This window comes from Bufo bufo, chromosome 2 (genome assembly GCF_905171765.1).
Source record: "Bufo bufo chromosome 2, aBufBuf1.1, whole genome shotgun sequence".
Taxonomy (NCBI): Eukaryota; Metazoa; Chordata; class Amphibia; order Anura; family Bufonidae; genus Bufo; species Bufo bufo.
This window is the reverse complement of record NC_053390.1, coordinates 253,836,874-253,894,349: the sequence shown is the minus strand read 5'-3', so window position 1 is coordinate 253,894,349 and position 57,476 is coordinate 253,836,874. Positions and strand designations below refer to the sequence as shown.

Sequence of the window (57,476 nt, the reverse complement as noted above, 5' to 3'; positions counted from 1 at the left end):
TATTTTCTCCGGCCAACAATCGTTCCGTACCGGAACTGAAAGACATCCTGATGCATCCTGAACGGATTACTCTCCATTCAGAATGCATTAGGATAATCCTGATCAGGATTCTTCCGGCATAGAGCCCCGACGACGGAACTCTATGCCGGAAGACAAGAACGCAGGTGTGAAAGAGCCCTAAGAAATATATCTGCTCCACACATACAACAGCTCACAGACAGAAAATCAATAATGCACAATATGTTGCAGTTAGTGAACTTTGTTATATAACCTATGGACACTTTACTATCTGCATGTGAGGGCAACTTAGGGTGAAGGATAAATGAACAGTTACAGATCTGGAACAATACCAATTGGCTTCTAATCAGCACAAAACATTCATTGTGTAGATTTGCCAGACCAGCGGCAGTGCTATAAGCAATTTACTCAGTTGTTGTCATAGATGCAGATCCCAGCTACACACCCTATAAGCACAAACCGAGGAGCGGTTATACCGACACATCAGAGAGGGGCCTGGGCATGCGGCAATAACGCCACCCCTGGACACTTGCAGGACCTAATCGGCATGTCTCCTATAAAGTGTTTTTTTTTAAGCTTGTGGACCTGTGAAAGACACAAAACAGGTACTATTTTTATGTTGGGCAACTGTAACGTGATATGAGTGGTCTAAAATGCTCAAAGTAGGTGACAGACTCCCTTAAAACATGACTTGTAGCCAAACCAGACACTCCTTCAAAACAAAAAGACTCCCATCTATAGAAAACTGTTTTGGGATTCCTCCCCCTCATCATTACCAAGCAGGGCACTGGTGAGACGCATATGATGCATCTCTCGGGTTGTTTCTTCTAGCAGACACTGCCATTAGGCATTAGGAAGTGTAACAGACACAATGCTCCAATCCAGACGACAGCTAATTTTCATACCTTTTTCCTGGGACTTTGTGAATCAGGCTTTATAGCTAACGGTCAAGGAAGGTAACAGCACCCAGGCTTGAATATATCAAAAGTCATCCTGGTTTATTCAACACCATACATGGTGTTGTGTACGTCCAACATTTTGGCTCTATATCAGAGCAAAAACGTTGCGTGGACACGCAGTGTTAAATAAACCTGATGGATGTTTGACGTACAGAAGTCTGTGCTGCTGCCTTAGGCCTCATGCACACGGCCGTGCCGTTTTTTTGCCGTCCGCAAACCGCGGATCTGCAAAAAACGGAAGCCGTCCGTGTTGCCTTACGCAATTTGCGGAACGGAATGCGCGCCGGCAATATAAATGCCTATTCTTGTCCGCAAAGCGCGGACAAGAATAGGACATGTTATATTTTTTTTGCGGGGCCGCGGAACAAAGCCACGGATGCTGACAGCACAGGGGATGCTGTCCGCATCTTTTGTGGACCAATTGAAGTGAATGGGTCCGCATCCGAGCCGCCAAAATGGCGGCTCGGATGCGGACCCAAACAACAGCCGTGTGCATGAGGCCTTACTGGAATACTGGACTGACATACTACGGACTGTATGCCTTTATACCCAGGCATACAGTTTCTTCCTCACAGATTCCAACAGAACCGATGAGAAAAACAACTGTGACTTGGTCCGTTGCATTTGTTGCCTTGTGGCAAAATTCTCTTCTATAAGGGAAAATATCTACTACTAAGAGAGAATACGGGAGAATATGGTGCCTCATGGTAGAACAATTAGGTGGCACATGGGGAGCTTATAGATTCATAACACTGACCCACAGTTAGGCCTCTTGCACACGAACCTGTGCGCCCGTTGCCGTATTGCAGACCGAATTTTTGCAGGCCGCAGCACGACCACGTGGCGCACACGTTTGTTTGCAGGAGGCTTAGTGTGCGACTGTACAGGTTTTGTTGCCTTGCGGTTCGCCTCCGCCCTTGTGCCAGGTTCACATGCTGCGGATGCGTTCGCAAACTAATAATTCTGCATACATCGCTATTAAGATTTCTCCAAAATCGGTAAATTCTGCAGCACTGCTGGGTGGGTATAAACTCAGATGGAGTATGCAAGGAAGTAGATCTTAATGTATTGGAACATACCATTAATAAAGTACTTTTTGCTGTTTTTGAATAGTAGAATATATATAACAGGAGTCACGTGCACCAGAAAATCTATTCTATTCATTTGCATGGTGTTTCTGCATGAAAGGGTCAGTCTAAAAATGTCTGCAGCAAATGTGCCACGTGTCTATTGCTCAGTTGATCCTTGCTTTATTATTTAGTGGTGCGTAAAAGAATGAGAGGCAATCTGGTAGAGAAGCATCATGGTTTAGGACTGCATTATTGCCTCAGGTCCTTGAGATCACTGAGGGAATACTACATTCATGGCGTTTTGACCTCACGCTGAAGAGACATTTGGCGATGTGTGCTGTGGGTCATTCTCCTGTTACAATTAAATTGTAACTAAAGAAAGTTGAAAAAGAAATTTTGTGTTTTGGAATGGACAAGAGAGATCTGACCTTAACCATTTGAGGACCATAAGATTACCATCATCAATATAATTTTTTTTCCCCTTTAAGAATATATTTGAACAATAAATAAAGCTAGATCCATTTGTTGATAAAGAACTAATATTTTGACTCCAAAAAAAAAAAAAAGAAAAGGATTTTAAGATCTTAATCAGATGATACAGGCAATTAAAAACATGGGACAAATACGTCCCTTGGTCGGTTCTCAAAGGGTTAACCCTATCAAGATGCTAAAGAGTGCTGTGCATGCAAGGCATTGCAAAATATTCATGAACTGAAACACATTAGAAGGGATGAATGGTCCAAAGTTCCTTCTCAACATTGTGCAAATCTTATTTGCAGCTACAGGAAACATTTGGTGGAGGAGGTTTCAGAGAAGAGGGATCTACAAATTATTGCATTTGTGTTCACTCACTTTTTCTCCCTGTGCTGTTTTTATTTTATTTTATTTTATAAAGTTTATTGAAGAGTTTACAGAGCCAAGCATTATTACATAGGCATTGGAAAAAACAAAGTACATGGAAATGGTGAGCTCATTAAGGCCCCTTTCACACGGGCGAGAATTCAGTGCGGGTGCAATGCGTGAGGTGAACGCATTGCATCTGCACTGAATCTGGACCCATTCACTTCAATGGGGCTGTGCAGATGAGCGGTGATTTTCACACATCACTTGTGCGGTGCGTGAAAATCGCAGCATGCTCTATATTACTGTATTATTTTCCCTTATAACATGGTTACAAGGGAAAATAATAGCATTCTTAATACAGAATGCTTGCTAAAATGTGGCTTTAGGGGTTAAAAGATAAAAAAATAAAATAAAAACTCACCTCATCCTACTGTTCTCGCAGCCGGCATCTTCTTCTTTCAGGACCTGCCAAAGGACCTTTTGATGACATAATTGCGCTCACCACGTGGTGAGCTCGGTGACATCAGCGCAGGTCCTGCTGAATAAAGATAGAAATCTTTTATCTTCATTCAGCAGGACCTGCGCTGACGTCACCAGGGCCGGTGCAAAGATTTTTGCCGCCCTAGGCAAGATAAAAATTGACGCCCCCCCCCCCCCTTATCAGATGATCTGCCCATATCATGTTCCACCCCTTTCTCAGTTTTTAAATTAAAAGAACTGCTATGTTTCCCTTAGGGTTAATCCAGCTTCTTGTAGCTGTCTCTTTTTGCGGAACGGAATTGCGGGCCCATACAACGTGCGGCCCCGATCCGGAACTGTGGACCCGGATCCGCAATTCCGATCCTGAAAAAAATAGAACATGTCCTATTCTTCTCCGCAATAGCGCCGGCAATGTGCGGTCCGCAAAGTGCGGAACGCACATTGCCGCTGTCCGTGTTTTGTGGATCCGCAAAACACACACGGATGTGTGAATGGACCCTAAATGTGAGGTAAATTAGTTTCCAATGTAGTATTAATAACTAAACAATTACATAATAAACATATTGCATTGTCTACTTACCACCTGGACAATAAGATGATCTGCTCTCTGGCTGCAGTCTGGCTCTTGGCCTGGCTCTGGGGACTCCCTTGTCACTCTCATTATTCCCCCCCCTCTCCCTTGTCACTCATTATTTCCACCCTCCCCTCCCCACTCATTATTTCCACCCCCCTCCCCCCTTGTCACTCATTATTCCCCCCCCCCCTTGTCACTCATTATTTCCCCCCCTTGTCACTCATTATTCCCCCCCCTCTCCCTTGTCACTCTCATTATTCCCCCCCCTCTCCCTTGTCACTCATTATTTCCACCCCCCTCCCCACTCATTATTTCCACCCTCCCCTCCCCACTCATTATTTCCACCCTCCCCTCCCCACTCATTATTTCCACCCCCTCCCCCCTTGTCACTCATTATTCTCCCCCCCTTGTCACTCATTATTCCCCCCCCCTTGTCACTCATTATTTCCCCCCCCGTCACTCATTATTTCCCCCCCTTGTCACTCTCATTATTCCCCCCCCTTGTCACTCTCATTATTCCCCCCCTTGTCACTCTCATTATTCCCCCCCCCTTGTCACTCTCATTATTCCCCCCCCCTCTCCCTTGTCACTCTCATTATTCCCCCCCCTCTCCCTTGTCACTCTCATTATTCCCCCCCCCCTTGTCACTCTCATTATTCCCCCCCCCTCCCCCTTGTCACTCATTATTTCCACCCCCCCTCCCCACTCATTATTTCCACCCCCCCCCCTCCCCACTCATTATTTCCACCCTCCCCTCCCCACTCATTATTTCCACCCTCCCCACTCATTATTTCCACCCCCCCCTCCCCCCTTGTCACTCATTATTCTCCCCCCCTTGTCACTCATTATTCTCCCCCCCTTGTCACTCCATTATTTCCCCCCCCCCCTTGTATGTCACTCTCTATTCTTCCCTCCCCCCCCTAGTCACTCATTATCTCGCACCCCCCCTTGTCCACTCAATATTCTCCCCCCCCCCCCTTTGTCACTCATTATTTCCCCCCCCCTTGTCCTCTTTAGTCCCCCCCCTTGTGTCTACTCATATGCCACCCCCCCTGGTCACTAATTATTCCCCCCCCTCTCCCTTGTCACTCATTATTTCCACCCCCTCCCCACGTCATTATTTCCACCCTCCCCTCCCTCCCCACTCATTATTTCCACCCTCCCCTCCCACTCATTATTTCCTACCCCCTCCCACCCCTTGTCACTCATTATTCTCCCCCCCTTTTGTCACTCATTATTCTCCCCCCCTGTCACTCTTATTTTCCCCCCCCTTGTCACTCTCATTGTTTCCCCCCCTTGTCACTCTCTTTATTCCCCCCCCCCCCCTTGTCACTCTCATTATTCCCCCCCCCTCTCCCTTTTCACTCATTATTCTCCCCCCCCTTGTCACTCATTATTCCCCCCCCTTGTCACTCATTATTTCCCCCCCGTCACTCATTATTTCCCCCCCCTTGTCACTCTCATTATTCCCCCCCTTGTCACTCTCATTATTCCCCCCCCCCTTGTCACTCTCATTATTCCCCCCCCTTGTCACTCTCATTATTCCCCCCCCCCTCCTTGTCACTCTCATTATTCCCCCCCCCCTCTCCCTTGTCACTCTCATTATTCCCCCCCTCTCCCTTGTCACTCTCATTATTCCCCCCCCCTTGTCACTCTCATTATTCCCCCCCCCCCTCCCCCTTGTCACTCATTATTTCCACCCCCCCTCCCCACTCATTATTTCCACCCCCCCTCCCCACTCATTATTTCCACCCTCCCCTCCCCACTCATTATTTCCACCCTCCCCACTCATTATTTCCACCCCCCCTCCCCCCTTGTCACTCATTATTCTCCCCCCCTTGTCACTCATTATTCCCCCCCTCTCCCTTGTCACTCATTATTTCCACCCCCCCTCCCCACTCATTATTTCCACCCTCCCCTCCCCTCCCCACTCATTATTTCCACCCTCCCCTCCCCACTCATTATTTCCACCCCCTCCCCCCCTTGTCACTCATTATTCTCCCCCCCTGTCACTCATTATTTTCCCCCCCTTGTCACTCTCATTATTCCCCCCCTTGTCACTCTCATTATTCCCCCCCCCCCTTGTCACTCTCATTATTCCCCCCCCCCCCTCTCCCTTGTCACTCTCATTATTCCCCCCCCCCCTTGTCACTCTCATTATTCCCCCCCCCTCTCCCTTGTCACTCATTATTTCCACCCCCCCTCCCCACTCATTGTTTCCACCCTCCCCTCCCCACTCATTATTTCCACCCTCCCCTCCCCACTCATTATTTCCACCCCCCCTCCCCCCTTGTCACTCATTATTCTCCCCCCCTTGTCACTCATTATTCTCCCCCCCCTTGTCACTCATTATCCCCCCCCTTGTCACTCATTATCCCCCCCCCCTTGTCACTCATATTCTCCCCCCCCCTTGTCACTCATATTCTCCCCCCCCTTGTCACTCATTATTCTCCCCCCCCTTGTCACTCATTATTCTCCCCCCCCCTTGTCACTCATTATTCCCCCCCCTTGTCACTCATATTCTCCCCCCTTGTCACTAAGTGAGCACTTCCTGTCAGTCCGGCCGGGTACAGGAAACAAAAGCTCCTGTACCGCGGACCGAACAGAGCTCGGCCACGCTACATTAATAACAGCACAGAGCAGGATTCTTTAGAGTGGCAAGCGCTCAGCCTCAGCCGGCGCCGCATGAGGGGCGCCGCCGGCCGCCCCCAACTTATATAAGCAATTTTTATTTTATTTTTTTACCGCAACGGGCGCCCCCTGCTGCATGGCGCCCTAGGCGACTGCCTAAGTCGCCTTACTGGTGGCGCCGGCCCTGGACGTCACCGCACTCACCACGTGGTGAGCGCGATTACGTCATCAAAAGATCCTTTTGCAGGTCCTGGCTGCGCGAACAACAGGATGAGGTGAGTAATTTATATATTTATTTATTTTTTACCCCTAAAGCCACATTTTAGTAAGCATTCTGTATTAAGAATGCTATGATTTTCCCTTATAACCATGTTATAAGGGAAAATAATCAAATCTACAGAATGCCTAACACAAACCCGAACTTCAGTTAAGAAGTCCGGGTTCAGAACATCGGAACGCAATCGCAGTCAAAACTGACTGCACAGACATTACCACTACTTTTAAAGCATTCAGACATTAGAGATCTTCAATCCATTTCCACGTCATTTCTTTGGTCAGGTAGGAAACCAAGAATAGCCTTATCTAAACTAATGTTACCCAGACATCGTGGAGGTCTTAATATACCAAATTTGCGACTTTACAATCTTGCTTGTCTTTTCAGACACTGTATAGACTAGGTACACAATACTCAATACTATTCAAATTACCCCTTAGAACAACAACTGTGCAATAGGTGGCCGTTAATAAACCTATTACATTCTAGGAGACAGGCACTTCCACCTCACCTAAAACGATCACTTGTTGTGAGAGACACAATAGTAACGTGGAAGGAGGTGCGCAAACTAGCTAAGAGGCCATTTTTTATCTCAAGAGACATGGAATTATGGCGGCACCCAGAACTCCCTCAGGGTACGCAAAATAAGATGTTCATGGTGTGGAGACTTCGAGGAGTGAATACCTTCGTTGACCTGTTGCAGGTTTCTGAAAACGGATACCTCACGTTTCCGGAAATCTGCACTAAATACAACCTGAGTGAGTCCCAGTTTCTGGCGTACCAACAAATCATTCACTTTTGTAAACAGAGATTGCTGGATGCATCCTGCGAGTGCAAAACTCAATCACTGGCACTTTAAATACTTGATTTCTCACATATATCATGTGCTTAGGGATTCAGGAGACAAAAAAATAGAAGCTAATTTGTTTAAAAAAATGGGGGGGGATTACAAGTTACATTACCAGTTAATAATGTATTGCAGGGCTGGTTGAGTGTGTAAAGCGGTGCCATGTGAAAAGTGGAGGGAATCACACTTTCGCCTCATACACTCAGCAATCTATGCGTTCAATATCTCAAGAAAGCCGAGAGTGAATGAATACTTTACAGCATGTCCAAAATGCGGGTCCGATAAGGCAGATCTGATACATTGCGTATGGTCTTGTGTACATATTCAGACATTCTGGAAATTAGTCTCCAAATGGATCAAAGATGCATTAAATCATAATATTGTTCCACATATTTGATGAGTCATCTAAACCAAAACTGATAATAGATGTGGCTTTATTGGTGTCTCTCCGTGGCCTTCTAAACAATTGGCTAAAGCCAAATACTCCACAAATACAGGATCTAGTATCCCAGATGTCTCACTTTATGTATATTGATAAACTAGACACGGAACTCCAGAAGGAAAAAAAAAAAAACAAAGGTTTATTTCGTAAATGGAAGACCTTTATTGAAAAACACCTTACACAGACAGACATTAATAAGCTCATGTCAGCTTTCCAATGCACAGAATGGTACTCTAAGGCCGAGTTCACACGAACGTGTGTGACCCGTGCCTGTGCTGCGGCCCGCAAATAGCGGGCCGCAATGCACGATCGCCGGCCGTAGGTCTGCCGCATCGGATCGCGGACCCATTCACTTTAATGGGTCCGCGATCCGGCCGTTACGCTAAAAGATAGGACTTGTTCTATCTTTTTGCGGAACGGAAGTACGGGACGTAACCCCACGGAGGCACTCCGTAGTGCTTCCAAGGGGTCCCGTCCCGTGCGGCCGTTCCGCGATTCCGGATTTGCGGACCCATTGAAGTGAATGGGTCCGCATCCGTGATGCGGAATTCACACGGAACTGGGGCCGTGTATTGCGCACCCGCAATACGGCCACGGATCACACACGTTCGTGTGAACTTAGCCTAAGGCTGTATTAAAGGGGAACTTAGGAAAAATAGAATTGAGGACTCAGGGTTCTTGTCCAATGGTATCTTCATCATGATGCTTCCTATATCTGATTCTACAGTTGGGGAGGGAGGAACTTGAGCAGACATCCTTTTGGGAAGTGTTGATGGGATAGGCCATGTATTCAATTATTTGTATTTGTGCCTTTTTATATATGTTTGAAAACATAATGCATCCTGTATCGCTACATATATGACACGCATGCTATCTTTCTACATGATGATGCATTAATAAAAATATATATATATAGAAAAAATGACTGCAATTGCGCACCTACTCACACGATTTTCCTTGATCGCAGATGCAACGCATCCGGACACGCTCGTCTGCAAGGGGCCTAACAGTTCCCCTCTAGCACAGGTGACAGGGCACATCACAGGTGACCCCTAGTGGCTCCTGGCCACAGTGACAGCTATATAGGAAAATAAAAATAAAGAAAGAATGTCTGGATTCCTCCACATCTGAGATAATTAATTAGAAGGTATCTATCTAGAACCATAGAGCAGTCCTCCAAAGAATTAGTCAGAGCTGCCTTACCGTACCAGGAGGTGGCACAGAAAGGTGTCATTACTGTTTTAATTTCCTTATCAGAATGGAATGCATTTATAAACGATTGCCACTTACTAAAGAATGCTGTCGTGAGTGTTGCTGTCCGCCATTCTGTTTCCGCCAGTTTCTAAGCTGTTAATGTTTACTCATTAGGGCAAATTTACTAATACTGTCTAAAATGAAAACAGTGTAAACTAAGGGCTCATGCACACAAACATATTTTTTGTCCATGTCTGTTTTTTTTTTGCTGCCCGTATGCTGAACAATGAATTTCAATAGGGCCATAAAAAACAGAAATGACTGTGTGCATTCCGTTTCCATATGTCAATAAGTCTGTTCCACAAAGAAATAGAACATGTCCTATTCTTGGACAAAGATAGGCATTGTTACAATGGATCCACACAAAAAAACAGATGCAATACAGATGTCACACGGACATCATCCATATTTTTGGCGGACTGCAAAATACATACAGTCGTGCGAATGAGCCCTAAGGCCCATTTTCAGAGATGTCTTGTCCTCACATTAACACAAAGACTTTCCACATCATATGATAAATTTTGAAGGAACAATGTTTCCTTATGTGGATCATCATCTGGATAACAGATTCAGTAGCTTCAACAGCCATGCAGCTGAATACAGCAAAGGTAAATTCTGGTGAAAAAGAGGGCCTTGAGATAAAATATCCTGCCAAAGCGGCAGATGCCAAGGTCCAGCAGCGAGAAGGGCAATTAAAGTGGTGTGCCACACTTGATGTGGCCAATCCAGAGCCATGAGGACCTTCTAGAGGAGCTGCTGGAGAAGGGAAAGGGGGGGAGACAAAGGATTTGACAGGTCCATATCTGGATGAACCCACCTGTCACAAATCGCCTGAAACACTTGAGGAAGAAGGGCCTACTCACCTGGATCTATATGTTCTTTGCTGAGGAAATCCACAATCCAGTTGTCCACATTGGATATGTGAATGGTCAACAGTGCTGGAATGTAAACTGGAAGATTAGATCAGTCTCTGCCATGCCTGGCAGACTCCGTGTGCTGCCTTGGTGGATGAGGTAGGAACTGCAGTCAGACACAGTCACAGAAGCAGAAACACATTCTGATGAAGTGTCAAAGGTTTCTCTGGTGGGAGAAGAACTCTGGTTCAGTGGGTGTCAAAGTGCATCCCCAGCAAAGTGATTTACTGAGACGGCAGAAGGGGGGACGTCCGGAGATTGATGATCTAGCCAAACTGGTCCAGTGGCTACAAAACAATCTCCAGGCTGTCCAGATTAGATGACCGTGACAGGCCCCTGATCAAGGAGGTTGTCTAGGTAAAAGATCACCGATATTCCCCCAAGCATGAAGGAGGGCCATGACCAAGTTGAGCACTTCCTGGATATCTATCTAGGACAAAAATTCCCCTAGTTCCATGAATGTGATCACTGACCTCAGGGACTCCATCTGGAAAAGCTTCACTCAGATGATTGATTTTTAGGAACTACATAAAGAATGGAATAAAAACAGTAATAATGGTCTTGAGAGGGGAACAGAACAATCACTGCCCTGGATGAGGAGAGATCAGATGTTTCTGAAAAAAAAAGGCGTGAGTCTTGGTTGGAGATTTTGAAAGGGTTGAACGAAAAATGTGCAGGAGGATTGGAAGCAAACTCTTTTATACGCTTCGAAGATTACTTTGCATACCCAGGTGTCCGAAAATCTGCGCCAGCCAGACTCCTTGAAACAAATGAACAGGACCTCCCACCTGAAGACAATTAGATTGGGTCCATACATCGTGCTGAAGGTTGTTTCGAGGAAATGAACTAGAACAGGGGTGCCAGGATGGGTGCAGCTTGAAAAGTGGCTTTTCTCTTCTAATCTTGAAAGGGTTTCTGTCCAATTGTTTTGTGGTATAGAAATACTGAAAGGAAGGAAAAAAATGGTCTGCCCTTCCTGGAAACTAAGGATTTTTTTCCTTTGGCAAATGAATGCTTTTCCCTCCGGTAGTATCAGAAATGATCTCATCCAACTGTCTGCCAAATAGCCGGCCCCCTGGGAAGGGAAGAGTTTAAGGGCTTCTTTGAGACGTTATCCGCTGCCCAAAAGGACAGCCAGAGTGTTCTACGAATTGCCACCAGGAGCGCTAAAGAGTGGGCCGCATCCGGCGAGGCCTCACAAAGATACTGTATAAGCTGGCATGGAAAATCTGTAAAGCGATATTGGCAAACTCCTCAGAAGATTCTGCAGAGGAAGACCTAGCACAAATGATATTCCCAACTCTGCTATAGTTTTGCCAACTGTCTTAGAGACTTTGCAAAGGATTCCAATTTTCTATTCCATTGATCTGAAAGGGATGTCACATCCACCATGAGTATGAGGGTAAATGCATATGTTCAGGATTTACGTGTGGAGAATCCGTGATGACAATCCGGATCAATTGATGCGGATTTTCCTCTCCTCATTGAAGCGAAGGGAGAATATCTGCATGAAATCTGGTCAGGAGAAATCGAATAAATTGACATGCTGCTAAAAAACGCACCGCAGGTCAAAAGCTGCATCGTGTGCATGAGAATTTCAAATTCCCATAGAATACAATGTACATTACCTACAGTGCTGATTTTCCACAGAGAATCCGCACGCAATCTTGATTGTGTGCATTTAGCCTAAGGTGGTATGTTTAGCCAGTTTTGCAACAGCTGGAGGGACTTAGGTTGGGCATCCCTGCTCTAGGCATCTTGGCATTGTGAAGCCTATCCAGGAAGTTATACTCTTAGGCTAAAGAATCAAAATCTGTTTGATCTGGAGAAAATTTGGCGGTGGGGAGGAAGAGGTATCTGGGCAATTACCTTTCACCTGAAAAAATAAACGTATTAAATGTTTTTCATTACTGAAGTTGCCTCTGAGTTTTCCTTACCTGCTTCTTCATTGTTGATGGCTTGTTGTCCGGGGTTATGGCCACCTTACTTGTGCAGTGCCCTCTTGCATTTCCTGGCTCTCCCACCCACTGGTTAGGGCATGTGCCTCCTATAGCCACTAATGTAAAAACTGTTTTAGCTTAGTCCCTTGTTGGAAAGGTATAGCTGGTGTGAGGAGTTCTCACTTTTTGAAGTTTCCCCCAATGACACAGATGAGAAACCCTTTTTCCACTATACCATGTCCCTTGTCAGATAAGGCATAAAAAGGTCTTATAGTATCAAATACTTGATAAATGCATAAATGAATTGTCCCTAAAACTGCTGCATTTTTAACAGTAAATCTATTATAAAAAACACTATTAGTAATCAATGCAGAAAGCCAGGTCGTTCCAAAGGGTTCACTTTTCTTGCAATTGTACATTGTAAACTGTATATGTAAAAGGATGTACTGTTCCCCCTGGCCAGATTACTTTTTCTTTATCCTTTCATAAAAAAAACATCCACGGTAAAGATCCAAGGAGATTAAAATGGAAATCTAAACAAAAACTGTGGAGACTGGACCACAAGCAACATATAAATCTACATAAGAGGTCAATAAAGCAGCAGCCAGAGGTTGTTATACATGGTTTTCTGTATACATGAAGCAGAGGCGCAAATTAAAGTTATCGAACCACTTGGTTATATTCAGGGTGGATAAAAATCAATGATTTTTTAAAAAAAATCAAAAAAATTGGATTTTTTTTTAATTTAAATCATATTTTTTTGATTTAAATCGGATTTTTTTATATAAAATGCTTTTTGAGGAAAATATATTATCATCCAAAGGTTATTTCATTATGAAATAAAGATTACTTTTTTAATTATGTAGAATAAGGCTGTATATGTTTAATTTTTTGTTAAATTCCATTAATCCATTCACAATGTCATGCTCTTCCAGAGGTTTTTGTAAGATTACTGGGTAGTTTCTCTGCCTACAAGATATTATCACAGATGCTTGGTTTAATTTTGGAGTTCTCAAAACTGAATTTATAATATGAAAAGAGTTGAGAATATTATATATATAATATTGTCAATATCCAGTATCAGGGTCAAAACTTAAGTGCTGAGGAAGAGGAGTTAGCTATGACATGGGTATCCAGCAATCATCCATCTGTAATGCCAACTATAATGAACTTCAAAGCCAAGGGGGAACCATTAAAGAAATATATGTTTGCTGAAGATATTTTAAAGAAAGTCACACCAGTGACTGGTGGAAGTCACTTAAGCACTTGGATTTAGAGACTGTTCAATTAATGATTTCACTTTTAACAGCAGTAGCTTCTTCTGCGGGCGTTGAAAGAATATTCTCTTCCTTTGGACTTGTTCATTCTAAATTGAGAAATCGTTTGGGTCCCGATAAAGCAGGAAAGCTTGTTTTTCTTTTCCAGCTTATGAACAAAGAAGAAGATGAAGATGACGAGTGAGCTACAGAGGACATTATTAAGGCTACTTTCACACTAGCGTTCAGAGAGGATCCGTCTGATGTCTGCACAGACGGATCCGCTCCTATAATGCAGACGTTTGTATCCGTTCAGAACGGATCCGTCTGCATTATAGTTTAGAAAAAATTCTAAGTCTGAAAGTTGTTCAGACGGATCCGTCCAGACTTTACATCGAAAGTCAATGGGGACGGATCCGTTTGAAGATTCAGCCATATTGTGTCAACTTCAAACGGATCCGTCCCCATTGACTTACATTGTAAGTCTGGACGGATCCGTTTGCCTCCGCACGGCCAGGCGGACACCCGACTGCTGCAAGCAGCGTTCAAGTGTCCGCTTGCTGAGCGGAGCGGAGGCGGAACGCTGCCAGACTGATGCATTCTGAGCGGATCCGCATCCACTCAGAATGCATTAGGGCTGGACGGATGCGTTCGGGGCCGCTTGTGAGAGCCTTCAAATGGAGCCCCGAACGCTAGTGTGAAAGTAGCCTAAGCTTTTCTTGTGTAGGCTGGGCTGACAGTCTAAGTTTCTTAATATATATATATTTTCTTTAGCCAAATTAGTTAACAAACATGGATGTTTAAGCAAATAACATGCTGTAATGTTATTGTTTTAGTTGAATAAATCCTATTTAAATTGTTATTATTAAGGTAATGATTATTTTTCTCCTTCCTAAGTACAACAGAAACATTGTCCAAATATGAATCTTTATGTAAAAAACTATGATTTAAATCAAGCCTTACTGACTAGTGATTTAAATCGTGATTTAAATCAAATCCACCCTGGTTATATCCAACTGATATTCGTAATTCAACTCGATTATACAAATTTCCTTTGAAGGTGCTCTGATTTGTCAATAGTTGTAATAAGTTGTAGTAAGTCTTGGACTCTACTTGTACCAGTTTATTAAACTATTACATGGTTTGCTGAACTGTACATAGCTGACCATGCTTATTCCGTAGTTTGAATCGAGTGGGAAGGTGTATTCTACTGAAGGCTCAGTGGGATAATAACCAATTTGGGCTGTACTTTTTTGCACTCATGGCATTTACAGAAATATGCTAGAAGAAGGTTTGTTCATTTATTCACTTAATTACATTTCCCATCCAAGAATATGTTGTCTTTAAAATACATTGCATTTTGTAGTAGAAAAATGGTCAGTCTGTACATGAAAATAAATATTACAGTGAAACCGTAAGACACATAGTCGGCACTTCATAGACTGGTGGTCCCCATCCATACAAGGTTTGTGAATCAGCACAGAAATCCTCAACAGATGCAATTCAAATCTGTCAGGCCTCCAGAAATATCTTTCACGCCTAGCAATGGACGCAACAGAAACTCATATGAAGTTGTTGGCTCCCAATAATGGAACCAAATATTCTTTCGGCTACTATTCCAAAATTCAGCAGCGCTTTTCAGCTCGTTCTTGCTGTGAACAGAAAAAAAACAAAAACGGATATTAATTTGTACAATTTCCTATCCCAAAACAGGACAACTCACAATTTAACTTTCAAAATAAAGTAAGAAGACTCCCCAAATTCTAATAAAATATTATTAGTTTTTTTTACTAGTTCCAGTAAGCTTCAGCATACCAAGACATTTTTGATAATTATATGCCTCCAACTTTGAGGGAACAGTTTGGGGAAGGCCCTTTTCTGTTCTCGCAGGACTGTGCCCCAGTGCACAAAGCAAGGTCTCTAAAGGCATGACTGGATGAGTTTGGTGTGGAAGGACTTGACTGGCCTGCACAAAGCCCTGACCTCAACCCCATCAAACACGTTTGAGATCAACTAGAATGTAGACTGTGAGCCATTCCGTCTCGTCCACCATCAGTGTCTGATCTCACAAAACCTCTTCTGGATGAATGGGCAAAAATTCCCACAGAGACACTCCAAAAGGGAGGGCGAAATCTGTATTTATGCCTATGGGTTTAGAATGGGATGCCATTAAATCTCTTGTAGGTGTCCAATACTTTTAGATATGTTTCTATTTTTTATTGTGTTTTTTTCTTTCTTTCTAATTTTTCATGCCACTATCTAAATTTAAAAATAATCCAGAAATCTTACAGTTTTCAGACTGGCTACTGAGCTTCATAATAGGCTGTCACTTCCTGTGCTGTAGAGATTGTTTCTCAGCAGTCATCTCAGTATCATCACAGGATTACAATGACAGGTAACATCTATTACAGCATGCCATAGAAGTCAATGAGTCATCTCAGGCATCAGTTTCCCGTGTCTACTGTATGCATATCTCTGAACTGCTCTTATTTCAGACACAGTTACCTTCACAACCCTCTGTAGCTGTGAGAGGACCTCTTCATATCGCTGCTCAAACTGCCTGAGGCTCTCACTCATCACCAGCTGCTTCTGTAACTTTGGGACACCAGCTTCCCGCATCATGTTCAGATACCTCTGCTCCTGAGGAGGTGAAAGGACAAATATTCAGAGCTTGTCACCTCTAATTCACACGTGATAAGGGCATATTTTACAGACCTGTATTCTCAGCAGCATTGTGAACGCCAGACCAGTCGTCCCTCCTCGGGCTGTCCTTCCGACCCTACAATAGTAAGAACATTCAGCCTTTACTGCCTGAGGAGTTGATTTTCACAGGGTGGACAGAGCGAAACTATTTAATCTAAATCAGACAATTATGATATTAAATATGATAGTGCATTTGTTAGAAACATTATTAACCCCTAAGGACCCTTGCCGTACATGTACGTCACAGCTGGACGTGACTTAAGGACCAGAGACGTACATGATCAGCGGCAGGGGTCCGGCAGTCACTGACCGATGCCAGCGTATTAACCCCTTGTATGCCGCGGTCAAAGCTGACCGCAGCATGCACAGAATTTGTGGAGGGTACGTGTGCCCTCCGCTTCCCTAGTGGGTCCCCGTGCTGCAGTGCCGGGGACCCAATGGCAGAGAAAGCAGCCCCATGCCTTCCATAGGCATCGGGGCTTGCCTTCTACGGAGGCCTGTGAGATCCAGCCAATACATTACAATACATGATGTATTGTGATGCATTGCAGAGGTGATCAGACCCCCAGAAGTTGGGAAAAAAAAAAAAAGCTTCTTTCCCCAAATAAAGCACAATAAAAAAAAATGGATTCTGCAAAAACGCTTCCGTTACAATAATACAACCGCATGCATCCGTCATGTCATGAACGGATCCAGTTGTATTAGGTCTTCTATAGCCATGACGGATCCGTCTTAAACACCATTGAAAGTCAATGGGGGGACGGATCCGTTTTCTATTGTGCCAGATTGTGTCAGAGAAAACGGATCCGTCCCCATTGACTTACATTGTGTGCCAGGACGGATCCGTTTGGCTCCGCTTCGTCAGGCGGACAGGAAAACGATGCAGGCATCGTTTTGGTGTCCGCCTCCAGAGCGGAATGGAGACTGATCAGAGGCAAACTGATGCATTCTGAGCGGATCCTTTTCTATTCAGAATGCATTAGGGCAAAACTGATCTGTTTTGGACCGTTTGTGAGAGCCCTGAACAGATCTCACAAACGGAAAGCCAAAACACTAGTGTGAAAGTAGCCTTATAGTCATATTTGGTATTGTCGCGTCTGTAACAACCTGCTCTATAAAAATAGCACATGATCTAACCTGTCAGATAAACACTAAGAAAAACAAAAAATAAAAACTGCACCCAAACAGCTATTTGTTACCTTACCTCACAATTTTTTTTGTATAGAGCAACCAAAAATCATATGCACCCTAAAATAGTACCAACAAAACTGCCACCTTATCCCGTAGTTTCCAAAATGGGGTAACTTTTTTGGAGTTTCTACTCTAGGGGTTCATCAGGGGGGCTTCAAATGTGACATGGGAACTTAAAATTATCAGTGAAATCTGCCCTCCAAAACCCACATGGCGCTCCTTTCCTGCTGCGCCCTGCCGTATGCCCATACAGCAGTTTATGATCACAAATGGGGTGTTTCAGGGTAATAAATATTGAGTCTTGTTTGGCTGTTAACCCTTGCTTTGTTACTGGAAAAATTTATTAAAATAGAAAATCTGCCAAAAAAGTGAAATTCGGAAATTTCATCTACATTTTCCTTAAATTCTTGTGGAACACCTAAAGGGTTAACAAAGTTTGTAAAATCAGTTTTGAATACCTTGAGGGGTGTAGTTTCTAAAATGGGGTCATTTTTGGGTGGTTTCTATTATGTAAGCCTCGCAAAGTGAATTCAGATGCGTAACAGCTATTGAGAAAAAAAAAAAAAAGTGCTCACCTTCTCCCTGGCTGTGACACGCTCCGCTGTGATTGGACAGCGCCACAGCCAGATAGAAGACACGCCCACTGAGAAAAGCTGATGTCTCCTCCTCCTTGTTCCGATGGTATTAATTAGCATACAGGTCGCCGAAAGAGAACGAGGGGCACAGCGGCGCAACGGAGGAGCATATCATAAAAAAAAAATTGCAATATGACATCTACCGAACATGGGCTACAGTGTGAGGTATCGTTTTTATAAATTAAAACTGGTGAAAGGTCCTCTTTAAAAAGTGGGTTTTGGATATTTTCTGAAACATTTCAAGATTTGCTTCTAAATTTCTAAGCCTTCTAACGTCCCCAAAAAATAAAATGGCATTCACAAAATTATCTAAACATGAAGTAGACATGGGGAATGTAAAGTAATAACTATTATATGAGGTATCACTATTTGTTTTAAAAGCAGAGAAATAGATATTTGGAAAGTTGCAATTTTTTTTTCAAATAAAAATGAAAAATATTGACTGAAATTTACCACTATCATGAAGTACAAGGTGTCACGAGAACACAAATCTCAGAATGACTTGGATAAGTAAAAGCGTTCCAAAGTTATTCACACATAAAGTGACAGGTCAAGTTTGCAAAAAATGTTCTGAAGGAGTTAAAGGGAACTTAATTCCATACCGAATACATATTTGTACGCACATACGATTACCATACCTGTGAACATATACTCTGATGTACTGCGGAGCATCATAGTTTATCACGCACTTCACTCCTGTGAGGTCTATTCCTCTTGCGGTGGCATCCGTGCTTATTAGCCTGTATGAGCACGTAAAATACAGTGATCAACTGTGATATACTTAAATTAGTATTTACAAAGATATATGTCAAATCCAGTCTCACCGCTGCCCCATTCCCAGATATTTATGGCCCCAAAAGGGGGTTCCTAGTGCAATCCCCCAAGAGTAGACAGAAAATCGAGACAAAAGCTGAAATTATTATCAGAATCGCATCAAACAGGGAAAGCAAATGGTTTTAATGTGCTTCAATCTGTCAAGAATTTGGAGCTCTGTATTAGGGTGCGCTCACATGTATTTTGTAGTCCACAAGAAATATGGATGACGTCTGTTTGGCATCCATTTTTTTTTTTGTGGACCCATTGTAACAATGTCTACTCTTGTCCGCAAAACGGACAACAATAGGGCATGTTCCATCTCTTTTTTGCGGGGCTGTGCACATACACATTTTGTGCAGCCCCCTTGAAATGATTCTGCGCAGTCTAGTATCTCTGAACATGAGCGCGCTGCTATCGGCGCGCTCATGTTCTCTCTCAGCAGCACGGGGAGAAGGAAGCTGTCCTCCCTCCCCCTGTGCTGCTGCCGCTGCCACCAATGAGAAGAGAGGGGCGGAGGAGGGGCGGCAATGAGAAGAGAGGGGCGGAGGAGGGGCGGCAATGAGAAGAGAGGGGGTGGAGGAGGGGCGGCAATGAGAAGAGAGGGGGTGGAGGAGGGGCGGCAATGAGAAGAGAGGGGCGGAGGAGGGGCGGGCGCACTGCGCCCCCAATGATAGGATTACTATCGGAGCGATGGGAGGAGACATCAGCTTCACTAGTGGGCGTTCCTTTTCCCTGCGCTGCGATTGGACAGCGCTACAGCCAGGGAGAAGGAACGCCCACTAGTGAAGCTGATGTCTCCTCCCATCGCTCCGATAGTAATCAGCAGCATGTGGAGCAGGAGAGGAGACAGTAATGGGGCACTGCGGGCGAACGGAGCGGCGCCCAGGACTAAATGGTGAGTGCTGAGACATCGCTGGGCGCCGCTCTGTGTGGCCTAATAGTGAAAGTCTGGACTCATATACAGTAGTCAGTCTTTAACACATACAGGAGGCGGGTGCCGGCAGCAGAATCGCATTGCCGGCACCCTGCCCCTGACAGGGAGCTGCGATCAGCGGCAGTTAACTGCCGCTGATCTGCTAGTACCCGCCTCCTGTATAAAGGGGTAAAATCATTGGTGGTGCAGTGTGCCCCCCCCCCCCTCAATCCCCCCATCCCATTAAAATCATTGGTGGCACAGTGCGCCGGCCCCTCTCAACCCTCCAGTATTAAAATCATTGGTGGCAGTGGCCACAGGGACCTCTCCACTCCCCCTCATTGGTGGTGCAGTGGCAGCTTCTGATCGGAGCCCCAGCTGTGTAAGCCTGGGGCTCCGATCGGTTACCATGGCAGCCAGGACTGGTTGCCATGGTAACATCCCTGATGCTGTGTGCACAAAGCACAGAGCAGCAGGGACAGTGTGGAGTCCTATTCACCCTGATAGAGATCTATCAGGGTGAATAGGAAAAGGGATGAAAGATCCCAGGTTCTAGCCCCTAAGGGGGGAAATAGTTATTAAATAAAAAGTGAAAAAAAAAAAAACACTAAAATATGAAGTATAAATCACCCCCCTTTTCCCAATTTCACATATAAAATATATAAATAAACATATTACATCGCCACGTCAGAAAAGTCCAAACTATTAAAATATAAAAAAAAAATCTAGGTGGTGAATGCCGGAACAGAAAAAATAAAATAAAAACTGCGCGATTCGCCATTTTTAAAAATGAGGAATGCACGTGGCTTTTTTTGTTTATTTTTTTCGCGTGGTATCGAATGGTATCGAGTATCGCAATACTTTTTCATGGTATCGAAACCGAATCAAAAATTTGGTATCGCAACAACTCTAGGTCCACATCCGAACAGCAAAAAATGTGGATCGGATGAGGAGCAAAAATATGGTTGTGTGAATGGGGCCTTAAAAAGGGACCAGAATTTTATTTTTTACAAAGAATTCTGGCCCTATTTAAATTAAATTCACTTATACTCTCCTGCCTGAGACCTCCGCCATGAGCAGTTCACCAACTTATACAATACCAACAATTGGTAAAGTTGTAAATATAGCATCCTATGGAACACGCCACATTTTTTCTGTTGGGTTCATATAGATTCTGACACCCTCTGTACGTCAAACATGGAGGCTGTGGGGATCTTACATCAACTGTCATAGGTAGGAATCTCTTTGACATAGCAACATTCCTAACTATGTGCCAATGTGCCCCTCAAAACCCTTTTTTTGTTATATAACTCATCCCAGTCACAAACTTCATAGCAAACTGAGGACAGGACCAATTATTGGGATTGAATGTTCCTACAAATGCTCATTCCCAACAACTGGCCCATGTAAAGGTCGCCGATCACCTGCCAATGAAGCAGGTAATCGCATCATTGATACGGCACCCAAAATCGGTGCTTGTCTACAGCAAAGGGGAATGGGCTGACGACAATAATGCAAAGCGAATGAGGGGTGAATAATTGTAATAACGATCGCTCATCACCCTTCACAATGCATCAGCTCGCCTGAAAAACCCTTTAAACTAGAGCCAATCCACTTGTATATTGTCAGCTGGCGCTTGTTCACTGCCTGGCATCTCCCCCTCTTAATTCCCATGCCAAGGAATGCAACGACGCCAAGTTCTCTCTGATTCCCGTCATATGATTCCAACTCACAGCTGTAGCTTTCCTTGCTCGAATTCCTTTAGGGTTTTCTTCCTCTCCCCAGGGCTAAGACGAGACGAGAACTCTGCTACACTGATTCCTCCAAAAAGTTTTATGAGCAGGAACAGGCTGGAAAATACAGACATGGTGAATGTAAAGTAAAACAAGATAAACCAACATTTTGAAGTATTCTACATAGACCAATCAATATTCAGCTTCAATTACATGCAGCAATCATCTCCGCCTGGATCGGGCTGAACGATCACTAGTGCAGACTTCTTTTTTTCTTTTAAGTTGTCTTAGGGTACTTTCACACTAGCGTTTTTCTTTTCCGGCACTGAGTTCCGTCACAGAGGCTCTATACCGGAAAAGAACTGATCAGGCATATCCCCATGCATTCTGAATGGAGAGTAATCCGTTCAGGATGCATCAGGATGTCTTCAGTTCAGTTCAGTATTTTTGACTGTTCAGGACGGAGATAATACCGCAGCATGCTACGGTTTTATCTCCGGCCAAAAATCCGGAAAACTTACCGGAATGCCGGATCTGGCATTTTTTCCATAGGAATGTATTAGTGCTGGATCCGGCATTCAGAATACCGCAATGCCGGATCCGTCCTTCTGGTCTGCGCATGCGTTGACCGAAAAAAATGTGAAAAATAAATAAAATGCCGGATCCGTTTTTCCGGATGACACCGGAAAGACGGATCCGGCATTTCAATGCATTTGTAAGACGGATCAGGATCCTGATCAGTCTTACAAGTATCATCAGTTGGCATACGTTTTGACGGAACTGCCTGCCGGAATCCTCTGTCGCAAATGTGAAAGTACCCTTATTGGATGAAAAAACTAAAGTGGTGCAAAAAATCATATTGTGTCACGGACATATTGAGTATGGTACAATCAATGAACTTGGAAGCGCTAGTTCACGTCTAAATAGATGGAGCATAGGTGGTTACATGGGAAATAAAAAAGAAATTTAAGATACAATAATTGTAGTAAAACCAGAAGACCAGTACATCCTTGGGATGAAATGCAGAAGGGATAAGATGATCAATTTAAAGGGGTTATCCTTGTGACATCACACATGACCCAAGGGGAGCAGGTCACAGCTGTGGCCTGTGATTGACTCCAGCGGTCGCATTTCCTCCCGTCAACAGATGTTGATATCGGCACAGAGGGGAGCAGAAGTACCAGTCCAAGAGCCGCACAGACAGAATCCAGTGGCGGATACCAGGCGAGTATCATCACCGCAGCAGGTAGCCCATGTCTCGGATAACCCCTTTAAGGGAATCTCATGGTAGGAATCAATGATCTATGGTGAGATGAGGTACAAACTGATGACATAATAGATTCAAAGGTCTGTGGGGAGTATTGAGTGTGGAGTGAAGAGTACCAGGCCCCCCCAGATCTGAAATTGAGAGGGGCATTTTCTGTGGTTGAACATGATGCGTTCAAATGGAATGATAGTTAAAGGGGTTATCCCAATGTAAAAAAATGGAAGTGGATCAGAACTCGTCCTTTGATGCTAATAAATCTTCACTTCGGCTAAACAGCCTTTTTCAAACAAGCAGGTTTTGTTTAGCTGAAATGCGTCACATTTTTTGGCAATAAAATGAAGATTTATTGGCATCAAAGGGAGAGTGCTGATCCACTCCTTCTACTTGGATGTATTTGGCTGCAACCCAGGATACGAGCACCACCACCTTCTTCCAGAGTGCCGACTGATTATTTCTACATAATGTAATCGGAATACCATCCTCCGATTCCTGGAGTTGAGCAAAACATTTAAAAGTATTTTCCAGGAAAAGATCTTCCAATCGACTTATGCCATGAAAAATCCAAAAAGAGTGGTTTAGCACATTAGCACAGCAGTAAAGTGTGTTAGACTTGAATTGTGCCATGGGGGGTGGGGTCGGTGTGGTGTCATCATATTAAATCATATTTCGAAAGAGTCTTGGCCGCATTCCAAACCTGCAAAGCTAATTAGTAGACTGGTAAAGTAGTCTAGAGCAGATTTATTATCTACTGGCAGCACACCCATGTTTACACAGGACAATGTGCCGTCAACCAGATGATTCCGTGTGTCGCATTACGCAAGATGCGATCACCTGACAAATGATCAGCGCCACCTTTACACAGGACAATTATGGGGAATGTGTGTAGAAAAGTTTGCCCTTGACAACGTTTCTGATACTCAGCCCGTGTAAAAGAAAAGGGAACTTAATGTACAGTACAATCATGTTCCTTAGACTAAATCTATTATACTATGGAAAACATGAATAGGGAGTGGATAAACCTGTTAAGGTTTTGGCCAATTCTTCCTAAAGTGCATGAAGTGTCACTAGCAGATGTACAGAGGCATTTCATTCCTGTTAGGCCTCATGCACACGACCGTATTTTTTCACGGTCCGCAAAACAGGGTTCCGTTGGTCCGTGACCGCTTTTTCGTCCATGGGTCTTCCTTGATTTTTGGAGGATCCACAGACATGAAAAAACAGTCGTTTTGGTGTCCGCCTGGCCGTGCGAAGCCAAACGGATCCGTCCTGAATTACAATGCAAGTCAATAGGGACGGATCCGTTTGACGTTGACACAATATGGTGCAATTGCAAACGGATCCGTCCCCCATTGACTTTCAATGTAAAGTCAGGAGTCCCTTTTATACCATCGGATCGGAGTTTTCTCCAATCCGATGGTATATTTTAACTTGAAGCGTCCCCATCACCATGGGAACGCCTCTATGTTAGAATATACTGTCGGTTATGAGTTAGATCGTGAAACTCAAATCCGACAGTATATTCTAACACAGAGGCGTTCCCATGGTGATGGGGACGCTTCAGGTTAGAATATACTAAAAGAACTGTGTACATGACTGCCCCCGGCAGACCCCCCCCCCCCTGTTTTTAACTCCTTGGTGGCCAGCCCCCCCTCCCCCCCTGTAGTTAACTCTTTGTTGTCCAGTGCGGCCGGCCCCCCTCCCTCCCCTGTAGTTAACTCGTTGGTGGCCAGTGCGGCCGCCCCCCCCCCCCTCCCTCCCCTGTAGTTAACTCGTTGGTGGCCAGTGGGCCCTCCCCCCTCCCTCCTAATTAAAATCTCCCCCCCTATCATTGGTGGCAGCGGAGAGTACCGATCGGAGTCCCAGTTTAATCGCTGGGGCTCCGATCGGTAACCATGGCAACCAGGACGCTACGGCGCATTGCTTAATGATCTGTCACTTACCAGTAGGAGGAGCTCCCGGCCGGACACAGACATCGCAGCCTCGCAGGTAAGTATAATGCTTCTACAAATTGCTAAGTAACCATGGCAACCGGGACTGCAGTAGCGTCCTGGTTGCCATGGTTACCGATCGGAGCCCCAGCGATTAAATTGGGACTCCGATCGGTACTCTCCGCTGCCACCAATGATAGAGGGGGGAGATTAGGAGGGGGAGGGAGGGGGGAGGGCCCACTGGCCACCAACGAGTTAACTACAGGGGAGGGAGGGGGGGGCCGGCCGCACTGGACAACAAAGAGTTAACTACAGGGAAGGGAGGGGGGGCCGGCCGCACTGGACAACAAAGAGTTAACTACAGGGGAGGGAGGGGGGCCCACTGGCCACCAATGAGTTAACTACAGGGGGGGGGGGGGGCTGCCCCCTGCTGCCTGGCAGCACCTGCCAGGCAGCAGGGGGCAGTCATGTACACAGTTCTCAGTATAGTCTAACTAGAAGCGTCCCCATCACTATGGGAACGCCTCTGTGTTAGAATATACTGTCGGATTTGAGTTTTCACGAAGTGAAAACTCATCTCTGAAAAAGCTTTTATGCAGACGGATCTTCGGATCCGTCTGTATAAAAAGTAACCTACGGCCACGGATCACGGACGCGGATGCCAATCTTGTGTGCATCCGTGTTCTTTCACGGACCCATTGACTTGAATGGGTCCGTGAACCGTTGTCCGTCAAAAAAATAGGACAGGTCATATTTTTTTGATGGACAGGAAACACGGATCACGGATGCGGCTGCAAAACGGTGCATTTTCCGATTTTTTCACGGACCCACTGAAAGTCAACGGGTCCGCGAAAAAAAACGGAAAACGGCACAACGGCCAGGGATGCACACAACGGTCGTGTGCATGAGGCCTTAGAAGGTCCCTGGCTGCTGATCCATGACCCATGTAAAAGCATACGCAAGTGAAAAAAAGCTATTTTATCTTTATTATTTTTTTTTTTCTTCTTGTTTTTACTTATTCCCATTAGGGACCAGTGATCCTCCGATCACATAAATAATACAAAGCAATACTTCTCCATTGCAATGTGTTATTTCAGCTACAGTAAAGCTGACAGACTGCCTATTGGGCCTTATATCCCTTTGGTAACCCCTTGGCACCCCACGATGGCGTTGTGGAGGGAGAAAACAATGGGGTGAGAAAACGAAATGAGCCAGTTAGATGTGGCAGTCAACATCATAACCAGGGTTGTGGTGAAACATAACAAGGCGTTACAGTGCAGGTGTTCTCATCTCCCATCCACTAGCTGCACAAGTCATAATGGTTATACAAAAGTCTACACAAGGATTTCTCATAGGCACTTCGGAAAGGAAGGTTTATCACTAAGGACATAAAAACCCAATACTTGCAGCAAACCACAGCAGTTAGTGGTCATCTGAATGTGGTTACCATAGTTCAGCTGCACCCTGTATAGACACCTCAAAAGGGTCTACCAAGATTTTAATACTGATGACCTATCCTCAATATTTCATCATCAATACTTGGTGGGGGTCCAAAACTTATAAGGGTGGTATCATACAAAAGGGGAGATTTGTAAAAACGATTGTTATTGAAAAATGGCTTTGTTAGCCATAGCAATCTATCAGATTCCACCTTTCATATCCCAAAGGAGCTCTGAAAAATGAAAGGTGGAATCTCATTGACTGGTATGCGGCACTAAGCCAGTTTTCCTTTACACAGTGCTCCAGATGGCGACCATTTGGTCGCCAATGCGACTTAGAATTGCAAAATAGCGACAAGACTGTAGTCTTGTCGCCATTTGCGCCTAGACCTTCCACTGCTCTGCGTCTAAGAAAAAAAGGCTTTCATCCTGCAGACGTCTGCTGGGTGAAGATCCGCCACTCACACTACCTGGCATAGAGGACGTGGATTGGGTTCCTGCGTCTTGGGTGCCCTCCTTCAGCAGTATGGCAAGTATGAATCTGTGCTGTGAAGCTGAGCTGCTGGTGGAAGTGAGCTTCTGGAGAGATGTCAACTAGGGACGCACAGATCTCCCGCACAGTCCACGGCTGATAACACTAGGCATGCAGATTTATTAGTGTGTTTTATAGGACTGGGTCCCCCCATGAGGTCACAAGGAGAAGCCGGAGATCGATAAACCCTGTTAGAACATGTATAAAGCACCGGCTGTGCTGGTTTCACACGACAGTATGTCAGTGGGATCCCCCGTCCTCGCCTGTGTAGCACTAACCAGGTCGCATAGCATTATATTGATTTATAATGCTATGTAACCCTTAGAGGTCTGGAGTGTACTAGATAACACTGACAGCGTTATGTGCATTGCAGAACTGTAAGGGTTACATAGCATCATAAATGAATATAAAGCTATGCGACCCCGGCAGTGCTGGAAGGTCAGTACAGAGCTCCTGCAGACATACTGTGGGGTGAAACCAAGTATTCCCCCCACCCTCCAGGGATTCGCTCAGCAGTCCCAAGGCATGTGTTAGTGTTAGTGCACGGCTCCTTACTGACATGTGAGGTGATGGGCAGATGGTTAGGTGCTCCTTTCTGCTCCAAAGACATGTAGTGAAGTTAAAAAGAGGGATAATTACACTAAAGCAGCCTATAAGGGGTTAAGCACAGGCTAGTTTAGCTGCCAGAGGAGGTCTCCTACCTTTCCCACACCTCTGCTTGCTGGCAGTGAATGGAAACCTTCAAGGTTGACATTCACAGACTGAATGTCCATGTCCATCCACAGTTACACAGGGAGCAGCACTAGAATATGGGCGATCTTTCCTCCCTCTGGGAGCAAACAAGAAAGGTTTTCATTCACTGACAGACAGGCAGAGGTGTGGAGAATAAAAAGTAAAAGCTCCTGAAGTATTATAAAATATATATATATATATATATATATATATATATATATATACACACACACACTTTTTTTTAATCTATTTTTTATCTGCTATATTATATTTTTTCTAAATGTGTAAAAAAAAAAAAAAAAAAAAAAAAAAAAAACTGTCCCCAGCCCACTGTCATGCTGGTCCCGTCAACACGTGGCCACTGATTACACTGGCGACTCGCTTAACACTGGGTTCAGACCTGAGCGTATTTGATATGCGCGTTTGACGCGCGTTTTTGTCCATAGTCAACGCGCGTATAACGCACGTTTGTGTGATTGACAGCAGTGTCCTATGGCCGCAAACAAGTGACAAAACGCCCCAAAGAAGCTCAAGAACTTGTTTATGCGTCGGGCGTTTTTCAGCGCGTTCGAACGCGCTGTAAAACGCGAAAATGTGAACCAGTCCCATAGGGAAGCATTGGTTTGCATCGGTTATGCGTTTTACATCGCGTTCGAACGCGCTGTAAAACGCGCAAGTGTGAACTTAGGGTAAGTGATTGGCCTTTTAAGGAGTGCAGTGGGGATAGTTTATTTTAACCCATTCTGTGTCACATATAGAAGAATATTGGTTTGAAACCCCTGTAAAAAAATAACTCCTTAAAGGGTTTGTATACACCAATTTCTGAGACAGGCAGGACCTTTGTTGGTGATCACACTTACCTGATCCCCAGTGTGGGGTCCCAGCTTGTTTGCTCCCCAGCCCCCGTTACTTATGTTGAGTCCCTTCATGAAAACTTCCTGTCTGACGCCATTACAGCCAATAACTGATCGCTGCTTCCCTTGCATTATGTTAAATGGTCTTGTGATGCAAGGGGAGCAGATCTCCACTGTGGCCAGTGATTGGCTGCAGCAGCATCAAGATAAGTTTTCATGGAGAAACCCAAGACAAGCAGCAGAGGCCCAGAAGCGAATGAGCCAAGGCCCAGCACCTAGGGATCAAGGAAGCCTGATCACCAACGTGAATCTGCATGTCTGAGAGTTTATGGAAATGAGTGCACAACCCCTTTAACTGTGTGGCTAGAACCTAGGAAACCTCATGCCCCTAAGCGTCCCATTTTTTTTTTGGGAACACTACAGTAGCCATGGGGGTAAGAGTAGGTGGGGGCTTTAATGGGGGAACAGTGAAGGGGTGTAATGAAGTACGGTGAGCCCCAAGATTGATGGGGTTAGAAGAGCAAATCCAAAAGGAGAGACAAATGGGCAACTACACAAGGTAAGACACTTTTTTTTATTATACCACAATTATATGCATTTTAAATCTGGCAACTAAAAATTTCATTTGGCTCCTAGATTTTTCAGGTTAGGAGCCAATGGCTCCTTAATATTTTTTTTATAGTCTGGAGCACTGTCACACCAGTTTTGATACATCTCCCCCAATAATTTTGTAGGAAATTACAGGGCATTAATGTAACACCATGCTTTAGATGTTGCATCTTTGGTTTCAATGGCTTTTTTTCCCCCCCTAAAAACACAGCCATTTTATTTCCAGTGTTTTTCCAGTATTCTTTATAGGACTTGAAAGACACCAAGAAAACTGCCCGTACAAAAGGACACCAAAAAACCAAACCAAAAAACAAATGTTATCTGGTAATAATTCCAGTATTAGTCACTTACCGGTGTGAAGACTCTTTGGAGTTGGTGAAGCAGAGTACACGGGAAAAGCGCAGGGTGAGTAAGAAGTGGAGGAGGATGAGGGGCTTGGAGTTTAGGTTGCATGGAATATAGTAGTGCTGTGAGACATAAAGAACAGTCATTTCTTACAACACTTCGTATATTAGCAATACAAGAGTATTCTATTTGAAAACATCTTTAAAAGCTGCTCACCGTAAGCCCCTGAGGGAGGGAGAAGTTTTCAGAAGTGGCGGGCCTAGTTTGATCACCAGTGGTGTCAGATTTTGGCTGCTTGTATATAGATGTAAAGAGCCGCGGTTGGTACAGGCCCAGCTTCTGAAGTTTCTCTGGATTATGCGTCAGGGTAGCAGAGAAAAGCAGTTTCTGCAAGGGGAGCTGAAGCTGCCCATAACTGTAGGGTAAAGTGACAAGTGTGACAGATGAAATTATTAAAATAACAGATATTCAGAGCAACCACAGAATCTAGGATGGAAACCCTTGCACAGGTAAGTGGATGATGTATTCTATGATGCCACTCCATAGTAGGTTCAGAGATCTAAATTCCAGACGAGTAATTATTGTAGACATCAACCATCAAAGGTCTACTAGATCGAGTTTAAGTGGATGAGGTACAATAGGGATTGAAGAAGAGTGTATAATAGGTTAGTTACTTTGCTGCAGTTGGCACTCCTGGCATCTTGCGAGCAAAAAAGCTGCCATGATCACGCGGTTCCAACTTATATGCAGCAGTGATGACTTGAGGTAGCCAGTCTTGACTCATAGTGTCAATCATACGATCTGCCTCATCAATAACCTGCCAGATAAAAAAGATGCAGCTCAATAAACAGACATGTAACATCCAATATACATGTTTTATAGCCTACTAAAGCTTACCAGAAATCGTAGATGCCTCAAGGTGAAGCCTTCTGTCTTCTGGATGTGGTCGACAAGTCTACCTGGAGTGCACACCAGAATGTCAGCCAAACTGCAGAACCCAAAGATCCTATGGTACAAAGTAGAAGAATGTAATTATCACAGATAAAAAACAAAGATTCCAAATAAACACCGTTCTCTAAAAGGCAAAGGGGATTGTGGGTAAAGGACAGGAGTTGGTTATAGACCCAATCTAACTAGTGGTAAATGTGGCCCATCCATTAAATTATAGGTGGGGGCTCCACCGCTGATCTCATGTATCAGGTAAATAAACACTTGGCTGTTTCTGGATGTCTCATGTGCACTGCAAGCTCATTCCTTCTTCTCCAATTTGTATCTGCCAGCCACCCTCTATAGGTAAATGGGTAAGGCTGAGATCACAGTTCAGTTATTTGGTCGGTTATTTCCATCAGTTATTAAGAGCCAAAACCAGGAGTGAAGCCTACTCAGAGATAAGGTATAAAGGAAAGATCTGCACTTCTGTATTTAGAGCCGCACCTGGTTTTGGCTCACAATCACTGATGGACATCACTGACCAAATAACTGAAGTGTGAACCCAGCTTTAGATGAAACCCACATCCTTGTGGTAGCTGGGACCAATTTGTGGGACCATCACCAATCATATATGGAATATCCTATGAATATGCCTTTAAGTAATTAATTAAACAAAAACTAAAAACTTACTTTTTAGTTACCAAAGTCTCCTGCTCTTTAGCAAAAGATTTATGCCCGGCTATCAGGACAACCTTGAGACCTGTTCCATCAGCATAGACATTAAAAACCTTGCAGACCTGACAAAGTAAAAAAAAAAATATGAGTAAATCATGAACAGTCATTTCAGGAGGAACAATAAGAACTAAAGCTGAAGGCCATGATTTGTCTGGTCATTGAGGTACTTACCTGTTGTGCCAGCTCCTTTGTGGGCAGTACTACAAGAGCTCGAACTTCACATACAACACGTTTCGTCAAAACCTGAGAACATATTATCTTGTTAACAGGGTTGCCTCAAGAAGAGGACTATTTTTAACTATAGTTAAGATATAGCCATCTCCTCTAACACCCAGCGATTACCTGCTATTGTCAGAGGCAGCCCTGTCTGGTCAGTCAGAGCCAATGTAGCATTACGTGGTGGGCATTCAAATCAATGGCTTTAAATGTAGTGCATACACACTTCGGGTCTCCCTAAGTGTTATCATATCAGCAGACAGCTATTAGATTGGAGGGGGTCTCCTCAAAATGAATGGAGAGACTGGTCAACCATAAGCTGCGCCACTTCACTCATTCTCTCGGGGACTGACGGAACTAGCGTAGTGCTGTACTCAGCTGGCTCTGGCACGCTCACAAAGACTGAATGGTGCGGCGCAACACATGCTTTACCAGACTCTCCATTCATTTTGGTGTAGGGGGCCCCTGTTCCCATTATCAGCGGGGGTCCCAGAAGTCAGACTTGCCCAGCTGTAATAGTTTTCGGCTATGCTGGGGATAGGAGATATCTTGATATAACTGGACTACACCATTAATACAACAGACCAAATATCAATTTTGACAAACTGACCTGTACTATTGGAACAACAAACGCCAACGTCTTCCCACTTCCAGTAGGTGCAGAAACACAAACGTCATTCGGGCGGTATCCACCTCTGCCCACAAGAAAACCATGGACACAACTGTCCAAAATAGCTGGGATGACATCAGCTTGAACTAAACATAAGTGAAGAAGAAAAAAATAACATATTCCATTAAAGGAAAGCTAAAGACGGGTTGATGGTGACTACGTTTTTCCCAACGGCAATACTGAGAAGTCTAGAAAAAGGTCTGCTCCAATCTACTTTAGATTATTTTTACTAGTTTTTTTTATTATATATTGTGCTTTGTGTTAAATGTTCATTTAACAAGGAAATGTCATTTCAAATGCCCCTAAGATCCACAACGTTTCATCTGGGAGCGTTTTCCGATCCTCCAGTGTTGAGATCAAATTCTCCTTTAGATTGAAGTAAAAAAAAAAAAAAAAAAAAAAGAACAAATGTATAACTACCTGGAAAGAAAGTTTTCACTTTGTTAGCCTCCAGTTTCTTTTTGATGTACGGGTCTAAACCAGGAATATCATGAACGGATACAAGGTTATGCTTAATATCCTTCTGAACCAGATTAGGTTTAGCCAGCCACTGTGGTAGAACTGGAAGTACCTACAAAAAGGAAACAGATGCAGAGTCACTTTACAAATAAAGCCTGTCTTATACCCTTTAGGCTACATGCAAACGACTGTGGTGTGTTTTGCAGTCCGCAAACCACGGATGGCGTCCGTGCGCGTTCCGCAATTTGTGGAATGGCACGGACAGCCTTTAATATAACTGCCTATTCTTGTCCGCAAAGCGAGGACAAGAATAGGACATGTTATATTTTTTTTGCGGGGCCACGGAACGGAGCAACGGATGCGGACAGCACACGGAGTGCTGTCCGCACCTTTTGCGGCCCCATTGAAGTGATAGGGTCCGCATCAGAGCCGCCAAAACTGCAGTTCGAATGCGGACCAAAACAACGGCCGTGTGCACGAGGGCTTCAGGCGTAAAACTGCTGTCTTACCTTCTGAACTGGTTTGGCCTCAAAGCCTCCAAGTAGTAGAAAGTTGGGATCTGTAGAATAATTTTGTTTTCTTTGGCTCTTCTGTTCCACTTTAGCCTCCTCAGTTTGTGCTGAGTTTTCATCTACTTCAGTGTTATTATTCTTTTTGAGTGGTACCTTGGTATAGCCATTTGTTGAAAATCCTGAATCTTTGCTAAAGTCCTCATCAGTTTGCTTGTGTTTCTTCTTCCGAGGAGCTTTTGCATCTTCGCTTTGGACTGATTCAGAGCTGGCACTTATTGTTGCCTCTTTTTTATGGACTTTCTTGCTTGGCTCCTCCTGTTCATCTTGTGCTTCTATGCCTATGCTCTTCTCTTGCTGCTCTTTGTTGATTTTTTTCTTGCGTTGCTTCTTTGCCTTCAACTCCTCTCTTTCCTCTGGTTCAGCATCAAGAGAAGGTTTCTCCACCTCAGCAGGTGTCTCATCACTGAGAGTTTTCTTTCGTTTCTTTGGTTTTTTCTTCTTTTCTTCACTATGATTTTTTATTTCAACTGTATCCTCAACCACTTCTTCACTGAAGGACTTAGAAACTTCCTTCACTTTTTGCTCCTTACATTTTAGTTGCGACTGTCGATCCTTGGCTTGCTGACGTAACTTCTCCAGCAAAGCTTTGGCGCGATCTTCAGTGGAATCCACCTCATCACCAAGGTACCTAATAGTTGTAAAAGGATAATGGTAACATAAAATGTAGAGTACATTAAAGGCTATGGACACATTTGGAGGCTTTTTTATTTTATTATTATTAATGTTTACTCGTTTCGGGCTAGAAATAATTTTTCAAATGGTCTTTATTAAAATTTTCAACAGATTTTCTTCTACAGCTTTTACTTTCAATGCATTTGCAGACTAGAAGGCTCACTGCTTCACACTGAATCCTGCTCTGTTGTCTCGATCTGTAGTCCTTATCTCAGAACTCCTGACAGCTCATAAACACTCCCGCAAGAATTTAGCTAGAATGAGGCGTTCAGAAATAAGGACTACAGATCCAGCCATTCGAACAGGTGCCTGGTGGATTCAGTGTGAAGCAGAGTGCCTGCTAGTCTTCAAAAGCATTGAAATGAAAGCTGTACAAGAAAAACCTAAAAGTTTTAATAAATACCGATTGGAAGTAATTTTTAGCCCACAATGAGTAGGATGCAATAAAACAAATGTCCCAGAGGTGTCCATAGCCTTTAAACTCAGTCTTATCATATTTTTAACCCCATGCCGGAACTATACAAAATGGGTACAATATACCTTTCTAACTTTACAAGCCGGATTAACTAACTTTAAGGCTACTTTCACACTCGCGCTTGGTGCGGATCCGTCAAGGATCTGCACAGACGGATCCGTTCAGATAATACAACCGTCTGCATCCGTTCAGAACGGATCCGTTTGTATTATCTTTAACATAGCCATGACGGATCCGTCTTGAACACCATTGAAACGGATCCGTTTTCTATTGTGCCAGATTGTGTCATACCCCATTGACTTACATTGTGTGTTAGAATGGATCCGTTTGGCTCAGTTTCGTCAGACGGACACCAAAACGCTGCAAGCGGCATTTTGGTGTCCGGCTCCAAAGCGGAATGGAGGCAAACTAATGCATTCTGAGCGGATCCTTATCCATTCAGAATGCATTAGGGCAAAACTGATCCGTATTGGACCGCTTGTGAGAGCCCTGAACGGATCTAACAAACGGAAAGCCAAAACGCCAGTGTGAAAGTAACTAAGGTAGCACTTGCAAGCGGCTAAACTGCAGAACCCTGTAGGTGGAGAACCCGGCACAGATGCATCGGGGCTTATGAACTTCAAGTTACGTCTCTGGCTACCATAACAAAAAAAGAACAAAACATGTGATTGAGGAAAAGATCCTTAGATCTCTCCATTTCTAAAAAAGAAGGGACACAAATTGATTGCTCAGCTGCAAAGGAAATGTGACACAGGGGCCAAGTGGCATGATCACAAGGGAATCAGGGATAGGGGGGTCTCTGATCCCCACCAATCACAGCAACTGAAACGTCCACGATCTAAAACAATGATATATAAAATAATTGTACATAAAATAATGAATCCATTAAATGCATCCAAAAATGTTTTAATGAAGAAGTGGATTCTGACAAGGAGCATCAATGCTGATTGCTGTAGTGGGGGATATTAGTACATGTAACTGGAGATCAGGTATTCCATCATCATGGAGATCTAAACCATTTACAGAACCCAGATCTGTATGACTGGATGGTTTGCAGCCAGTGAAGATGCCGCAGATCTGTGGGTTCGCTTTCCTGCCTGTGCACACGAGAAAGCATTGCGTTCTATAGACGCACAATGTGATAAATATAAGAGCACCTGTTGATGACAAACAGCGACATCCTGAGGGGAGCTCTTCGGTGACCCCAGCATAACACAGCGGCAGCGGCAGATCACGTGGGAGCACGCATGGCAGGTCGCATCTCAGTGACATCAGCAAGCAGCCATCTACTATGCGCCATGTATAGAGACAATTACAGTTAGGGAGCGCCCTCTGCTGGCTCGGAATGTGTTGACACCAGAATAGGTGGCTGCTGTCGTCAGTTATTTCCAGGAGCACAGAATTGTTGTGTGCCAATGTAAAGCACTTTTATCATTAAAAGGACTGTGTCGGTGCATAAAATATGTTATATTCCTAAAAGGTAAAAATAAAAAATGATGTCTAAAGGTACAGCCATACATGGCAGATTCGCTCAGATTTTCTGCGGCAGAATTGTGTGGTGAAAATCTGCAGTGTGTATATTAGCAGAAAAGTAAATCAGGTTTAAAAAATATCTCATTCTTAAACCTGAACATTTTTACCATTTAGGGCTCATGCACACGACCATAGACGGTTTTTGCAGATCCACAAATTGTGGATCTGCAAAACAAGGATAACGGCTGTGTGTGTTCCACATTTTGCAGGTCGATATTGCCTGCCCTCTGTTAGAACTGCATATTCTTGTCCGCAAAACGCACATGTCTGTGTCTGCCAGTGGCGTGCCTAGGGTGTTTGGCAGGGCTTTTTTTCTCAGAGAAAAGGTGGTGGAACTCACCCTACCCTCCCCTGGCCACGCCCCTACCCACCCCTAGGACCGCCCCCTAAAATCGCCCCTTTAGAGAACAGGGATGCAAGTAAAATGGGGGGGGGGGGGGGGGGGCTATAAAAGTCCAGCCCAGCAAAGAAACCCCCCAGATGGGGATGGCACTGTTAATGGGGGATCTGGGGATGGCACTGTTAATGGGGGATCTGGGGATGGCACTGTTAATGGGGGATCTGGGGATGGCACTGTTATGGGGTGGAGGATCTGTGGATGGCATCCACAGATCCCCCATCCTATAACAGTGCCATCCACAGACCCCCCCCCCATTCCTATAACAGTGCCATCCACAGACCCCCCCACCCCATAACAGTGCCATCCACAGACCTCCCCCTTAACAGTGCCATCCACAGACCCCCCCACCCCATAACAGTGCCATCCACAGACCCCACCACCCCATAACAGTGCCATCCACAGACCCCCTCCACCCCATAACAGTGCCATCCACAGACCCCCCCCCCCATTCCTATAACAGTGCCATCCACAGACCTCCCCCTTAACAGTGCCATCCACAGACCCCCCCACCCCTTAACAGTGCCATCCACAGACCCCCCCACCCCATAACAGTGCCATCCACAGACCCCCTCCACCCCATAACAGTGCCATCCACAGACCCCCCCCACCCCATAACAGTGCCATCCACAGACCCCCCCAGCCCATAACAGTGCCATCCACAGACCCCCCCACCCCATAACAGTGCCATCCACAGACCCCCCCCCTTAACAGTGCCATCCACAGACCCCCCCACCCCATAACAGTGCCATCCACAGACCCCCCCCCCTTAACAGTGCCATCCACAGACCCCCCCCCCCTTAACAGTGCCATCCACAGACCCCCCATTGCCGCTCCAGTACAGTTATAAAATGTGTAATTCAATTAATAATGATTCATGCTGCCCCCTCTGTAGTATAACATTCAATATATCCTACTCACAGGGCTACTGTTATCGTAATGCAGGCCGGCCAGGCAGACGAGCGGCAGAGTGACTGACTGACGTCACGTGCCTGCGCCACCTGCTTCATTCATAAAGTAGGCCGGGCAGGCACGTGACGTCAGGCACGTGACGTCAGGCACGTGACGTCAGGCACGTGACGTCAGTCAGTGCCACTGCCGCTCGTCTGCCTGCCTGCATTACGATAACAGTAGCCCTGTGAGTAGGATATATTTAATGTTATACTACAGAGGGGGCAGCATGAATTATTATTAATTGAATTACACATTTTATAACTGTACTGGAGCGGCGGGGCCGGAGCACAGTGAACGCACCGGCCCCTAGCTCCTCCTCCCAGTCCCTCCCCGCTGATACATCGCAGGCTGCGATGTCAAAAGGTGGCGGAACGCCGTTCCGGTGCGTTCCGCCAGAAAAAAAGCCCTGGTGTTTGGCACCCGGGGCTGGTCCTTTCTCTGGCAACCCCCACCAATACTTTAAATAAAATTGTACTCCCTTACAGTAGTATTGCTCTCATTGTACAACCTTCATAGTAGTTTTGTCCAGATATGTGCCCTCTTATGGTATTTATGCCAATATTGTGCCCCTTCAAGGTAGTTATGCCTTCACTATACAACTTTCACAGTAGTTATGCCCACATTGTGTCCCTTTAAAGTACTTATCCCTTCATTGTGCCCCCTTCACAGTAGTAATGCCCTATCTGTGCCCCCTTCACAGTTGTAATGCCCTCTCTGTGCCCCTTCAGAGTAGTTATGCCTTCACTTTGCCCCCATAACAGTAATAATGCCCTCTGTGCCCTTCATAGTAATAATGCCCACCCACTTTACAAGAGTAATGCTCTCTGTGCCTCCTTCACAGTAGCAATGCCCATTGTATCCCATTTATAGTAGTAATACCCATTGTGCCCACTTCATAGTTATAATGCCCATTGTATCCCATTTATAGTAGTAATGCCCATTGTGCCCCTCCATAGTAGTAATGCCCATTGTGCCCCCCCTAATATTAGTTAATGCCCTTTGTAGTAGTATTGCCCTCTGTGCCCCCTTTGTAGTAGTAATGCCCTCTGTGCCCCCTTTGCAGTATTAATGCCCTCTGTGCCCCCTTTGTAGTAGTAATGCCCTCTGTGCCCCATCCATTGTAGAAATAACCTCTGTGCCCCCACCATGATAGAAATGCCTTCTGTTAAATAATAAAAAAAAACACAGTAACTACTCACCTTGTCCCCTTCCTGAAGCTCACAGTCCTCTCTCCCCTACAGACACAGATCGCTCTGCAGCACTGTGTGGGTGGAGCTTATGCATATTTCCGGACTGCAGGCTCCACCCACACAGGCCGGTAGCGCGATTTGTTTCTGCAGGCTGAATGGTGGAGCGGGGAGAAGTCTTTACATTAAGAAGCTTGCAGAGATATTCTATAGACACCAGAACTACTATAGTGTACCCTAATATAGAGAAGAAGAAAAAAAGAATCGGCACAAAAGTATAAAAAAAAAAAGGCTGTATCATTATTCTAAAAATTAAAAAGTGCTCCTGACACTAATAGTGTAAACATAACGTCCTGCCAAAATAATTGTGGTAAGCTGATACTGTGCCAAGGTGCCCCACAGTAATAGTGCTCCCAAAAGTCCCACCAATAGGAATAATTCTCTGCTAGAGCACACATGATAGTGATAGTGCTCCTACAGTGCCCCCAACATGTCCCCACTGTGCCCCAGAAGTAATAATGCTCCCATAGTGCCCATACTAGTAATCATGTTCCCCATAGATCCCCAGTAGTAATAAAGTCCATCATAATGCCCCCAGTAGTAAAAATTCTGTGCCAGTGCAAAAATACCCCCTTTTAATGCACCCAGTTGAGCTAATGTCCCCATAGTGTCCCCATAATGTGCCAATATAAAATACCCCTATATAGTGCCCCCAGTTGAGCACCGAGTGATCAGCTCGGCGCTCAAGGCAGACTTAGGAGCAGGGAGCCACCCAGCAGTAAAGCCACCCTGGGAATGAGGTCAAACACAGATCCTCATTCCTAAAGCTAAGCAACAGGTCTGCGGGTAATGGGGGACCGAGTGCACCTTCGAAACCCCGTTACATATGGCCATTGTATTTTATATGATGTTTTATGTGATTTTCCTGTGTGTTTCCTGTATCAGGCCTGTTAGGGGTAGTTCCTCCTCCTAGACAGTAGAGGGAGCTAGGGAACCCCTAGTATATATAGTTAGGCCCAGACAGGAAAAGAAGGCAGTGTAGTCCAGGAGGCTAGTGAGTGCAGTCTAGCCTGCCTGAGGTTCCTGAGCAAAGCAAGCTCAGAAGTTGCCACCAGGAGAGAAGAGGTTGCCTCCTGAGAAACTTGAAGTTCCTATAAGAGTACAGAGCAGAGCCATTATTCCAGCCAAACAGAGAGCTGAAGGGCAGAAGGATCTAATTAAAGCAAGGAGACATATACCTGAGGAAGTTTCCCTAACCAAGGATAAAGCCAGCAATAGAGCATACGGGCCTTGGGATAAAGACAGACAGGATTCTGAGGAAAAGTGCAGCCTGATCTGTAAGTGTTTAACCCTCTGAGTATCTTGCAAGAACATTGTGTCTGCCAATTGCTATAAAGCCTGCATGTTACTGCTTACATATGGAACTTTGACCAAAGACTGTAAATAGTTAACTGTTCCAGTAAAAGGAAGTTTTGGTTCACTGCAACGTGTGTTCCTCCATTATTACTATAATAAATCGGTGTGCCACCGTTACCGGCAGTGGCGTCACGAACTTAAAGGGATCTTGCCACTGGCACATTAAACCTGCAACATCCAGGGCACCTCACCTACCACCTGGCCTGGTCCCTGTACACCAGGCATGCTCAACCTGCGGCCCTCCAGCTGTTGTAAAACTACAACTCCCACCATGCCCTTCTGTAGGCTGATAGCTGTAGGCTGTCCGGGAATGATGGGAGTTGTAGTTTTGCAACAGCTGGAGGGCCGCAGGTTGAGCATGCCTGCTGTACACAGAGAGTTCCCCAGAGGATTCATGTGTCAGCCTCTCCATCACTGCTGTACGCCTGCCCAGGGTCTTCTATGAACTGTGAGTACCAAGAGCAACCCTCGTTCTGCCTATTAACCGTGACCTGCCACTCACTCACCCTGCAGGGCTGCGTACTGCAATAAATCTCAGAAACAGAGTACACTAGGTGAATATAGTAAGAAAACTTTGAGGAAACTGAGGCTCAGAAACAGAGTACACTAGGTGAATATAGTGAGGAAACTCTGAGGAAACTGAGGCTCAGAAACAGAGTACACTAGGTGAATATAAGCGATATAGGGTTGGACAGTTCTCCAATTAGATTGCGTGGGTGTTAGGAGATGGTTCCAAACCAGATACATATAATTTAGTAAGACTCCTGTACTCCACTTGGATTTCAATATAATGCTTTTATTTTGTGCGGTTCCAGTCAAAAAACGTTTTCGGCTAGACAGCCTTCTTCAGAACAACTGGAAAGGCATATAAGGTATCACAATAAGTGTGCAATAGTCGTACAGCATATCAAGTATCACAATAAGTGTGCAATAGACATACAGCACGTAGTATATCGATTATAGTTTAAACAGAAGAAGAAAAACATATTGATATAGTATTTTGGGAGAGCGCAGTCCGTCATCTGGGGACCCTGGGGGGATCCCTAACATCAGAGGTGTCTGTAGTAGGTAGATAGGTGTAGGAGGTGGGTTCGTTCTCCAATGGATCACTTGGATGTTTAGCAGGGGTTCAAGTTCAACAACAGGCATCGTAGTACTTTGTATGCAATGGTGTGCAGTGGGTTGATGGAATTAAGGAGTAAATAGGAAGGGTTACATCATAAAGTACAACCTGTCTGAGGCTGGAAGGTGGGTATAGAGTATTATAGTGCTGGATATCATAATTACGCCCCTTGTAGTATGGCCGTTGTTTGTGTTGGGTGGGTATAAGGATAAGTTGCTGTGCTAATCAGAAAACTTTAACAGGCATATTATGGAATCAAAACATCAGAAAACTTAAACAGGCATACTGTGGAGTAAAACATGTTACTTCATCAGGCATGTTATAAAATCTGGCATCGTGCAGAGTCCGACATAGTGTGAGTTGCAATCAAAGTCATGCATAGTATAAGCAAAACGGCAGTAGCAATAGTAGTATGAAGACCATGGTATGTGTCAGTGCATTGGTTAGTTCTTACTAAGAAGAAGGCTGTCTAGCCGAAAACGTTTTTTGACTGGAACCGCACAAAATAAAAGCATTATATTGAAATCCAAGTGGAGTACAGGAGTCTTACTAAATTCTACTAGGTGAATATAGTGAGGAAGCTCTGAGGAAATAAATGTCTGAATTGTTCTGGTACAGTTTAAGAGCAATGGGGAATAATTTTAGTATACCCGAAGGTTATAAGACAGTTATAACATTGGTAAAGGAAAGGGGAGGTAAAGAAGGTCTGAAGAATGTGGACCGAGTATTGGAGAAGGCAGGGATGAAGTATGGGAATCTTAACCTAGAAGTCTGAGAAAGATTCAGAAGGACCCATTGTGGTTGGATAAATCATGGATGTGAAGAAGTGGTTGTGGATAAAAGTAGTTTGTGAGGTTGAAACTGAAGGATGGAGAGGAGAAGTTGTACGAGGTAGATTGTTGTATACTCAGAAACAGAAATGTGAGAAGTCTGGAGATACCCACCACCATACTCCCTGGCCAGTAGCTAACGTCTGTGGAAATCAGAACCAAGACTGGACTGACACTTGTAAGGTTTGTGGGGCACATCGACCCCAGAAACCAGCATTGAAACCAGCATAGTCTGTATTGACTAAGACTAGAATCTTACCTAGTCAGACACCCAAAACAGACGCCATGGACCCATCCGCCCCTATTGCTCCCGAAGCCCCAGGACCGTTAGGACAGTATGGTTACGTTACTGTGACAGAATATCACCCTTGGAGTCCTAAAGATCAATTAGGACTATTGAATAGACTCCCAGACCCCCTGATGAGACCAATGCCCACTGCCAGGATGTTACAATAGATTCAGGCGAGATACAGAGCCACCTGAGCTGACCTGAAGGACTTGATGTTGCTGAAACTAGGGGAATCACAGTATCAGGTTGTGGACCCTTTCTTGACTGAACATAGGAGGAGGGCTTTTGACAATTTGTCTCTAGAAGACTGGGAGAAACCTCTACCATCAGGGGCAGAGTTTGTCCGAGTTTTCACAGAACGGGCAAGGGGAAAAGAAGATGAGAGTTCCAGAAATCTAAAAGATGTAGTTCAGGGACCTCAAGAGAGAGTAGAGACGTATGAAGCTGGACTGTGGACCATTTGGACTGACATGGGGTGGGATCATACTGGACGAATGGGTGAGAAATTGTTGACATCAGCTATTATGGAAGGCTTGAGACCTGCTCTGCAAGCCAAGTTAAACGCTGTAAACCTGAATGGCGAGTCACTATACTGCCACAATTAATTGCTGCTGCAAAAGGTTTAGAACTGGCCATAAAAAAGAATTCAGGGACTGCAGTCAAATATGTCAATCAGGGCCAAGGACAGCAACAAACATCCCGTAGAGATTTCAGATGTTATAACTGTGGGAAACCTGGCCACATTAAACGAGATTGCCGCTGCCATGGGCAGCGCCCAATGATACTGACAGTAGAGATCAACATATGTCCACTGCCATTTTTACCCCCTGCTAGGAAATAGGTAACCCCGTGCCAGTACTGCTCGCAAAAACTGAAGAAAAGGGCCCTCAACTTCATATACCCGTATCCATAGGCAACAGAAAGGCAGTACTATTCCTGGTTGACACGTGGAAAGCCAAAACAGTAGTAGACCAGAGTTTTTTGTGGCCACATCAGTTAACCCCTTGGCAAGTACCGGCTGTGGGATTTACAGGAGAGACAGTTTTTTCTGTGAATCTGAGCCAGTTAAACTAAACATAAAAGACAGTACTGTTACCCAATTGTTAGTTAAAGAAAACCTGCCAGAATCTCTTTAAGTGACTGATGTTTTGCAACCACTGGGAGCCCAAATATACTTTGAACTCGATGGCACTACCCTTGTAGATTTTGGGGCCCCAGAAGTATTATGTCTCTTAACAGCGACACTGGCCCTGCCTAAGATTGAACCGTCAGAATTAACAAGCTGTCCTTGAGGTGGTACCGAAGGATTTGTGGGCAACATCTAACACAGACATTGGAAGAATCCATGTGTCTCCGGCTATGGTGTATCTCAGGCCAGGATGTTTGCCGCCTCAATTGAAGCAATAACCCCCTCCGTTATGCCCAGGAGATAGCAGTGGCCAGTCAAATTGATGCTTTTCTCCAGGCCGGTGTATTGATAAAAACAGTATCTCCCACTAATACCCCGCTGTTCCCAATAAAGAAGAAACCTGTTAAGGGACAGTCTGTCAGTTACAGGATGGTTCATGCTCTTAGAGTAGTTAAAGGGAACCTGTCATGTGGATATTTGATTATAATCTAACTAATGACATACAATCATTAACTACTAAAAAGTAGAATAGTATTGGACCGGCACTCAAACATAAGGGTTCACGCAAAGAACCAATAAAGTAAAATGGTGCAACTTATTAAAACATAAAGACATACAGTAAAAACATACATACACATGATAGTGGGATGGATGAGATAATAGATGGACTATCTCATGTATCAAGTCCGTAAGGTGCAGGTATATCTGTTAGATTGGATCAAACCTAGCTAGTTGGAAAAAATGGATAATGTCCCTGTCATGGATGTAGTAGGGGAGAACACCAAAAGACAACAAGACGGAAGGGAAAAGACACTAGGCCTCACCGCTAGGGAAGGAAAAGGGTCACCACCTATAAAACCCTGCTCCTGGCCCTAACTCCTATCCGTATGGGCACCTCTCGATGGTAGAGATGCCCATACACAGGAACCTAGAAAACCCTGGTGGCCCTCAGATGCCCTAGACTTATGACAGGGCAAAGACAACCCGCTCCTTCCCTGGTGAAGGAACCAGCGTCTCACTGAGGCCTAGTAAACAACAGAGGGGGGGGGGAGCAATACAAAACACAACAAGCGGAACACTTAACTTCTAAGGATGATGGATGATGGATGATCAGGACTTCAACTAGAACCACACTCCAGCTCTTCCAACACCAAATTAAGCTATCCAGAGCAAGGAGTGATGGGTGGAGTCCAACTAAATAGGGGAAGGTAAAGGTCACATGATCCACACCTGAACAGGAGGTGTGGACATACAAGCAACACACAGACAAAGTGAAACCAAAAGATGCTGTCAGATCACTAATGAGCAGATAATATTTCAGATCTTCTCAAACCTGTCACCGGTGTGACAGTACCCCCCCTTCTACGGGTGACCTCCGGGCACCCAGGACCAACCTTATCAGAATGAGCTCTGTGGAATGCTCTCACCAGACGACTAGCATTAACATCGGTCGCTGGAACCCACATCCTCTCCTCTGGTCCGTACCCTCTTCAATGAACGAGATACTGGAGGGATCTCCGGAGAACTCGGGAGTCCACAATCCTGCTGATCTGAAATTCCAAAATGCTGTCCACCATGACAGGAGCGGGAGGCAAGGAGGACGACTCAACAGGTTCAACACATTTCTTTAACAACGATTTATGAAATACGTTATGGATTTTTAATGCCTGAGGAAGTTCAAGACGGAAGGCTACAGGGTTAACAATGGCAGTGATCTTATATGGACCAATAAATCTTGGTCCCAACTTCCAAGAAGGTACCTTAAGTTTAATGTTTCTTGTAGACAGCCACACAGAATCACCCACTCTCAGGTCCGGACCACTCATACGTCTCCTGTCAGCCGCACGCTTATACCTGTTGCCCATCTTTTCCAGGTTATTTTGGATTTTCTGCCAAATAGAAGACAAAGAAGAGGAAAATCGTTCCTCCTCAGGAATGCCGGAATTATGAGCACCAGAGAATGTACCAAACTGTGGATGGAACCCATATGCCCCAAAAAACGGCGACTTATCAGTGGATTCCTGTCTATGGTTATTTATAGCAAACTCAGCTAACGACAAAAATGAAGACCACTCTTCCTGATTCTCTGAAACAAAACATCTCAAGTAAGTCTCCAGATTCTGATTAGTGCGCTCTGTCTGTCCGTTCGAGTGAGGATGAAAAGCCGAAGAGAAGGACAATTGTACACCCAGACGAGTACAGAACGCTCTCCAGAATCTGGAAACAAACTGAGTCCCTCTATCGGACACCACATCAGAGGGAATGCCATGTAGTTTCACAATGTTGTCGACAAACACCTGCGCAAGAGTTTTAGCATTGGGTAGACTAGGTAATGCAATAAAGTGTGCCATTTTACTAAAACGATCAACAACCACCAGAATCACGGTCTTTCCTGAAGAATTCGGTAAATCCGTGATAAAATCCATGGACAAATGGGTCCAAGGTCTGGACGGGATGGGCAATGAAAGCAGAGATCCGGAAGGCCGAGTATGTGTCACCTTAGCACAGGTACCACAGGCTGACACATAGTCCTCAATACACTTACGCAACCCCGGCCACCAGAATCTGCGAGAGAGGAGATCAATAGTCGATCTGCTCCCAGGGTGCCCAGCAAGCACCGTACAGTGATGTTCCTCGAACACCTTATGACGCAATTCGGGGGGAACAAACTATTTCCCCTGAGGACAAGAGTCCAGAGCATCCTCCTGTGCCTCCAACACCCTGGCCTCGAGATCAGGATAAAGAGCGGAAATAACTACCCCTTCAGATAAAATGGGACTAGGGTCATTAGAATCACCCCCCCCCCCCTCCCAGGAAAGCTACGTGACAAAGCATCCGCTTGACGTTCTTAACCCCAGGGCTTTAAGTGATGATGAAGTTAAATCTGGTGAAAAACAATGACCATCTGGCCTGCCTTGGGTTCAGTTGCTTAGACGACTCCAAGTAGGCCAGATTCTTGTGATCCGTAATTACCGTAATAGGATGAATTGCTCCTTCCAACCAATGCCGCCATTCCTCGAACGCCAACTTAATGGCCAGCAATTCCCTATTCCCCACATCATAATTCCTTTCAGCAGTCAAAAGTTTTTTAGAGAAAAATGCACATGCGCGCCATTTACTGGGTGAAGGACCCTGCGACAATATTGCTCCTACCCCAACCTCTGACGCGTCAACCTCAACAATAAATGGCTGAGACACGTCCGGTTTCACCAGAATAGGGGCCGAAGCAAAACATTCTTTCACAGCAGAAAAGGCCTGTAATGCCGCATCAGACCAGATAGAAATATCAGCACCCTTCCTAGTCATGTCTGTTAAAGGTTTAACCACCGATGAATAGTTCAAGATACATTTACGGTAGTAGTTGGTAAACCCCCAAAACAGCATAAGCGCTTTCAGATTTTCGGGTCGATCCCAGTCCAACACGGCACGGACCTTCTCGGGATCCATACGAAAACCTGAGGATGATAGCAGGTAACCCAGAAATTGCACTTCCTGTACAGCAAATACACACTTTTCCATCTTAGCATACAACTTATTCTCTCTTAGGATCTGTAACACCTGTTCACATGATCCTGATGAGTCTCCATATTAGGCAAATAAATTAGTATGTCATCAAGGTATACAACGACAAACCTCCCCACCAGATGATGAAAGATGTCATTGACAAACCGCAGGAGCATTGGTTAACCCAAAGGGCATGACCAGGTTTTCAAAATGACCCTCAGGGGTATTAAAAGCGGTCTTCCACTCATCCCCCTCCTTGATCCTTACCAGATTATATGCCCCCCTCAGATCCAATTTAGAGAACACCTTGGCACCAACAATCTGACTAAACAAATCCGGAATCAAAGCAAGGGGGTAAGGATCACGGATGGTAATACGATTGAGCTCACGGAAGTCCAGACATGGTCTCAGGGTACCATCCTTTTTCTTTACAAAGAAAAATCCAGCAGCCACTGGGGACTTGGATGGTCTAATATGTCCCTTTGCCAAACTCTCGGTGATATACTCTTGCATAGCCTTTCTTTCGGGTTCCGAAAGATTATACAACCGAGATTTGGGCAATTTAGCTCCGGGAATAAGATTGGCGGGACAGTCATACTCCCGGTGCGGAGGCAACTCCTGATTACCATTCTCAGAAAACACATCAGAAAATTCAGAAAGGAACGAGGGTACAGTTTTAGTGTTAACCATAGAGAACAATGTATTAACGTTGTCCGTGCAAAAATCACTCCACTGGAGAATCTGTCTCGCTTGCCAATCGATGTTAGGGTTATGTTTGCTTAACCATGGTAAGCCCAACACCAACGGAGCAGGCAGACCCTCCAACACATAACAGGAGATAGATTCCTGATGCAAATCACCCACTCTTAAATGAATGTCATTCACTACCTGCGACAGGCATTTTTGGGCGAGAGGTGCTGAGTCAATTGCAAAGACAGAAATACTATTCTCTAATGCATTAGTAGTCAACCCGTGAATGCGTACAAACTGTCCATCAATCAAGTTAACTCTTGCCCCACTGTCGATAAAAGCTTTGATTTTCACAGTTTTGGACTCTAGCGCCACCTTGGCTGACAGGAGAAAACGGGTACTACCAGTAAAAGACAAAAGTAGGTTTTCTTGCTGCCCACCCATACTTCCAATAGTAATTTAGGGATTAAACATTTTTTTTTCTTTGGTTTACACCTTGATGCTGCAAGTACGGACAAATATTCACAAAATGTCCCTTCTTGCCACAACAAAAGCAGACTCCTTTCACATGACCCAAGCTTTTGCCAGTAGTTCCAGGAGTAGCTCCTCCTAATGGCATAGGCTCATCACAAGGCACAACCACCCGAGTCTCTCCACCATAAGTGTCAAAGGAAGCAGTACCCTTATTGGACAGTACGTTCTGAAGGTGAGGACCCCTAGATCTCTCTCTCAGGCGTCTATCAAGACATACAGCAAGGGACATAGCTGCTTCCAATGACTCAGGATTAGGGATGAGCGAACCCGAACTGTATAGTTCGGGTTCGTACCGAATTTTGGGGTGTCCGTGACACGGACCCGAACCCGAACATTTTCGTAAAAGTCCGTGTTCGGGTTCGGTGTTCGGCGCTTTCTTGGCGCTTTTTGAAAGGCTGCAAAGCAGCCAATCAACAAGCGTCATACTACTTGGCCCAAGAGGCCATCACAGCCATGCCTACTATTGGCATGGCTGTGATTGGCCAGTGCACCATGTGACCCAGCCTCTATTTAAGCTGGAGTCATGTAGCGCCGCACGTCACTCTGCTATGATCAGTATAGGGAGAGGTTGCAGCTGCGACGTTAGGGCGAGATTAGGCAGATTAACTCATCCAAAAGACTTGATTCTGTGATCGATCTGCAGCTGTGGATCATTGAAGTGCTATTATTGACTTGCTCACTTTTTTGAGGCTGCCCAGAGCGTTTTTAGATCACTTTTTTTCTGGGGTGATCGGCAGCCATTTTGTGACTTGTGGTGCGCCAGCACGAGCTATCACCAAGTGTATTTAACCATCGATAGTGTGGTTATTTTGTGCTATATCCTACATCAGCTGCAGGCTGAGCCTGTGTCACCCAAGTGCATTTAACCATCAACAGTCTGATTATTTTTTGGCCATATACTACATCAGCTGCAGGCTGAGCCTGTGTCATCCAAGTGCATTTAACCATCAACAGTGTGGTTATTTTTTGGCCATATATTACATCAGGGGCAAGTTGAGCCTGTCACCCAGCGCCTAAAAAATAGACCTGACATTTCTATTCAACCAAATCTGCACAGTTTTAGCTGGTCAAGTTATTTGTAGTGACCGTAAAAGCAGACTTTTTGTTCTGGGTTGAAAAAGCATTCCCAAATTTGCCATTCTGAAAATAACTAGTTTGTGGTATTTGAGGCCTACTTGAAATCTATCCCAAAAAGAAAATCTTACATTGAAGGTATTGATAGTGTGATTCAGAAAAACCTAAGACACACGCTAGCGTGCTGATAGAAGTGTCATTCTGTGATTAAACCTATAACTGTCACACAGCGCAAAAAAAAACAGGTCTCACATCTCTATTCAACCAAATCTGCACAGTTTTAGCTGGTCAAGTTATTTGTAGTGACCGTAAAAGCAGACTTTTTGTTCTGGGTTGAAAAAGCATTCCCAAATTTGCCATTCTGAAAATAACTAGTTTGTGGTATTTGAGGCCTACTTGAAATCTATCCCAAAAAGAAAATCTTACATTGAAGGTATTGATAGTGTGATTCAGAAAAACCTAAGACACACGCTAGCGTGCTGATAGAAGTGTCATTCTGTGATTAAACCTATAACTGTCACACAGCGCAAAAAAAAACAGGTCTCACATCTCTATTCAACCAAATCTGCACAGTTTTAGCTGGTCAAGTTATTTGTAGTGACCGTAAAAGCAGACTTTTTGTTCTGGGTTGAAAAAGCATTCCCAAATTTGCCATTCTCAAAATTACTAGTTTGTGGTATTTGAGGCCTACTTGAAATCTATCCCAAAAAGAAAATCTTACATTGAAGGTATTGATAGTGTGATTCAGAAAAACCTAAGACACACGCTAGCGTGCTGATAGAAGTGTCATTCTGTGATTAAACCTATAACTGTCACACAGCGCAAAAAAAAAAACAGGTCTCACATCTCTGTTCAACCAAATCTGCACAGTTTTAGCTGGTCAAGTTATTTGTAGTGACCGTAAAAGCAGACTTTTTGTTCTGGGTTGAAAAAGCATTCCCAAATTTGCCATTCTGAAAATAACTAGTTTGTGGTATTTGAGGCCTACTTGAAATCTATCCCAAAAAGAAAATCTTACATTGAAGGTATTGATAGTGTGATTCAGAAAAACCTAAGACACACGCTAGCGTGCTGATAGAAGTGTCATTCTGTGATTAAACCTATAACTGTCACACAGCGCAAAAAAAAAACAGGTCTCACATCTCTATTCAACCAAATCTGCACAGTTTTAGCTGGTCAAGTTATTTGTAGTGACCGTAAAAGCAGACTTTTTGTTCTGGGTTGAAAAAGCATTCCCAAATTTGCCATTCTGAAAATAACTAGTTTGTGGTATTTGAGGCCTACTTGAAATCTATCCCAAAAAGAAAATCTTACATTGAAGGTATTGATAGTGTGATTCAGAAAAACCTAAGACACACGCTAGCGTGCTGATAGAAGTGTCATTCTGTGATTAAACCTATAACTGTCACACAGCGCAAAAAAAAAACAGGTCTCACATCTCTATTCAACCAAATCTGCACAGTTTTAGCTGGTCAAGTTATTTGTAGTGACCGTAAAAGCAGACTTTTTGTTCTGGGTTGAAAAAGCATTCCCAAATTTGTCATTCTGAAAATAACTAGTTTGTGGTATTTGAGGCCTACTTGAAATCTATCCCAAAAAGAAAATCTTACATTGAAGGTATTGATAGTGTGATTCAGAAAAACCTAAGACACACGCTAGCGTGCTGATAGAAGTGTCATTCTGTGATTAAACCTATAACTGTCACACAGCGCAAAAAAAAAACAGGTCTCACATCCCTATTCAACCAAATCTGCACAGTTTTAGCTGGTCAAGTTATTTGTAGTGACCGTAAAAGCAGACTTTTTGTTCTGGCTTGAAAAAGCATTCCCAAATTTGCCATTCTGAAAATAACTAGTTTGTGGTATTTGAGGCCTACTTGAAATCTATCCCAAAAAGAAAATCTTACATTGAAGGTATTGATAGTGTCATTCAGAAAAACCTAAGACACACGCTAGCGTGCTGATAGAAGTGTCATTCTGTGATTAAACCTATAACTGTCACACAGCGCAAAAAAAAAACAGGTCTCACATCTCTATTCAACCAAATCTGCACAGTTTTAGCTGGTCAAGTTATTTGTAGTGACCGTAAAAGCAGACTTTTTGTTCTGGGTTGAAAAAGCATTCCCAAATTTGCCATTCTCAAAATTACTAGTTTGTGGTATTTGAGGCCTACTTGAAATCTATCCCAAAAAGAAAATCTTACATTGAAGGTATTGATAGTGTGATTCAGAAAAACCTAAGACACACGCTAGCGTGCTGATAGAAGTGTCATTCTGTGATTAAACCTATAACTGTCACACAGCGCAAAAAAAAACAGGTCTCACATCTCTATTCAACCAAATCTGCACAGTTTTAGCTGGTCAAGTTATTTGTAGTGACCGTAAAAGCAGACTTTTTGTTCTGGGTTGAAAAAGCATTCCCAAATTTGCCATTCTGAAAATAACTAGTTTGTGGTATTTGAGGCCTACTTGAAATCTATCCCAAAAAGAAAATCTTACATTGAAGGTATTGATAGTGTGATTCAGAAAAACCTAAGACACACGCTAGCGTGCTGATAGAAGTGTCATTCTGTGATTAAACCTATAACTGTCACACAGCGCAAAAAAAAAAACAGGTCTCACATCTCTATTCAACCAAATCTGCACAGTTTTAGCTGGTCAAGTTATTTGTAGTGACCGTAAAAGCAGACTTTTTGTTCTGGGTTGAAAAAGCATTCCCAAATTTGCCATTCTGAAAATAACTAGTTTGTGGTATTTGAGGCCTACTTGAAATCTATCCCAAAAAGAAAATCTTACATTGAAGGTATTGATAGTGTCATTCAGAAAAACCTAAGACACACGCTAGCGTGCTGATAGAAGTGTCATTCTGTGATTAAACCTATAACTGTCACACAGCGCAAAAAAAAAACAGGTCTCACATCTCTATTCAACCAAATCTGCACAGTTTTAGCTGGTCAAGTTATTTGTAGTGACCGTAAAAGCAGACTTTTTGTTCTGGGTTGAAAAAGCATTCCCAAATTTGCCATTCTCAAAATTACTAGTTTGTGGTATTTGAGGCCTACTTGAAATCTATCCCAAAAAGAAAATCTTACATTGAAGGTATTGATAGTGTGATTCAGAAAAACCTAAGACACACGCTAGCGTGCTGATAGAAGTGTCATTCTGTGATTAAACCTATAACTGTCCCACAGCGCAAAAAAAAAACAGGTCTCACATCTCTATTCAACCAAATCTGCACAGTTTTAGCTGGTCAAGTTATTTGTAGTGACCGTAAAAGCAGACTTTTTGTTCTGGGTTGAAAAAGCATTCCCAAATTTGCCATTCTGAAAATAACTAGTTTGTGGTATTTGAGGCCTACTTGAAATCTATCCCAAAAAGAAAATCTTACATTGAAGGTATTGATAGTGTGATTCAGAAAAACCTAAGACACACGCTAGCGTGCTGATAGAAGTGTCATTCTGTGATTAAACCTATAACTGTCACACAGCGCAAAAAAAAAAACAGGTCTCACATCTCTATTCAACCAAATCTGCACAGTTTTAGCTGGTCAAGTTATTTGTAGTGACCGTAAAAGCAGACTTTTTGTTCTGGGTTGAAAAAGCATTCCCAAATTTGTCATTCTGAAAATAACTAGTTTGTGGTATTTGAGGCCTACTTGAAATCTATCCCAAAAAGAAAATCTTACATTGAAGGTATTGATAGTGTGATTCAGAAAAACCTAAGACACACGCTAGCGTGCTGATAGAAGTGTCATTCTGTGATTAAACCTATAACTGTCACACAGCGCAAAAAAAAAACAGGTCTCACATCTCTATTCAACCAAATCTGCACGGGAACAATGAGGAAAACATCTAATAAGGGACGCGGAGGTGGACATGGTCGTGGTGGTGTTAGTGTACCCTCTGGTGCTGGGAGAGGACGTGGCCGTTCTGCCACAGCCACACGTCCTAGTGAACCAACTACCTCAGGTCCCAGTAGCCAGCAGAATTTACAGCGATATTTGGTGGGGCCCAATGCCGTTCTAAGGATGGTAAGGCCGGAGCAGGTGCAGGCATTAGTCAATTGGGTGGCCGACAGTGGATCCAGCACGTTCACATTATCTCCCACCCAGTCTTCTGCAGAAAGCGCACAGATGGCGCATGAAAACCAAGCCCATCGGTCTGTCACATCACCCCCATGCATATCAGGGAAACTGTCTGAGCCTCAAGTTATGCAGCAGTCTCCTATGCTGTTTGAAGACTCTGCTGCCAGGGTTTCCCAAGGGCATCCACCTAGCCCTTCCCCAGGGGTGGAAGAGATAGAATGCACTAACGCACAACCACTTATTTTTCCTGATGATGAGGACATGGGAATACCACCTCAGCACGTCTCTGATGATGACGAAACACAGGTGCCAACTGCTGCGTCTTTCTGCAGTGTGCAGACTGAACAGGAGGTCAGGGGTCAAGACTGGGTGGAAGACGATGCAGGGGACGATGAGGTCCTAGACCCCACATGGAATGAAGGTCGTGCCACTGACTTTCACAGTTCGGAGGAAGAGGCAGTGGTGAGACCGAGCCAACAGCGTAGCAAAAGAGGGAGCAGTGGGCAAAATCAGAACACCCGCCGCCAAGAGACTTCGCCTGCTACTGACCGCCACCATCTGGGACCGAGCACCCCAAAGGCAGCTTAAAGGAGTTCCCTGGCATGGCACTTCTTCAAACAATGTGCTGACGACAAGACCCGAGTGGTTTGCACGCTGTGCCATCAGAGCCTGAAGCGAGGCATTAACGTTCTGAACCTTAGCACAACCTGCATGACCAGGCACCTGCATGCAAAGCATGAACTGCAGTGGAGTAAACACCTTAAAAACAAGGAAGTCACTCAGGCTCCCCCTGCTGCCTCTTCTGCTGCTGCCGCCTCGGCCTCTTCTGCTGCTGCCTCGGCCTCTTCTGCTGCTGCTGCCGCCGCCTCGGCCTCTTCCTCTGCCTCTGGAGGAACGTTGGCACCTGCCGCCCAGCAAACATGGGATGTACCACCAACACCACCACCTGCGTCACCAAGCATCTCAACCATGTCACACGGCAGCGTTCAGCTCTCCATCTCACAAACATTTGAGAGAAAGCGTAAATTCCCACCTAGCCACCCTCGATCCCTGGCCCTGAATGCCAGCATTTCTAAACTACTGGCCTATGAAATGCTGTCATTTAGGCTGGTGGACACACACAGCTTCAAACAGCTCATGTCACTTGCTGTCCCACAGTATGTTGTTCCCAGCCGCCACTACTTCTCCAAGAGAGCCGTGCCTTCCCTGCACAACCAAGTGTCCGATAAAATCAAGTGTGCACTGCGCAACGCCATCTGATACGTGGACCAGTAAGCACGGCCAGGGACGCTATATCTCCCTAACTGCACACTGGGTAAATGTAGTGGCGGCTGGGCCCCAGGCGGAGAGCTGTTTGGCGCACGTCCTTCCGCCGCCAAGGATCGCAGGGCAACATTCTTTGCCTCCTGTCTCCTCCTCCTCCTACTCAGCTTCCTCCTCCTCTTCTTCCACCTGCTCATCCAGTCAGCCACACACCTTCACCACCAACTTCAGCACAGCCCGGGGTAAACGTCAGCAGGCCATTCTGAAACTCATATGTTTGGGGGACAGGCCCCACACCGCACAGGAGTTGTGGCGGGGTATAGAACAACAGACCGATGAGTGGTTGCTGCCGGTGAGCCTCAAGCCCGGCCTGGTGGTGTGCGATAATGGGCGAAATCTCGTTGCAGCTCTGGGACTAGCCGGTTTGACGCACATCCCTTGCCTGGCGCATGTGCTGAATTTGGTGGTGCAGAAGTTCATTCGCAACTACCCCGACATGTCAGAGCTGCTGCATAAAGTGCGGGCCGTCTGTTCGCGCTTCCGGCGTTCACACCCTGCCGCTGCTCGCCTGTCTGCGCTACAGCGTAACTTCGGCCTTCCCGCTCACCGCCTCATATGCGACGTACCCACCAGGTGGAACTCCACCTTGCATATGCTGGACAGACTGTGCGAGCAGCAGCAGGCCATAGTGGAGTTTCAGCTGCAGCACGCACGGGTCAGTCGCACTGCGGTTCAGACACACTTCACCACCAATGACTGGGCCTCCATGCGAGACCTGTGTGCCCTGTTGCGCTGTTTCGAGTACTCCACCAACATGGCCAGTGGCGATGATGTCGTTATCAGCGTTACAATACCACTTCTATGTCTCCTTGAGAAAACACTTAGGGCGATGATGGAAGAGGAGGTGGCCCAGGAGGAAGAGGAGGAAGAGGGGTCATTTTTAGCACTTTCAGGCCAGTCTCTTCAAAGTGACTCAGAGGGAGGTTTTTTGCAACACCAGAGGCCAGGTACAAATGTGGCCAGACAGGGCCCACTACTGGAGGACGAGGAGGACGAGGATGAGGAGGAGGTGGAGGAGGATGAGGATGAAGCATGTTCACAGCGGGGTGGCACCCAAAGCAGCTCGGGCCCATCACTGGTGCGTGGCTAGGGGGAAACACAGGACGATGACGATACGCCTCCCACAGAGGACAGCTTGACCTTACCTCTGGGCAGCCTGTCACACATGAGCGACTACATGCTGCAGTGCCTGCGCAACGACAGCAGAGTTGCCCACATTTTAACGTGTGCGGACTACTGGGTTGCCACCTTGCTGGATCCCCGGTACAAAGACAATGTGCCCACCTTACTTTCTACACTGGAGCGTGATAGGAAGATGCGCGAGTACAAACGCACGTTGGTAGACGCGCTACTGAGAGCATTCCCAAATGTCACAGGGGAACAAGTGGAAGGCGAAGGCAGAGGAGGAGCAAGAGGTCGCCAACGCAGCTGTGTCACGGCCAGCTCCTCTGAGGGCAGGGTTAGCATGGCAGAGATGTGGAAAAGTTTTGTCACCACGCCACAGCTAAGTGCACCACCACCTGATACGGAACGTGTTAGCAGGAGGCAACATTTCACTAACATGGTGGAACAGTACCTGTGCACACCCCTCCACGTACTGACTGATGGTTCGCCCCATTCAACTTCTGGGTCTCCAAATTGTCCACGTGGCCAGAGCTAGCCTTGTATGCCTTGGAGGTGCTGGCCTGCCCGGCGGCCAGCGTTTTGTCTGAACGTGTATTCAGCACGGCAGGGGGCGTCATTACAGACAAACGCAGCCGCCTGTCTACAGCCAATGTGGACAAGCTGACGTTCATAAAAATGAACCAGGCATGGATCCCACAGGACCTGTCCATCCCTTGTGCAGATTAGATATTAACTACCTCCCCTTAACAATATATTATTCTACTCCAGGGCACTTCCTCATTCAATACTATTTTTAATTTCATTTTACCATTATATTGCGGGGCAACCCAAAGTTGAATGAACCTCTCCTCTGTCTGGGTGCCGGGGCCTAAATGTGTGACAGTGGCCTGTTCCAGTGGTGGGTGACGTGAAGCCTGATTCTCTGCTTTGACATGAAGACTTATTCTGTGCTGACATGAAGCCAGATTCTCTGTTACGCGACCTCTCTCCTCTGCCTGGGTGCCTGGGCCTAAATATGTGACAGTGGCCTGTTCCAGTGGTGGGTGACGTGAAGCCTGATTCTCTGCTATGACATGAAGACAGATTCTGTGCTGACATCAGGCCAGATTCTCTGTTACGGGACCTCTCTCCTCTGCCTGGGTGCCTGGGCCTAAATGTGTGACAGTGGCCTGTTCCAGTGGTGGGTGACGTGAAGCCTGATTCTCTGCTATGACATGAAGACAGATTCTGCGCTGACATCAGGCCAGATTCTCTGTTACGGGACCTCTCTCCTCTGCCTGGGTACCTGGGCCTAAATGTGTGACAGTGGCCTGTTCCAGTGGTGGGTGACGTGAAGCCTGATTCTCTGCTATGACATGAATACAGATTCTGCGCTGACATAAGGCCAGATTCTCTGTTACGGGACCGCTCTCCTCTGTCTGGGTGCCGGGGCCTAAATGTGTGACAGTGGCCTGTTCCAGTGGTGGGTGACGTGAAGCCTGATTCTCTGCTATGACATGAAGACAGATTCTGCGCTGACATAAGGCCAGATTCTCTGTTACGGGACCTCTCTCCTCTGCCTGGGTACCTGGGCCTAAATGTGTGACAGTGGCCTGTTCCAGTGGTGGGTGACGTGAAGCCTGATTCTCTGCTATGACATGAATACAGATTCTGCGCTGACATAAGGCCAGATTCTCTGTTACGGGACCTCTCTCCTCTGCCTGGGTGCCTGGGCCTAAATATGTGACAGTGGCCTGTTCCAGTGGTGGGTGACGTGAAGCCTGATTCTCTGCTATGACATGAATACAGATTCTGCGCTGACATAAGGCCAGATTCTCTGTTACGGGACCTCTCTCCTCTGTCTGGGTGCCGGGGCCTAAATATGTGACAGTGGCTTGTTCCAGTGGTGGGTGACGTGAAGCCTGATTCTCTGCTATGACATGAATACAGATTCTGTGCTGACATAAGGCCAGATTCTCTGTTACGGGACCTCTCTCCTCTGCCTGGGTGCCTGGGCCTAAATGTGTGACAGTGGCCTGTTCCAGTGGTGGGTGACGTGAAGCCTGATTCTCTGCTATGACATGAAGACAGATTCTGTGTTGACATAAGGCCAGATTCTCTGTTACGGGACCTCTCTCCTCTGACTGGGTGCCTGGGCCTAAATGTGTGACAGTGGCCTGTTCCAGTGGTGGGTGACGTGAAGCCTGATTCTCTGCTATGACATGAAGACAGATTCTGTGCTGACATCAGGCCAGATTCTCTGTTACTGGACCTCTCTCCTCTGCCTGGGTGCCTGGGCCTAAATGTGTGACAGTGGCCTGTTCCAGTGGTGGGTGACGTGAAGCCTGATTCTCTGCTATGACATGAATACAGATTCTG

General features: G+C 45.1%; 1 protein-coding gene across 1 annotated transcript; it reads right to left on the bottom strand.

The window, feature by feature from the left end:
- Positions 1-14,583: 14,583 nt before the first annotated feature.
- Positions 14,584-35,182, bottom strand: DDX51 (DEAD-box helicase 51). Its single transcript, XM_040416386.1, has 15 exons — positions 35,086-35,182; positions 32,719-33,409; positions 32,171-32,321; positions 31,691-31,836; positions 31,036-31,107; positions 30,820-30,926; positions 30,097-30,205; positions 29,874-30,016; positions 29,416-29,614; positions 29,206-29,321; positions 21,494-21,610; positions 18,670-18,771; positions 16,218-16,281; positions 16,008-16,142; positions 14,584-15,154 (listed from the first exon to the last, which is right to left on the bottom strand). The coding sequence occupies exons 1-15, from the start codon at positions 35,106-35,108 to the stop codon at positions 15,128-15,130; spliced, it is 2,202 nt and encodes a 733-aa protein (XP_040272320.1). The 5' UTR covers positions 35,109-35,182; the 3' UTR covers positions 14,584-15,127.
- Between the last annotated feature and the right edge of the window lie 22,294 nt (positions 35,183-57,476).

Excerpts from the sequence above, each read along its gene's own strand:
- DDX51 (XM_040416386.1), bottom strand. The coding sequence starts at position 35,108 with ATGTCGCTGTTTGTCATCAACAG. Across the intron at positions 30,017-30,096 it reads TGAGGCATCTACGATTTCTG|GTTATTGATGAGGCAGATCG; the intron begins GTAAGCTTTAGT and ends TTTATCTGGCAG. Across the intron at positions 29,322-29,415 it reads CCCTCCCTCAGGGGCTTACG|CACTACTATATTCCATGCAA; the intron begins GTGAGCAGCTTT and ends TATGTCTCACAG.